Here is a 70,569-nt window from a genome sequence, read left to right as displayed (position 1 = left end):
CGCTACGCTAGAGAGGAACTAGAGATAAAAACATACTTTGGGGGAGTGATGATTTGCACACAGAAGAGGAGTGTGGTGAAGAAATATTCTTGTCCTAAAGTGTGTAGTCCGGCTTTTCATGTCTTGTATTCCCACCTAAACAGTCATGCTGTTGTGAACATGCACATTGTGGCACACACTTCTGAGCCATGTACTGCTGCTGTGCATGAGAAGAAGAAAACAAATATTGCAGCTTCAATGCAATACACATCTGGCCCTCTACACATACGCACGCACACACTTGTGTGAACATGCACGCGCGTGCACACACACACACACACACACACACACACACACACACACACACACACACACACACACACACAATCTCTCTCGCTTTCCCTTTCTTGCAGCGTCAAGTGCCCCCTCTATAACCGCACCCCCACCCACACACACACACACACACACACACACACACACACACACACACACACACACACACACACACACACACACACACACACACATGGGCACACATTTAGATGCAGAAACTTCCTTCCTGTTGCTGGTTTGGCCTTTTTCGGAGGCAAGATAAGAGAGTGAGATGTGCGTATGTGTGTGTGTGAGAGAGAGAGAGAGAGAGAGAGAGAGAGAGAGAGAGAGAGATTGATCAAACGATGTTCATCTGTGTGTGTGTTTTAGACTCACGACTCACGTCGCATCTCTAACTTTTGGGTTTGTACTAAACACTGTTGCTGTTGCACTTCTCTCACTCATAGCAGGTGTGAACAACTATGTGGCAACTCTCCATCTCTCTCTCTCTCTGTCTCTCTCTGTCTCTCTCTCATTGACACGGGCCTCTCTGTCTGTTCTCATTTTGGCAGGTTCAGTCACAGACCACAGGACGGTTACTGGCAGCCCCCCCGCTTCCTCATCAAGAGCACGAGAAGCAGAGCGAGCGTGAGCTTCCTGTGACGCCTCTCTCTGGTCAATTAATATTGTCTCATAGCTTCTCTGCTGTGGACATATACTGGCTGAATGGAAAGAGACAAACAACACTGCATGCTGGAGTGAACACACTCTTTCGACAGACTTTGACTCAAACATCTCACTGTTGTTGGAGAAGAGCTTCGCCCCAACTGGATCTGTTCTTAAGACATATAGTGCAGTGGAACCATTGGCCCTGGACATGCAGCCATCATCGTAGAGCGTCTGTTCTCGTGTGCTGTAAATGTAACCATGCTGCAGGAGACAGAACTCATCTTTGATTTTGCCAGTGATCATGTTAACATGTCACATTCACAGGTAATAAAACAGAGGCCTATAACTGGTGTGGGTGAAACTTTGAGTGAATGTGTGTGTGTGTGTGTGTGTGTGTGTGTGTGTGTGTGTGTGTGTGTGTGTGTGTGTGTGTGTGCGGAAGTATGCGCTCAGGTGCATTTTGATTGATGCATTGAATCTGTTTTTTTTTGGGTTTTTTTGTATCCTGTTTCGTAGCTGGAGGGGTACCCCGCTTACCCGGCAGTGCTTGTTGAACAGGTACCCGAAAGACACCTGTTCTCGTACTCTGGACTGACTTGTGAACAGTCCTACATAGACTGCCACCAGCTTCTGCAGAAAGGTAAGCATTCATCTATACATTCTTTGTGTGCATTTGACAACTGAAGTTTACTCACTTATGGAAAGTTACATTGTAAAATCATCTATGATAATTAAATTAAGGCATGATGTCGATTCTACAAATGCCTTCTAAATCAGTAGCTCTCACACTTTCAAGATAGAGAGATCTGCTGTACAAGGGTCCATTTGTACACTCTCTGAGTTAAAGACTTAAAAAACACTTCCTTTCCTTTCAACGTACTCAGGCTTTTGTGTATAGACTGTAGACCTCAAACTGTTTTTAAGTTTGAGTTTATTAATTCATTATAATATCCTACCGATATATAAATAAAATTTACTTCAAACTCCATTTTAACAATGTTAGACTCGTTTCTGTACTCTGCGTCCTGTATTGGCACTTTGGCTGTGTGTGTTCACCTTCTTGTCCCTTGAAGACAACTATTCATGCACATCTCAAATGTTATAGTGACAGGTGTGTACTGTGTAGTACAACCAGGAAGAGCCAAATGCTCACAAAGAGATGAGATCAAATCAAAGAAAAAGTACCTACACTCTGTCTGGGAACTTCCAAAAAGGATGCTCTTTTTAAAATCGACGTTTCTGCCTTCATCAGGACAATCATGTTTTGGGAGTAAAGAATAATTAATAATTACAAAAGTATAAATAAAAATGTAATTGAAAAAACTAAAACTAAAATAACACAGCCCCCTCACACACTAGAAGGACAATATCAGTCACCAGAAGCAGGAATGTGTGTTTTTTGTTCATTGGGTTTATAGGAGGGGGTGTGTCTGATGAAATTATTTCAAAACCGTCTGGGGTGCATGCAAAAACCAGAGTAGGTGTTAAAATTACCCCAGGAGTGTTTTAAAGTGAAATACCCCTGAACATCATAAACACAATATCTCCCCTGACCAAGCAATGATTCTTTGAAGAATATAGTAGAGGTCTGCTCTCCCACACAGGAGACCTATAGGTTCAAATCTCAGGTAGAAAAATAAATGCACGGCTTTGCAGCTGGGATTTTTGCTTTGCACAGCAGTGGTTCAGATCTACAAGCCCACAGTTTGTGAGCTTGTAGATCCACTGTTTTCAAACAATATTGAAAAAAATGTGGAATATTTTTTTAAACATTTTAACAGCATGTTAAAATACACATGTACATGCACGGGGTCCCTGGCACAACATATTTTCAAATGACGGCCAGTGTTTGGGGGCCCTTCCTTGACAAAGTTTGAGAATCACTGGTGTACAGGTTGACTCACAGTAGGACCTTTGTTTTGTGAGGGCGGCAGACCAAAGGTACAGTGGGAGGACAGTGAGTTCAGAGCTAAAGCCATGTTTGGTGTGGTGACTGGAGGAGATAGGGTTGCACGGTGCGCATGCGCAGTGAGAGCCGTCAGTCGCACATGATGAACCACCCCCTCCCCAGAAACATTCAGGAAGTAGAACATAACAACGTAAAGCAAACCGTGGAAAAAGTTAATGATTTTCTATGATCATGAAGATGTAGATGGATATGTCCACTACTACCATGGCTCGATACTCGCCGATGCTGGGCATTAAAGGTAAGTTTTGTCCTGCCACCGTTATCGTGTGTTGTTCGGGCAGAGCTCATGGTGTGGAACTGTCCGAAGTTTGGCTGGCAAACGTTAGCTCGCTAACGTGTTGTTGGAAAAAGCGACACAGTTTTTTTAATCAAAACACTTCGTCGAACTAACCGAACGGGTGCAAATATACTTTGGGTAACTCTTTAAAAGAGTATCTTATTGTTTTTGTTTAATCGGATCGCCGACGATTGCACAGACACACGTCACTGTGCCAAAGGTAAACAACTGCGAACAGATGTTGCTGTTGGCGACATTGATGTTCTCTCATAATTGTTGGTGTGTCTGTTGAATGTAGCTGGCTGTTGGCTTCAGACCCATTCAGTCTCCAACAAAATGAAATGCCCTCGATTTAAACCTGATGATCCTCCTCCACCTGTTGCAGGGTTGATTGCTTTTCTCTTTTCTCCTGTCTGCTCTGTAGTGGAACCATGTGAGAGTGGAGAGGAGGAGACCATGGAAACGCTGGTTGCTGCGGATTCACTGCTCGACATGGACTCCCCCGACACCCTCTCCCTGGAACAACAGCACTACTGTTAGTCTGTCCACTCTGTATATGCTGCACAATACAGCCTAAAGATAAAAATGTACTAACTTTTAGACCACAGACCCCCCCCCCCCCCCCCCCCCCACACACACACACACACCCTATTTTGGGTATGTGTCCCTTGTGTCGTTTTGAAAATAGCTTTGTGAGCTTTTAGGAAAAAAATAACCCCCATCCCATCACAACTTGTAATGTGACAAATGCTGACAATATAGTTGAATCTAATTCTGTTCATCAGCATTTAGAAATTAGAACATTAAAAAATATATTTTGAAAATAGGACTTACCGGTAACTTAGTGGTTGAGCACCATTTTCAACAGTATTGACTCACACCCATGGCCTCTACAGGTTTCTTTTTCTCGTGAAGGACATGTAACTGATTGTGCTGCGCAATCTTCTACTAGACATTACAGTGGGCTGCTCACTAATTACATTTGCTTATGGCTCCCTCTCCTTCTAGCTCAGATGTTTTTATCGTCACTGGGCAATGTCATCAGTACTCCTGTTACCCAGGTGACTGTGTCCGCTGAGGGATTTGTGGGAGCTGTTGACCAGTCCCAGTGGCACATATTGCCAAAGGAGACTGTCGGATTGCAACAAACCAAGAAGAAAGGTCAGTTATTTATTTCCTGGCTTGATGGAGAGCAATTTGAAAACGATATGGATTTTATTTCATGTAAATGACATGCTTGCTCTTTGTCTGTTCAGTAAAAAAATCTCGACATCGGAGGGCGGAATCGCCGACCCCTGACATAATTGTGAGGAAGGGCAGATACAACAAAGGTATAATCTAAGATCAGCTCAACTTTATTCATTGTGTTAAAGCATCATGTGAAGTAAAGCTTCATGAATGCAGCATATTACAACTGTACCTGACAGGAGTAGATGGAATAAAACTGTATCCCCATCTCCTTTAACCTGAATAAATGAGTGGAGAAACAAATGCAGATGCTTCCATGTGTTCCGTATGATACAGTTAAGCAAACATCCCATCATGCTTTGTGGCATGTATAAAAATGCTGAGCAGGTCCACCTGGCCTTGATTTTGTATCAAGAATGCTCTAGGAAAAATATCTACGTGACTATGAAGAGTTGTTGGATGGATGGTGTCTTGGTACATGGATTACAGTTCTCAATCTCTTCTCTCTAGGAGGAAATACACTGTTCCTGTGGCAGTTCCTGATGGAGTTACTGCAAGATCCAAAGGCCTGCCCTCGATACATCAAATGGACCAACCCCCACACAGGCATCTTTAAGCTGGTGAACTCTAAGGCAGTGGCCAGACTATGGGGAAAACACAAGAACAAGCCTGACATGAACTACGAGACCATGGGCCGAGCGCTTAGGTTAGACCAATGCATTCTTATGCTATCATATCATTATAGTAAATATAACATTGGAGGCTTTCTTAGCATGCTCAGAAGTGAAGTGTTCACTAACATACGGTTGCCAACTTGCCATAGTGGGTGCCGTGTCATTAGTTTGCCGGTGCATTATTCCGACGGCACGTTGGTCCGCTCGCCGCATTACTAACCCTCTCCCTAACCACACGCAAAGCCACGTAGTCGGAGTAATGGGATGTTATAGTGGTACTGCAACTTACCACTTGTGATGTTACTAAGGCGTAATGTTCTATATGGCTATGGTCATTAGAATGACAGATAATGAAATGCCTTTAATGACACAGTTGGCAGTATGATGTGTCCACCTTTATCCACCACACTTTGTTAAAGCACTGTGCCAGTGCAGGAGAAAAGTCTGGTGGAATCTATTATTCAGCTCATGGAGTGGAATTAAATGTCTTGTTTGTATTTCTGGAACCATTCACAGTTGTACATTTGGCCATTCAAAATAGTGAGCGGGGGAGTGTTATTGTGGAATCCATACAGTATGCATGGGAGACTGTCCCTCATATGGCAGAGTGTGACAGCCAAATTGTCACAACCGATAACTCGATCCAAATATATCCACGATGTGGATAGCCTGTTAACTAGATGGCTGTTGTTGCATTGTGCATTGTTATGGTTGTGGTATTAAAAATGTGTGGCACAGAAAGCAAAATGAGGGTTTTGCTGACAGATTATGTTAGAGACAATTGCAACAATCAAGTGTTCAGTTTGTGTTTGTTAATCCCGCTCATCTGTGTACAAATGCTGTAGGTATTACTACCAGAGAGGCATCCTAAACAAGGTGGAGGGCCAGAGGCTGGTCTACCAGTTCACCTCACTGCCCCAAAACTTGATATACATCACAGATGGAGATGGGATCAAAGAGGAAAACGACGACCATGGCGAGTACAGTGGCGGCGAGGAGGACATGAGCGACAACCCAGAGGACAGCTCTTGTTCAAGCGGCCAGTCGCTGGACGATGTAGACTCTTGCCAAACGGAGAAGAAGATCTCATCCGGCTCCGCACGGGCCTCAGCCAACCAGCGGGTCAGGACGACGCCACGCTCCCAGACACAGCGAGGCACGGTCCTGAGGCCTGCAGTGAACAGCCTCATCCAGCAGCAGCATCTGCCCATTGTGTCTGCAGAGATGCTGCGGACACTCCAGAACCTGCAGAGGGTCCAGTCACTGCAGCCTGCGGGCCACGCCTCCGTCTTCAAGACGGCCCAGTTGCTGGGGAGCCTGTGCGAGCGGCAGGCCGCCGCAGAGGTGGCTGTGGACTGTAAGAGAGGGGGAGGGAGGCCCACTGCGCCCGCCATCAAAGTTGAAGAGGAGCCATACTTGGGACAGACCACGACCTACCTGGGGGACCTAATGCCCTTCTCCAGCTCTGACCAATATAACTGATACCCCACATGCAAACACACAGACTCAGGACCAATCAGAGAGAAAGAGGAAGCCGCACCTTGTTGTCATGACAATCCCTGCAGACTGAGGCCCAAATGTATGAAGTGTTCCTCCAAGTAGGAGAACTGATCTAGGATCTGATTTTCCCACTTTTTTTCCTCTTTTCCTTTTTATAGATCTTTATGACTAAGACGGTGACGGGAACCTTTGTTAGTAATCCTAGATTGGCACTTCCTCTTCGGGATGTCCGGAACAGAACACAGCATTCTAATTTTCCCTCTTAATGAGAATTTAATAGCCTTGGAGCTTTGTGTGTGCAGTGTGCACACAGGGATGCCTTATGACATTATTATTTCAGCTCTGCATCGTTTTCTGTAATTGTCATTAGGGCTGGGTGACCAAATAATATATATATATATAATAATAAGATATTGTGATGTAGTACTATTTGTGACATTATTTTCATTTTTTGTCAAGATCTTTCAAAAATAGCAGATCTTCAACCTCACATGTCGTAAAACGATGCGTTGTGAGCTTGTCCATGATCGATAGGCTATTTTTGAACATTTTTGAAAGGGTAAAATAAGGGTAAAAGAACACTTATGCCATTATGATATTAGGACATGCAAAATCACAGACGGTATCTAGTTTCACATCACAATATTAATACATTGTTATGCTGCCCAGTCCTAACTGTCGTCTACCCTACCAAAGACCGTAATGCACTGGAATGTACGGCCTCTATGCAGAGACTCAACACACCTGCTTCTTGCACTTACGCTCCGCTGTAATGGAGCTAATTTCCTAAACAATACACTGTTTTTTTTCTTCCTCAGTCTCTAGCTCTCTCTTTCATTCCTCTTATCTTAAAAAGAGCTTTGCACTAATGTTTACTCCTGCTGTTGCCTTTCAAAGTGCCTCAATGTCTCTGTCAGCTCACTCTGATCCTCCTGTCCCTGTTTTTGTAGTTAATGTATGGTTATTGAGGGAACAACATTCCATATTATAAAATGTATTATATAAAAATCTATTCCTATGTTGATTACGTAGGTGAAACTGAGGGTTCGTTGTCATTTATTGAATTCAGTTGAAGGCGCTGTTTATGTACGTACATACATACAGTATGTCAGATGTACCTTAAGTGGATGCAGATCCATTCTTAGTTGACAATCAGTTTTGAGAAGTTCTCATAGCATTTCAGTTATCTACAGTGCCTTTTGAAAAATGTAATTGCTGTCAAGTCTTTGTGAAACACACTGTTTAGTTGTAACTGTTATGGTCTGCTTATGTAGGCCTGTAAAGTCTTGTCCTGTGTGTGTATAATCTATTGTATATTATATACATTTATGAAAATGTTTGACTTTGTGCCTTGCTGCCATTTTATTCCTCAGGATTGTAATACTTAATTTTGATGCACAAGCTTTGTTTCACCTTCTGAAGTGGTCTATGCAAGGAGTGAAATGGTTGGCCCCATATTGAAATTGAGGTCAGCTATTTTCCCTTATGGTGAATTTGTCTAGAATATACTTAAAATTCCTCCCCTCTGGGACTGTATCATGTTATGCAACAACTGTGCTTCATTTCCAAATAAAGCATTTTATTGCTTTGCTTTATCGTGGAGGTCTGATATTTTTGTCAAATGAATGTGTTTTTTGGAACTTGGGAGCAGAGATAGCAAAGTTGTTCCATTTCTGTTTTTTCTGTCATGCAATTCATGAGTAAAGGTTTTTTTTTAAAATACTATATTCACGTAATAAAAGTTTAAATTTTTGACATATTCTGAGTCTTTAGTAATTCTACCAAAGTGGTGTGGGAGTCATGATTGAAATCAATTTAGACAGTGAATGAACTTTTGTTTGATTATTTTGAATTCAATCATTGTAATAATGGCAATGCAGTTTATTTATTAAAGTGTATTTTGGATTGATTTTCTTTTCAGGCTTGTTATTGTCAATCTCATCCACGAAGAGAATTACGGTATATGATTTTCAACAACACAATATTATAAACATTAACCTTTATCCTCTAGATAAGCTACAATGATGTTAATATAATACATAATTCCATCACCCAAGTCCATTTGGTTCCTCTTTGTAGATAAATGAATAGGATTTTTGTAATGTGTGGTCTGTCACTCCTACATAACGTCTATAGTAATCTAGTATAGTAATCTCAGTTTATACCAGTAAAATGCCCTGAGGGCGAGAAGCCATCTCGCCCTAAAGGGTTGAAACAGCAGAGCTTCTTAATACGGCAAAGTTGAGAAGCAGGAGCTAAACTATTAATCTGGTCTCAGTGAGGTCAGATGTAGAGTTGCTGGCTGGCTCCATATATGCAGATCTAGTATGTCAAATGATGTGGTCAGTGTTGTGATCCTCATATATGGAGATCCAGGTGATGATAGACAGTCAGCTCCACATATGGAGATCCATGTGTTGTACCAACTTGGTTCATTTGCAAGTGTGACTCACGTCGCGGCAACCACACTGGTTATCATGAGACTGTCACAATATGGCCATATGACATTCCCATACAGAATGGGCTTAATATTGATGACATCAGGGATCTCCATATATGGGCATAACAGGGATTGTATTAGGGCATCATCTGGGAATACCTCGTGATGTCACAAGGCGTGGACTGACAACCATATATAGAGCCGTGACCTGACTGACGGACGGGTGTAGCAGGTTTTCATAGTAATCTGCGACCTATAGTCGCAACAAAACTCCTGTAGCCTACATCAGTAATTGTGCCATATGTTTGATTTGATACATCACCTCTGTGAGTCTGACTCCTCTTACTGAAGCATCTGTTCTCCATGAAGTACATCATTCAGGGGTTCTCAAAGTGGGTGGGGTCTGGGCAGGGGCTGATCCAGGGGTCCCTGGGGGGGGGGGGGGGGGGGGGGGGGGGTTTACAGGGGGTCCCCACTCCCCAGGAAAATCTGTTAGAATATAGAATCCCAATCAGTTTAACCACTTAAACCCTATATTCATGTACAAACCCTACATGAAAATAGCCAATCTAACACAATGCCACGATCTAAGGCCACGATGCGACCTGTTCTGAGAAGTTGTACAATGTAGATGATGAATGATCTGCTAAGAATCTGGACTAGTATTTTCACAACACAAATCTTGCCAGATCCCTGAAAACAAAAACAAACAAAAAAACAGTTGAGGTCCTTCATGAATAAGTTTGATGATTAACAACTGAAGTAGATCTACATTCACACTGACTTCTGCTACTACACTACTCCTCCGGGTCGGTAGATGGCAGCGTTGCAGTGGCTGGTCTGTGTTGACAGGCCCTCCATAGTGTGTGTGTGTGTGTGTGTGTGTGTGTGTGTGCGTGCGTGCGCGCGCGTGTACCGGTGTTCGGCGTGTCCGGCGTGCGCGTGTGTGTAACTAGGGGTTTGTTATCATCACGTTTCGCCTTCGGTCTTCTCGTCTAGAACTTTCTGGTTTACAAAACGTGAAACACTGCCAGTAATAAACAACACATGGCTACCGAACGGTAGGTCGCACACACTGTCACACAGTAAAACACTACATTTCCATGCGTGTGTGTCTGATATTCAAGAGAAATAACGGTGGCTTCTCATCATTTCAGCAGTTTCCCCGACAGCTTCATTGATGAGGATCCACACAGCGCTCTGGAGGTAAACATTAAGGTTTAACGTTGCATAACCGTGTTAGTTGTAAACATGACCGTCGTCAGACCGTGGGATCAATACGGTACTCTGTAATGTCTGCTGTGGGTGACTACAACGTTATCATCACTTTTGACACCATGTTGTTGCTAGCTGGCTACGTTAGCAGGTTAGCTATAGCATCATTCATCCAGTGATGGTTCTGTTTTAATGGTGAGCTGAGAAGGGGGAAAGAGAGAGACACAGAGAGACATTATGTATACATGTCCTGTGAAACCTGGGAATATGCCTGGCGAAGGGAAAGGGGGGTAATTTACATCCTTCTAGCTTCTAGTTTATCTTAATGTTAATGTCATTAACATACACTACACCTTTCTGTCTGTTTATAATGTATTATGTTCAGTACCGATGGCTTCGTAAATGCTCGCAAAATACACTGTAATGGTGTGCATTTCCTACACTTCAGGCCAGGCATCATAAGAACATCAGTAAAAAACTGAATCCACTCTCTTCGGATCAAATAGTAATCTCAGCAAGGCAGATGGCTTCTTGGTTAGAGTGGGTGACAATATTATCACACGAAAAGATGAAATTACCTACCTAGGTTCCATCCTGGAGGCAAATCTTTCCCGGTGATAAAATGGCCACCACGTAATAAAAAAAGTCAATCAAAGAACAAGATTCCTTTACAGGATCTTCTCACTCGTCAACAAAAACACCTTGAAGACCTTAACAGGAGCCCTCGTACAAGGTTTCTTTGACTATGCATGCACCTCTTGGTACCACAGACAGCACCTCAAAGGCCCTTAAAACTAGGCTCCAGACCTCCCAAAACAAACTGGTCAGGCTCCTACTTGGCCTCACTCCCCGAACCCACCTCACCCCTACCCACTTTGACAGACTGGAATGGCTTAGGGTCGACGACAGAGTACAGCATCTTGCAATGGGTCTGGTCCACAAGATTCGATACACCACCAAGATACCCATGTACCTGTCTAAATATTTCCCTAATGTTAACGAAGTCCACACCCACAACGCCAGAGGGAGTGCAACAAACTATGTACAACCCAGATTCGGCACAAACAAGGGACTAAATTATTTTCGCTCCTATGCCACCAAAATGTGGAACGCCCTACCAACAGTCATTGAGACATGTGAATCCCTTGACTCCTTCAAAACCGCTCTCAAAAGGGCACCTACGGACGGCTGCAATTCGAAACTGGCCCCCATAAAATCTGAATCCCCCACCACCTTTATGATGCTTCCTTTATAATGAATTCCTGTTCTGTTCTTTAACTATATAGAGGTGTCTATTTGTACGTCTCTAAATGTTTTGATGAATTGAACATGGTGGACCATCTTGGTTAAAAGACTGTTAACTCACAGTTAACCGTCTTTGTATTGAGTTTGTGCTTGAAATGTACTGTAATTCTGCAAACTGTTCATAAATATTTCAATCAATCACCAATCAGTAAGCTTTCTGTTATCAGAAAATATGCTCAAAGTGTATTTCTTATCTGCCACTGACTGACTGGCAGTCCTGACTCTGCCTTATTTTTCCTCAGTAGTCCATTTATAAAAGGCATACTGATAGTATGATTGATTGATTGAAGTCTTTATTAACAGTTTGCAGAATTACAGTACATTCAAGCACAACTCAATACAAAAACTGTTAACTGTGAGTGGACGACACCATAAATTACACTTGTTTACCAGAGGGTCCACCGTTTTCAATTCATCATAACATTTAGAGATGTACAAATATACACTTCTATATAGCCAAAAACAGGAAATCATCACAAAGGAGGTTTTTTTATAGCCACACTCTCATAGCTGCCAATGCATACGTTTTAATGAGGACACAGAGACACCAACGTTTCGGACAGATAATACTGCCTGGTACCTTCTACTTGGCAGAATACAATATTTTTTGTGGTGGTTTTTTGTTTTTCGTATTGGTTGCCCCAAAACATCCCTGTCTGTCTACCAAAACAAACGGTGACAACACCAAACATCGATAGGGCAGTGTGTTCCTGTAGGTATTGGTAAACACCACACTACTCCAGTGGCTGATAACTGCTGGTATGGAGGGAAATTATTTTGTAAAATTATCATTTAACAACAACAACTATAACCTATAATTGGTTGTGTGGATAAAATAGGATAAGACCCTTTCCCCTATATTTTTGTTCATGCTAAACCCCTTAATTATCCCTAAACTTCTTTGCCTTTTTATTTTTACCACTTTGAAAAACATTTTTTAATATTTCAACTAGCCGATCTACACGTTGTGAGCTTGTAGATTGGTGATTTTAACTTTCAAACTTTCAAAAAAGTAAAAAAAAAAAAAAAGGCAAATGTTTAGGGATATGGGGTTTAGAATGAAGGAAAATGGAGCCCTGTGAATTCAAACCCTTTCCAAACCCTACTTCATATTTAATAGTTATGACATAAATTACATAAATAATCGTATACATTAAATAGATTTGCTATAGATTTGCAACATATCGTCTGTTGGGTGGAAACCTCATATACAGTATCTAAAACTGTTACTTTCAGGACAAAACAATCGTAACTCAAATCGTGTTTCGAGATTGTGGATCTGATACTTTTGATGCTTTTGTGTCATGCTGTAGACTGTAGAAGGATCAAGTATGGCGTTAATTTACAAAGTATGTTAGAACATGGAGATAGGAGGTTTCTGCCTGATAGCGAACGATCTTCAAGCCAGATGTTTTCTTCCAGGAGCTCAACGAGGCCTTGCAGGGGGACTGTGTGACTGCTGAATGGTTTTGCCAACGTGCCTATGCCCACATACTGCTCAAGAACTACAGCTGTAAGTTGGATCCACCTCAGATCCAAGCCTGATTAACCAGATACACTTTTTTGTGTTCCCTTTTTTTCTTTTTGAGTGACAGTGCTCAGACTGGGAAATGTGTTTACTTTAGTCTACCGACCACAATTGCTGATTGACTTTTAGAAAGGGTCTGCTTTGTTTTCAGAGCAGGACAATAGCTGCCCACCAATGTGGCTGCTAGTGCAACATTGGCTGCTGCCTTGTGCTTTTCTTTCTCATCTTACTTTTGTATTTATTTCTCACCTTATGATGAATTACTATTGCAAGGCCAGTTTAATTTATGTCACATTTCATCAACAAGGCAATTCCAAACACTTTACAATATAAAGGACTAAGGACATTTTTTATACTTAGTAAACTCATAATTCTGTACTTGATCTGCTCATTTTTCAATCTACACCGAAACCTTTTGTGTCGGAAATAGCCGATCTACAAGCTTGCATCGTGTCGAAACATGTTGTGAGCTTGTAGATCGGCTATTTCCGGTTGAATGTTCCCTCCAGGATTGGGATGTGAGGGTTCAAGTGATTCAAGACACAAAGCATTAAGAGTGCAATAAAACAAAATTTAAATAACTCAAATTTAAACGGAAAGATTACAATAAAATGACGTTACTTGATGAGTGAGCTTGTGTGCCTGTTGTCTCTGTCACTCTGCAGGTGCGGTAGATGATGCCAAGAAAGCGCTGCAGCTGAATCCCAGCCTTCCTGTTGCCTTAATGCGAACAGGGTACGTGGCATAACATTTGAAAAATAATCTTAATTTAATGTCTAGAGTGGGGGTCTGATATTAATATGTTAAATAAAATCACTGAGGCACAAGTGCACACATATACATCACATCATCAAGTACACACAATTATATCAATTGTCTAATGTTTTTTTTCAGTTGAATTGCCTGATGCACACAATTGGTAGTAACTTGTTACATTTCAATTGGTCAGGTTGCGTACAAGAATCAGATTCACACAGATTGTGTACACATACGCACACAATCCGAGGCATGGTGTCGCATGCAAAAGAATGAAAAACTGCAAGCTAACATGTAAGTGGATTCAATGCACTGTTAGCTTGTAGGTTATGCAGTGCAGTTGCAGATTTGATGATGCAATTGCTTGGTGATGCTGACTGAGTCTGGGTACAATACGGATGGAAATGCTACAACAAAGCGTTTCCGTTTTTTGCCGACGCGTCAAGTTGTAGCCACTCCCGAGCATCATCCTATATATGGCAAGATTTTCAAATTTTCATTATGCTTTATGTAGCGTGTGACATGTGAAACTAGGGGGTTTTCATGATTTTCATGATCCATTTCAAGCATTAGTTTTGCACCTAACCTAACCTAACACAGGGACCCCCACACGGTAACTCTGTCATTTCTCAACCGCTTCGGATGCGGGGTGGCTCGCCGGATTCGGCCCGGCCCCCTGGATGCATTCCTATGGGTCTGGAACTTCCGCCCCTTCCCCCGAACCCCCACACGGAGTTGCACCACTCACTTCACACGGGTCTGATCTTTTATTTGTTATAGTTTTAGTCATCATGTAGCTTAGTTTTTATTTAGTTTTTGTCAGTGAAAAAAGGTACTCGACGGATATATTTTGTCATAGTTTTAGTCAATGAAATCAACACTGGTTCCTTCCTCCTCTATGTATGTGGTGGTCATTCAGCTTCTCGGTTAAACAGGCAGCAGGGCTGGACAACAAGGCAATGTCACACGGAATGTTCTGAAGTTTATTAAACACATAGAGAATATATTCAGTATATAAGATATGAGTTATGACAGAAAGAAGCAGGGTGGCACGTGGATAAGCACAAACACAAGAAAACATGTTCTTCAAGGAAGATGAATTGCTCTTCAACGGTTGCATCCCGTATCCTTGACCATGCAGGGTCCTGATAAAGCAGTGCTCATGGTCGACAAGAACATATCAATATGCTTAAGCAGATGAGAGTGAAACAGTACAGATACTGGGATATGCATCATTCCGATAAACCTCTAATATATTATAACAGTATCACTGTCTGTGTGTGTGTGGGGGGGGAGCTGTGTCTTTAAATGTTTGCATGCTCTATTGAAGGTACAATCTGTGTTCTAGTAGTTTGAATTATTAATACATTTTTATCTTTATATATACAGTGTATGTAGAGAGAGATTATCACTCGATTGCTCATTGTTGCCTGAAGTTATCCAACTGAAGTCAGGCATATCAGATCTATATCTTGTCTATATCTGCATGTCTGATGTAGCCATGCCCAAGGTTGGATACTGAGGGCAAGAAGGAAGCCCGGGAGATAATGTGTTTATCTCATGCCCATAGACGGCACTGTTGTTGGGCCACTCGACTCCCAACAATGGCTGCTAGACGTCCCACAGTGTCACCTAAAACACTTTGGAGAAAGGGCTTTCTTTGTAGCAGCCCAAACACTGTCCACTGAAGACCTGTTTAATACTACTTGCATGACACTACCGTGTCATGCATTGTGAGCTTGTAGATCTGCTATTTACACAATTTTTGAACATGTTGAAAAATGTCGCCTATAAGAACATTCCTAAAATAGGAATTGGTTAAAACTCAACTTAAAACCTGATTTTACTTACTTTGCATTATCATAGTAACGGCACTATTTATTTCTGTTCTGTCATCCCTCTTATGCAGTTAGTAAAAATTAAGGATGTCCTGTTGTTGTCCTGGGAAAAACAGCACCTGGGACGCAAAGATAGTTTCTGGGACAATTCTGGGACAGTACAGTAGAGGAGCTTATCGTTCGATATAAATAAAGTTATTACATTTTTTTAGGAAGGTGGTCATCTTGTTGTCCGGGCCTGCTGCCTGCATGACCGAGAAACGGTAGTGGAAAGTAACTAAGTACATTTACTCAAGTCCTTTTTACTGGAGTACTTCCAATTTTCAATCATTTTACTTCTACTACACTACTACTACTTTTATACATTTGAAAACTTGTGAAATGGGACCTTCTGCATAATTACGGTAGTACTTTTACCTTTGGTACTTTTAAGTACATTTTGATGCCAATACATTTCGTCTTTTACTGAAGTAAATCTTGAATAGTGATACCAAACTTGTACTTGTAACAGACTATTTCTACAATAGAGTAAAAAATAAATTGTACTTCTTCCATCACTGCAGAGAAGTAATCATCACGCGAGTGCTTCCACACACACAGTCAATTATAGAGACCCCATGTGAAGGCATGGAAACCCTGCAGTCATTAACACGCTTGCATTAAACAGTTTGTACATACAAAGATATTATTAATATGCACGCATTCCTTTCATCACATCTACAAAGCTGCACATTCGCCTGATTGCGGTTTTATAAGTCAATTGTTGTGAAACAGCGTGGCTCACTATGGATGGATTTATAAATACTCTTAAACATCCGTTTGTATATTGGTACTTGTCTCGGCTCCTCCAGATTTACGAGCGTTTTATTATTTGTCACTCACTCTACAGGTACAGTGTACTACTGTACACGTTGCAAAATGTCTAATGACAGCTAGGTCATTAGACCTGTCAGTGAGGAGAATGGCAAAGAAAAGTGCAATTTCACCGATTTTTGTTGCATCGGCGGACTTCTCCAACAGCAGGAGAACAGCTGTCATTATGCATTTAGTACGCAGGCTTGTGAATATTTATAGCTTCCGTACCATTAATTCATCACATGCACATGTAAGCCATCATCTCTGTGATATTTCTGTCCTCAATTGCGCCTTAAATGTCAAAAGGATGATCAATAATTAATTGCGCTTGTATTGAAACTGATTTTTACAAATGGCTTCACAGTGTAAAATAAATAAGTGGTGGGTGTGTGAGAGATGGACTGATGATGGGTTACTTAGCAGAGGCAGCAGTAAGGACCTAAAGATGAGAATATTGTACATACTGTATGAACTCAAACCGAATTGAACTGAATGTTAAAATACACATCCTTTCAAACGAGCAGCAATATACTGTACGCACACGTTGTTACGGTGATTGCATCGTGCCCCTCCATTGTCTCATTGAAAATAAACTATAGGCGCGTTAAATCGCCTCCCGTTTGAAAGGTCCTTTAGAACCATCAAAGGTCGCTGTTATCCGCTCCGTCTTTTGGTTAGTGTGTGGACAGACAAACTCCCATTGTATGTCCAGCCGTGAATCTTACAGAAACTGTAAAATACGCACATCACTTCGTGGAAGGTGCTGGGTTCAAAAAGTGACATAGGAAAAGAAAACGGAACCTGCACACTCATATGCTCCAAAAGGTATATTTATTGACGACGTTTCGAGCCAAGGCTCTTTATCTGTTTTTTGTTTACCAGATGAAGAGCCTTGGCTCGAAACGTCGTCCATAAATATACCTCTTGGAGCATATGAGTGTGCAGGTTCCCTTCTCTTTTCCCAGCCGTGAATTTTACCAAACGATTTGCAGCAACCATGTTTGTCCCCCCCCCCCGCTTTCACTTGCACAATTCCAGTGGTGGAAAGTAAGTAAAAGTAGTAAATACATGTTCTCAAGTACTGAGGATTTTTTTGGTTTACTGGATTATTTTCAAATACTTTTATTTATACTAGGGCAGTGATTTCAATCCCTACCTGTGGGCCGTCACCCGTCAGGATTATTCAAATTCAAATCACACTCGTGTAAAGTGAGCGGCGCCTTTTATCATGATGATCATGACATAGTGGGTGCCACAAGGTTTGTACATCATAGTAAATTTATTTTGTAAAAGTCCACTTTGTGGATGCTTTGGAGATTTTGGAGATTTTTTTTAGATCCACTGCCCCTATAGGGCAATCAGTGCAAGACAAGTTTAGCACCCTTAACGGTCCTTTTTCATACCAGACCCGCCCAGGTCATACAAAGGCTAGATTTGTGATAACTATGCAGCTAAAAGGCAGCACGTGCTCTGGGATAAAGTCATCGTTGAGTGTGCTTCATCGGTCATTTTCCTGCTCTCTTTCTCTCTTTGACCCCCTGCAGAATAGCAGAATACCACCTGAACCATTATGAGTCATCACATGCAGCCTTTACTCGGGGACACCAGCTGGACGGTGAGTACAGCCTGTCCTGCCCTCGGGGACAAAACCCTGGGCTCTAGTGTACTGGAGAGTTCACCTCGGTTCTTGCCACTGCTGCACCCAGCTGTTTGCTTACTTATTGCAAAAAATAAAAGTTCCTTCGCGGTGCACCGCTCTTCTTATTTAATCTCCTCGTTCAAAAAAAAGTGCTGAGTTGCTGTCAGTGTTATCTCATCTCGCACCTCCCCACCGCCGCCTCGCAACACCTGTCCTGTTTTCTCATGTCGCCTTCATTCTGGTCCACTGATTTTCCATTTGTCCTTTTCTTGTTGTTTCCTGAGGGAGCCACATTTCCAGAATAATTTGCAATATATAGTTTGTAAGCAAAAGGAAAATTCAGAAATATGTAGTGTTTTGAGGATAATGTCAGCCTACCTTACCTGCCTAATAGCTTTAGATCATGGGTTCCCAAACTTCTCAGCCCCGACCCCAAAGTAATGCTGCCATTGACTCACGACTACAACCTATCACCGGAGGTAATTTTATGCTTGTTTGTGCGCATTTGTCCACAGACTCCGCACCTGTAATCTAATAAGCCTAGGTCAATAAGGGTTTTGTAACGATCATGGTTAAAATGTATTTGTAATATTGTATTTCACTCATTCTGTTGAAATCTATTCAGGTGTGTAAAATATTTTTGATGACCCAAAACATTTTTGCAACCCCACCGTCAGTGTCCCGCGACCCCATGTCGGACCCCGACTTTGGAACCCCTGCTTTAGATAACAGCTTCTTACTAATAACTTGGTTGGCCCTTTTATTAATACCTGGGGTCTGGTGCACTTCTATTGATAAAACACTGCTCTAACTGTTCTACTTCCCAAAGCTGTCAAAGTGGTTGTGCAGAATTCAACCACTTTGTTCGGCACCTCACTGACATTGATATAGTAAATAAGTAGGTCGGAGTGGCTTATTGCCGTATCAGCCGAGCAACGGGGGCATCTATCCCTGTTACATTGTGCTAGACCCCTGGGAGATGGATTGCTACCCCGACTGTCAGCTCACAGCACTTACCACACGTCTTAGTTACCCAAGCCGTGCTACGGTACATGTATACGCTGAGTTGGCAGTGCCCGAGATCAAACCCTGCACCTTGCAATTCAAAGGCAAGCAGCACACTGCGGACTGAGCTATAGCCTGAGATGTTGCAGCTGAGTTGAACTGTTATCAATTAATTAGCATTTGTCATTGCATTATTAAACATAATTGTGTATCGGGATGGTTTGGGGAATATTATTTATTTATTTGACCTTTTTGTACCTCATATTAAATTGATGAAATTAAGTAAAGCAATGTACAATGCTCCTCCATCAATATTCTGTGATTGTTAATTGTGGAAACTGAAATTGCAATTTGATACGCAATTATTTATTGTAACTATCTGCCATTAACTTCCCATTGATTTTTACTGTACTGTACAATGCTAACAGAAATAGAACCGCCTCAAAACATCGTTGCTCCTTGCAAAAATAGAAAAATAGGTGACATGAGCACTACGTACGTACGTACGTACGTACGTACGTACGTACGTACGTAGGAAGGAGCCTCTGCTACAGGCTCACAGTCACAGTCGACGCTCACTCAGGCTGTTGGCGCTCAGTATTATTATATACGTATTTTATTATTATATACGTACGTACGTAGGAGCCTCTGCTACAGGCTCACAGTCGACGCTCACTCAGGCTGTTGGAGCTCACTCAGTATTATTCTGCAACATATTTGACTCCTTGCTCGTTGTGTCTCGTCCCTCAGGTTCCGACCAATCCTTTGAGGTTTGGATGAAGCGCTGCGAGGAGATGATGGAGAGTAAGTAAAGCTAACGGGACAGCCTACGTTCTGCTGTCCCACGCTCAGTGGTGGAAAGTAAAGTCATTTACATTTACTTAAGTACTGTACTTACAGTATTTGAGGTTCCAATTCCCAATACCTTTTGCTTTTACGCCACTACAATTTTTACCAGCAGCTAAAACGTGGCAGCAGACTCGCTGATTTAATGGGTAACGGACAGTAACACATTTGAGTCTCAGTGACTGTACTCGCGGACTCCCACGCATACTACCGCGGACCACCTCCGCCCCGCGCCGAACTCCTCGGCCCACAGCCTCTACCCGCGGACCCCCACGCAGGCTTTGGAGAATGGGCGACCTGAGCATGTACAAATACAACCAAATGGACTCATAACTCTACAAAATGTTAGACTCTCGTTTTAGGAAAGATTGGCATGTCAATGTGTTCGGGTGTCAATCAAACCAACTGCGTGAGTGCTGTCAGGTGAAAACCTTGTATGACCAAAACCATTCCTTTACAAAATATATAATAATCAAAAAATCATAAAATAGTTAAAATAGCCTATCTATTTACTGTGGACCACCACCGCCGCAAATATATAAGCTGCTGGTAATAATATGACGAAAGTCATCATTTCTTGTTTCCTTGTTTTTAAACTTAGTTACTAGTTTCTAGTACTTTCTACTGTAGATTTTGATTAACCACTTAATATTTTGTGGCCATTTGAAAATAGCTGATCGACAAGCTCACAGCTTGTAGGTCTGCAGTGCTATTTATAAAATATCTGTATTGAAAACTTGAAACAGGACATTCTTGCACAGTGAGTACTTTTTACCTTTGGTACTTTAAGTATATTTTGATACCAAATTTTTACCAATACTTTTTACCAGCTGTTCGAACGTGTGTGTGTGTGTGTGGCTGGCTATTATAGCTAGGCATGTTAAAAGTGCGCAGCTCAAGTTTAAATCCCAGAAGCGTTGTGATTCATCACAGTTGCCTGCCGACAAACCCCAATGAGGCTCACAGCACGTGTACACACACACACACACACACACACACACACACACACACACGCATGCACGCGCGCAGTATGCTTGCTGGTTTAAATCCCCACCCCAAAACACTATCCACACACACACACACCTTGAGTGATTATTCCTCTTGCAGTCGAGAACGTTGACTTCCACTCGTGTGTTGTCTCTTTGTTCTTCTGGAGACAACAATGTGTTTCCAGTGTGCTCAGCTGCTGGCTGTCCCTGGCTCCTGTCTGACACCACTGCAGTACACTTCAAAATGCGCGTGCACACACACACACACACACACACACACACACCTTCTTATCAGTCCCAACAGTCCCCACAGCCCTCCCTCTTTTCAAGTACGACCTCATTAAGACAACATTAACTCGCGTCTCGTATCTCCTTTCGCCGTCAAATCCGCCGTCTCTCTAATGAATGTATTGAATAATATATGACAGTTTCTGGTAAACGGTGAGCTGGCGGGGGGCCCACGGGGCTTTTAATGGGCGTGGACAGACAAGTAAACAAGCTGGCTTCGGAGCCATCGCAGAGGAGTCTTTTGAGTACAGCAAAATTACGTTGAAACCCAGTGCAGATTCTCTTCGCATGTTTCTTGCCTTTCCAGCTATTGGTCAATGTTTAATGCAGGTTAAATTATTGTGGTTAGAGTGTCCGCCCTGGAACTGGGAGGTCGGAGGTTCGATCGGATACCAAAGACTGTAAAATGGGACCCAATGCCTCCCTTCTTGGGTTGGATTGGGGGTCAAATCAACTAATGATTCCCGAGTGCGGCGCACGCTGCGGCTCACCGCTCCAAGAGATGGGTCAAATGCGGAGAACAAATGTCACTGCGGTAACGTGTGTGACTAATCGTATGACTTTGATAACGCCGATATTATGTCTCCTGTTCTTTTTCAACTTCTGTGTCTCTCTCTCTTTCTTTCCAGAGAATAGCCAGAATGATGAAGTCAGTACGGTGAGTTCCTCCGTAAGGCCACCGGGGGTCACTGTTGCTCTCAGCATTAGCCTTTGTGTGCTGTGCTGTGTGTATTCCAGATGAAGCCTTACTAAGCTCTTTGTTTTTCTCTTTGTGTGTCTTGCCTGTGTCCATTTGTTTTGTGCACCCCCCCCCCAACACACTGCCTAATTGTCTGTTCCGGTGACTGAATCTTCCAACAGACACCGGCAGCTCCGCACGTGAAGTGAGTACACAAACGTTCCCAGAGAGTTGTTGCCAAGCAAAGCTTGTATCAGGATATGTATTGTGTTTGTGCCCGGCTGTTTGCTTTTGAGGTGTGATTTTGAGTTGTTTTGTCATATTATTTAAAATGACTAACTAAAGGTCCCTAATGTTCAAAATCCACCAGATTTTGATCTGTTGTGTGCATGTGGGTGTGTAGATATGTATTTTAGTTTTGTGGAGACATAACTGAGAGCTTATGATTGTCATGTAATTTATCACCAATTCTTCAGACTTGGCTAAACAGTAGTGTGTGCATTTCTGTGGCCTGTGTGTGCATTTCTGGGCTTCCACAGATATGATTGGTACCAGACAGAGTCCCAAGTAATTGTCTCAATCATGGTGAAGAATGTAGCAAAAGATGGGGCCCGTGTCAACTTCTCAGAGACGGCGGTACGTGCATCTACGCACACACATCAACACACACTACAAAGTACTAGAAAAGAACTTTGACTTTGTGTCAAATGGATGTGTGTGTGTGTGTGTGTGTGTGTGTGTGTGTGTGTGTGTTCATGTTCACTATTCCTTTAGGGCCTCTCCTCAGGGGTAACCATTAGATGGGTCTTCTCTCCGTTACACAAGCACATGCGCAGACACACTCACTCAGTCCCAGGGGAGCCAACTATGCCTCCAGTGGTGCCTTGTTAAACATTGCCCCCAAGTCGAGATCTAAGAACAATTTACCTTCCCCGCAATTCCCAACCTCTTAATTGTCAGTAGATGGAAAGCATAGCTGATCTAAGATCAGCCTCAAAGTCCCCCCCCAGGGAGAAAGCCCTTTCTCGCTCTCTTTATCCCTCTTACAGTTCTCTCTCTTTCTCTCTCTGAGGGGTAACTGGAGGGAACCCCAGAGAACGGCTTTGTTTGTCCTCGTAGGATAATAAACCCAGTCTAACCCCCATATCAAAGGAATTGGTTCGCCCTTTCCCCAAATTCACTTTTAATCAACTGTTCTTCAGCCTTTGGAAAGTTGTGGCGCAAACTGCAAAATACAGATAGCTTCATATATCTTTAAGCAGATCTCTGTATGCATGTGTGGTTATGTGTCTACTAAATTTAGTGCAATTCAAGATGAAAGGCAGAGTTTCCAATTATCCTGTTCCCCTGTGACAAAGTGTGCATGGGTTGTATACTTACGGTTATTGAGTGAATTGGAAATTAATATTAAAAGACTTGATCCCCTCCCCCGCTTTCGATTGCTTTTAGCTACTGTGCCCAACTTTACAAATTAAGTTTGTATCTATCATTGCCTGGTCTCTTTTACAAAGCTCTCTTGGAAACTCTGTGTGAATTCACTGGCAAATTGAAAGAGTCGCCTTGTGGAATGTTTCAAATCAAAGGCAATGGTCTCAAGTCATACGTAATGAAGTAAATATGACCACTTTTATTAATTACATTACATTCATTACACATACATTTTAATATAATTACTAGAAATCTTGTGTTGGTTATGTTCTTAGCATAATATGAATTACGATACACGCAGATCATTTTCTACACAATCTTTCTTTCAGTACTCAGAAAACTGTGGGAAAAAAGATAATGACATGCTAATGCCTAGGCTTCTCCTTCCATGCATCAAGTGACAAATTTTCCCTGACAGGCAACTCCATTTGTCGGCCAAGCATTTGGAAATATGCACCCTACCGAAATTCTTGGCTGAGGGAACTCTCTGGAACACCTCAAAATTGTGGAGCCTCTTATTTTAATTTTTTGGAAACCACAGTTGTCAATATTGCGATTCCAACATATTGTCTCTGTCGGGTGGAAACCTAAAACTGTTACTTTTCAGGATTCAAATAAAAAGAATGGCAAAAGTAGCAGAACTAAGCTCAAACCACATCGCTTTGCACCACGTTTCGAACTTGTGGATCTGTTCATTCTTATGCTTTCGTGTGATGCTGTACTACGATCAAGCAGGGCGTTCATTTACGCAAAGAGATTGGAGGTTTCCGCCTGGCAGTGACTATATAATTATTTTGAGACATCGCAGCAGGCCTTAACTCTCTGTGTAGCGCTTCTCAGAAGACCGCAGTTATATTTTGCCATTCCATTGTTTCAATGTGACGAGTCTGTCCAGAGCTCTTGTGGTGTGTGTTGGCTGGCTTTGACAAGTGGTGAGGAGGAAGTGGGCCTCCTTGCACCTCTGTGACCCACAACACTGTGACAAGCTGTAGGGAGTTGGACCAGTGTCTCACTGCCAGGGTTAGGTGCCAGGAGTACGACACAGTGCCAGGAGTAGGCAAGACCCATGCCTGGATTTTGAGTTTAATGCCGATCCCAATTCCCGAGATCGGCATGACCGATTGACTGAAAGACTGAAAAATAGAAAGAAATTTGTTTTAAACGCCCAAAATATAGGGTGGTTAAAGATTGGGAAACCGACCGCATTACTGGCAATTTATTTTCCACTGTATTTGAAATACAGCTTAAGTTGTATTTCACCCATCTTACAAAGGAATGGAGTGGAGCGTTTTTTGAAATATAGTGGGGTGAAAGTTATATGCATCCAAAAATACAAATACGTAAGTACAGTTTTTAATAGTAGTAAAGTATTAGTTTTTTACTTAAACATAATAATAAATACAGCACTCAAGTAAATTGTCTGTCGGGTGGAAAGTTAAACCTCACACCCAAACTGTTACTACTTCAAATTCCAAAATGGGAAAAGTAGCTCTTCGACAAGCTCGGGCTGCATTTCAAGCTAATGGATCTGCTGCACTTGATACTTTTGTTTGACACTGTAGTATGATCAAGTACTAAGGGCATTAATTCGTGGGGAAATAAATATATATACAAAAAGTTAAACTATGGCGACAAGAGCTTTCTGCCCGACAGCTACGAAATGTTACTTGGTTAGCGTCCGCCGCTGTCAGTGAGCCACGCCACTGTGACAGGCTGTATGGAGCTGGACCAGCCGTCGTCAGGGGTCAGTGTCCGGTTGCAGGGGACACAGTGCCAGGAGACTCCATGCCGTCACACCAGCCTGACAATTATTCACAAGGACACGCCAACACCCCTCCCCCACCACGACACACCGCACCACCACCCTTCCTTATTCATCTTTGTCTTTCTTATCTGGTATCTGGGTTGAGTTCTCTCCTTCAACACTGTGCAGCCACAGGGGAGAGGTCAACGTTTGGTCTCTCGCTATCAATTTAGATGCTTGTTTACGGCAGTCAAGAGTGATGTTGTTTTCGAGGTATTTTTCTATTGTTATCGGTTGATAACATTCGAAGCGGGTGGTCGTTTCAGGACATCGACAGGGTGAACAATCATAAAACAAGAATTTGTTTCAATCCGTTAAAATATAAGTGTAGATGATTTTATTTGACGTGTTGCTATTTGTTAAAAAATTTAGTTTTTCTCCAAGTCTTGGAGTTAACTGTTTAAACATAATAACATTACATTGAAATTAGGATGTAGCATCCTGATATTCATAAGTAATTCAAACTTTCCATTTCTCTTGTGGCTCATGGCTACCACGGGCGCGCGTGTGTGCGTGCGTGTGTTACTGTTTGTGTGTCCACAACTATACAACAGTATTGTTTGTTTCTATGGTTAAAAATGTTAGTCTTAAATTTAGAGAAAGTTTACTGATCATACTTAATTGAGTACCGGTGTCGCACCAACGCATTATGAGCTTGTAGATCTGCTCTTTTTGGCGTGCAACTACATAACTTAAGAGAGTCCTCACAAGTATAGTAATATAAATGTCTGTGGTCCTCCCAGGTGTCTACCACAGTGCGGTTGCCATCAGGGGACGACTACAGCCTTGGCCTGCAGCTGCTTCATCCAATCAGTCCTCTACAGAGCACCTTTAAGATCCTCACCACCAAGGTACCACCTGCAACCATCGCTCTGTCAGAGTCTAGATCAGTGGTTCCCAAAGGGGTCCTTGAAACGAAAATGATTGAAATTCACTGCTAGAGCCGTGAAAATCTTCTCTGATGGGGGTCCTGGGCATATATTTTCTAATTGGGGTCATTCAAATAAGTGTCATTTTGGGGGTCCTTCACATGGAAAAGTTTGTGAACCACTGGTCTAGATTGCTTATTTGCAGTATAGAGCTTCTCTTTGTCACCATTTCCATCAAGGTTGTGTATTCAGTCCTTTCCTCTACACACTATACACAAATGTATTAGCCCTTCACCCAGCAACATCACATACTTTAAATACTCTGATGATACTTCCATTCTCGGACTGCAACATAACAATAACTCTATTACGGACTATCAGAATACCATTTCTCATTTTACACAGTGGTGCACTGACAACTATCTACAGTTGAATGTGGACAAAACTAAAGAACTGGTCATTGAAACAACCCACACAGGACTTAACCCACTCATTAATGGTAAAACAGTAGAACAGGTTGACTGTTTCACATATCTTGGACTCGCCATCACCACGGACAATAAACTTAGTTTTGATCAACACATTACATCTATCCAGTCACGCTTTCAGCAAAGACTCCATGTAATTCGTAAGTTAAGATCATTATTTGTTGCTCCTCGTCTTCTGTTATTACTGTACAAAAGCATTATCCAACCTCTTCTGTTGTACTGTACTGTACACCTCACTGTCCATGCCTAACAGAAACAAACTTTTCAGTATTACCTGTATTGCTTCCAAGATCATCGGACTCTCTACACCCACACTTTCTGATTTGAACAAATAAGGCCATTACACGGTTAGCACTTTCGATATCAAATGATCATCCTCTGTATCGCTTTTTTAACCTCATGCCATCTGGACAAAGATACAGAACCTTGCCATGGAAAAAGGTCTGTTTTTTCAGCCACCGCGGCATTAAACAAACTGCCCTGCCGATAGGATGGTTCTGTATACAACGTACATGTATGATGGGATGGTTCTGTAGTGTATACAGTGGGGACCTCATCTTTTTGTATTGTCATGGTGTTTTGGGCTATGTGTTGTTTTTGATGTGGGTGTTCCTTCGGGACAATAAAGATTATTATTATTATACAGAAATATTGTGCCTAGAGCAAATGACTAGATCAGGCGCCCACACGTTTCTGACTTGATCTACAGTACCCACCCATGAAAATGATTATTCCATTGCTGAAAAACATTACCTGAGGTGGCTTTGGAATAGCAGCGCTGCCATTACATATAAGACAAACACACTTGGAATGGGAAATAGTGGAGGGGGGATCCTCCCTCCCATTCTGTATGGAAGTGGTAGGTTTTTTCGGGTTCTTTTCCTCGCACATTTTTGTATAACTTTATAATACTAGGCGTAGGCCGGTGCCCGGCTGTAGAGCACTGAGTTGGTCAGTGACAGTAACGATGGAAGTTGGCGATCCATCCCCATCCGGCTATGCAATACCCGTTGTACCCATGTCAGAGTACCCGTCCCACCCATCCGTGTTTGTGTAGTGTCCCTTTATTCCCTTATATATGGAGTTCTGTTTCAGGATGCCCAAATATGAATTGTTGTGATGTCAGAACAGGCCAGCATGCCCAAATATGAAGTGTTGTGATGCCAGCTCCATATATGGAGATATAGGGGTGATCAGGTCCTGAGCTCGGGCAGAGGCCTTTGTGCTGGTTCTGGATAACTGTGGGTGAAACGGACTTGATGCCGGGCACTGTTCTCCCTGTGGGGGTGTGGAATGTGCGTGTCGAATTTGACGTCGGTGGGGTGAACGGGTCTCAAGTTAAGTGCATTTCAGACGTACACGTACAGAGATACAGAGATGTGGTGCATTTACTGTATAGATAGAAGATAGATAACTGACTATGTGCATGAAACTCTTGAAAACCTAAGCATTTCATTGGCTACTATAGAAGCCATGAAGGGAGCTGACAGGCCATTCTTGATTTCACCTAATTCCAAGTGGCAGATGCCAAAAAGAGGACGAGTTTTGTTATAAATGATTCTTTAGGCTTATTTTCCATGTGGTCTACCTGGCTGCACAACCTTTTGTCATCGACTACTAGTAGATCACGATCTACCTTTTGGGCACCCCTGATTTACATCAACCACCAGATCCCAGAATGGATGGGAGATCTAAGAAAAAAGAGAAAGAAAATACTTTTTATACTTTACCAGGAAAGGTATGGAGGAAAGGCAGAAGATTACACATATGAAGTCACATCATAAGTAACCATAGATCCGCTGTCAGTCAATCCTGTTTTTTTTTAGGGGTGTCCCGAACTAAGAATGTACATGATTTAATCTGATTGGTCAAGTCTTGACTATCGTCTAATGATAGTTGAATCGTGGTATTGTTTTTCTCATTGTTACATATTCTCACTTGTTCTGTGACACATGGCTTCCATCCACACCATACAAAAGACCAACACCCAATTAAGTATTTAACTTCTTGGCAAAGGAATTTTATTTAAAAAAAGAGAGGTCAACACAGATTGAGGATCACCAATTTAATTTCTTGTCTATCATTTGCCTAAACTTCAGAACAGACCTTGGTGTATACAATTCCTAATTATCAAATCGTTAATTCCTCCTGTCCTCCTATTTTGTATGGATTAACCTACTACAGCTAACCTACTACAGCTGTTCAATTGCCTAAACCCTAAAGCCTGTCTTTCATATGATCATTCAGTAACATTACATGATTCATCTTTAGCTTCTTCCATGATGTCAGGTTCAAATAAAACAACAAAACAACCATAAAATTGAGTTTAAATGATTCTGGTTTTGCCACTGACCAGTTTCATCTTCTGGTCTGTGAAAAGAAGCCCAGGAACAGAGTGAATCATTGCTATCCTATGGCAATATGTAGTCCTATTTAACTGTCTTTTCACTGTATCCAATTGGCTTACAAGCCACGCCCTGCAAATCTGTGTAGGAGCCTACGTTGTCGATATGTTCTCGCACACCACATGTCACAGACACATTTCGCAGAAGATTCGATCATGCCTGTCGCCTTCCTGAGCCATGTGTCCCCTAGGTCAGGAGCCTATCTCCTGTTTCTGTAGTGTGAGGCAGCTTTATGTATAAGTACACTCCCTAGAGAATGTCACAGGGACTTAGCCCCAATGCAGCCCTTGACGCTGAGTGCCAAGCATTGGGTAACATTTTATGAATAACATTTTATAGTGTTTGGTATGATTCGGCCAGGAATTGAACCCTGACCTGTCAGTCTCAGGGCAGACACTCAAACCACAAATCCACTGAGCGGGTAACAGTACTACCAGTACCGGTAGTAAATATGCTGATTTAATTAAGTAAGCAAGTCTGTTGGAATGGCTTATTGTCTGTATTGGCCGAGAATGAGTGTTATATATCCCCTTTTCAATGCACTATACCCCTTGGAGATGAATTGCTGAGGTCCTATACCATCCGCTCAAAGAGTTTCCCATCTAGTTACACAGGGAGAGGTTACGGGTTAATTGTCTTGCTTAGGACACCTCGACACAATTCAACTTTATGATTGGACGATTCGATCAAATCGTCCAATAGTCAACTGTTTGGGGTCACCTCTATTATTATTGGTGCAAATAACAACGCCTCAAGAGTGATAGTGGCTCAGTTTACACTCCTGCTGTCTAGCAAGCCAATGATACATTGAAGACTGAACAACGCCTTGCATTCGATTTTTCTAGTCATTGAGGTTGAGAAAGGGAAAAAAGAAATTAGGAGAAGAACACTCACACAAGCCCTTAAGGTTATCACAGTGCGATTAGCTTCTAAACCTCTTTTGGAAAAAAGCTGTCCAAAAGCACCAGTGTAAAGTAGGCTGCAGCTGTCTGTCTATAATTCCTTAAAGCTGTTAAGCCTGCTAGAGCCACGAGAAATGGGAAGAAAACACCCCAGGCTTGTTAAATATGTCCCCTGTAGACACCTTAGCATAACTCGCAGAGTTAACGAGAGATTTGTGCACCCATACACACCTAACCCACATATACACTCAGGATGAACTGCAGATACACACATGGGCAGTAGCCGCCTACTTATCCTTGCTTGCACACGCAGCATGAAGAGAATATACTGTACACACACACTCACACAGGCACTCAAATGTCAACCTACACAATACACATGCACACACACGCTCATACTACACACACACACACACACACACACACACACACACACAGGCTTACACTAACATGTCTATCTATATTGTACACACGCACAATATTTATTAGACGGGCATTCATATGCCTACCTACACATAATACATATACACAACCAATATGAAATATATCTACACTCAGACGCACAAAAAGTGAGCAACTAATACAAGCACACACATACTCTCACTGAAATGTTAAATCTGTGTCCTGTGAGAGTACCCCAGCGCTGTTTAAGGTGATTATGGCTCTAATGAGTAGGAAGGGCAGTTTTTAGTATAGACTAATTAGTGTGTATAAGGGATGTGGGCTAATGACTGCTCCAGTGTTGACTGAGTCTGTGTGCTTGCTCAGAGTGTGAGAATTCCGTCTGCTCCTAGGACTGTTGAGTACAGAGTGTGGCGGGGAGAGAGACACCAGGGGAATACAGCATGGAGACAGAGAGAGAGAGAGAGGTTTTTCCTTAACATATTATGACAATCGTGTGACAGGTATGGGTCACACAATTGGATATTTTGAGCCGATTCCGATATGCAGTAAGATCGGAAAACAATGGCAGACAACCATTATGTCTGGCAATTCCCTTGCTGCTGAGTTAAAAGAACACAGTATTTAAACAACTTTTCCCTCACGGATGGCACTGGTGCATCTTTAGATGTTTGAAATCTGCTGAACAAGGATGAATCGCTGATCTTTCGGCACACAAAGCGGCGCGGGGCAGATAACACAAACACATGGTTTTCACATTAATCTTCTGTTTGACGTGAACGCCAATAGGTCGTCGGATTAAACGGCAGCATAAATATTTTATGTACGGCCTTATATCAGCTGAGATATATCCGCCTGCCCATGGGTATCGGTCGGGCTCTAGGTCAAACCGCGCAGCCATAGAAAGAAATTGATTGTTTTGTATTTTTTCCTGACTGCGGAATACGATAGCGGAGATTAAATGGCAACAACACGGTGCTCACTGTTTCCTGGGTATAGCAGCGGGGGCTCGGGTCACCAACACCGCAAGAAACCTGACTTCTTTCATCCAGCAGCCGCAACGGCTGATGGATGCCAAAGATGTCTCCAGGCGGATTCAGCACTTTTTCTTTACAAGCCCAATGGGATATAGTTTTTGGGTGTTTTTTTTGTGTGAAATGGTCACCTCCCATAGAGAGACAAAAAGTGAAACGCATTAGGTTACTGACTTTGAAAACCCCCCTTGCACGCCCGACAGCAACGATAAGTTAGGTCGTTTCATGTTGTCCTGTGTTGTGTGTAGCGGATCTCGCCACCGTGTCCGCAGCCTGGATGTCAATGGCACAGTTTTGCTGTGCGTGCTTGTGGAGGTTGACCTGCCTGGGCAGGGAAACCGGGGCTGTTTCTCTACACATCAGCAAGTTTAGCAGCAGAAAGCCAGCCTTTTCTATCTGAAGCCTCCAGCCTCTGTCACGGAGTGAAAAAAATAATAAATCCCTGACTGCCCTCCTCCGCTCGCTTCATGTATACTGTACATACAAATTCACAGTGGTCATTCACACACACACACACACACACACACACACACACACACACACACACACATTCTTTCTCTCTCTCTCTCTCTCTCTCTCTCTCTCTCTCTCTCTCTCTCTCTCTCTCTCTCTCTCTCTCTCTCTCTCTCTCTCTCTCTCTCTCTCTCACACACACACACACTCTTTCTCTCACTCACACTCACACACTCTTTCTTTCTCTCACACACACACTCACACAGAGGCTTGTGAGGCGCGCACACTCACTCACTTTTCCATGGCAACAGTGGACACTGCATACCAGAGGTGCACGTGTGTGGAAGCTTAAACAAGCACTCAGTCTGGGAGAGATGGGGAAGGGAGAGACTTAGACAGACCCAACAGACTGCTCTCTTTCTCTCTTTCTCTTCCCCATTCTTTCTATTCCTGCTATTTTTTCAACATTCATTTTTCACCCCCCCCCCCTTGAATTTTGCCCTCTCTTGTCTCCTCGATTTGTCTTTCTGTTCATCGTTCGCTGTCCCTCTACTGTTGTGCTCTGTAGCTTTTGTGCTGTTATCTCTCTCCCTCTTACACGGTCACCCTGCACGCGCACATGCGCACACACACATGTTGGTTTTGCGAACTGTTGGATTGCGTCGCATTGACTTACATCCATTCCATATCACCTTGCATCAGCCTTAATCATAACTGATCTAACACTAACCTTTACTCTTTTTTTGTCAAATAAGCTTTTTATTAAGAACAGGAAATGATTATACAATTGTTAAATTCATTTTTTTTTCTTTTATGAAAAACAAAAAGAAGAAAAGGAAAGAAAAAACCCACTAACCTTTACGCTTAACTCTAACCTTAATTGATACCATGCCTTTGGAAAAACCTCTAATCTAACCTTAACCATAACATAGTATAATGTAATTTTAACTGTGCTTCATAATGTGACCTATGTCAGGTACACACACACACACACACGCATACACACAGCAACACTGCCACCACCCAAGTTGAGTGTTAAAGAAAGAGGGAGGGGAGGAGGGGGTTGTCAACGGAGAGTAGGTTAGCGGAGAAGAGAAAAAGAGTACAGACCCTCCACCCTCTCCACTTTACTCCCACAAAGACCTGCCTGTTCCCTGGTCCACTGGGCTCCATGGGTATGCATGGCCCTCCACACACACACACACACACACACACACACACACACACACGCACACACACACACACACACACACACACACACACACACCTCTTAAGAACACACATCCATGATCACATCCGCATTTATCTGTTAAAGACCCCACTCAAAAAAGGGGGAAATAACCGGCTTAAAAATGTAAATGTACGTCCTTTCTGAGAGCCGTGTGCGTTCAGTGTCGTTTCAAAGTCATGCCCCAGAAAGCAGAGGGCGGCGGGGGAGCCCACCCAATGAACAGACACATGAACAACAGCGTCAGCAAATCAAGTTCCGCCAGATTGGCACGCCGCACGCATCCCTAATGAGCGTTTAAGAAATGTTGTACCCCAGGAGCTGTTGATTTACCCCCACCAAGGTCTGTCTGTCTGTCTGTCTCTCTCGCCTACCCCCCCACCCCCTCTTTTCTCTCTCTCTCCCCCCTCTCGCTCTCTCTGCCCCTCTCTCTCTCTGCCCCACTCTCTCTCTCTCTCTCTCTGCCTCTCTCTCTCTATCTGCCCCACACACTCTCTCTCTCTCTGCCCCTCTCTCTCTCTCTGCCCCACTCTCTCTCTCTCTCTGCCCCTCTCTCTCTCTCGATCTCTCTGCCACACTCTCTCTCTCTCTCTCTCTCTCTCTCTCTGCCTCTCTCTCTCTATCTGCCCCACACACACTCTCTCTCTCTCTCTCTCTCTCTCTCTCTGCCCCACTCTCTCTCTCCCGCTCTCTCTGCCCCACTCTCTCTCTCTCTGTAATGGGCTGCCTTCATTCCTCACTGCCAGTATTCATGCATCATCTCCCCGCTGCCTTTAAAGTCTTAGCGGGGGAAGCTAAGCCGGGCATGAGTGTAGTACACACACACACACACACACACACACACACACACACACACACACACACACACACACACACACACACACCATGAATACATGCATGCTCCATCCACACACCCACATCAACAGAGTCTGACAATTCCAATCTTTCAACACACAGTTATACTGTGTTTTTGTTGAAGTGTGTGTGCGTGCATGTGCATGTGTGTGCGCACGCCTGTCACAGCGACCTTGTGTCCTTCGTCACGAAGGATGGCCTAACCCCGGGGGTCACCATTACGATGGGGAGCCAATTACACACCAGTGTGTTTGATCAGAGCAGACGTCTAGACACACACACACTCACTCTGGAGTAAACACGCACTGGCTGATTCGTCGCGTTTCCCAAGCCATCTCCCATCTCCCTTCAGCCAATGAGTAAAGTCTCATCTCTCCGCTCTGTAATTTGCATGGCTGTCAGCTTCTGCCAGTGTTTGCGTTTATTTCCTTAGCCGTCCGTTTAGCAGCATTTGTTTTGAAATCCGTAAATAAGATCTGAAAATATGAGAGAGAGAGAGCGAGGGAGAGAGCAAGCACCGTTTAAGGATAGAATGGGCCGGGGAAGTGTCTGTCTGTGTGTGTGTGTGTGTGTTTGTTGGTCTTTCTGTGTGAGCATGTGTGTATGACATGTACTGTATGTACATGTGGGTTTCTGTGTGTGTGTGTGTGTGTGTGTGTGTGCGTACAGTGGCTGGTGGCCTCCGTGCATGCCACTGCTGTCACAGCCTCTTAAAGAGGCGTCTCCTCGCCTGTCGGTGGCACACACCCGGTGCCGTGGCCTGCCATATCCCTTTAAAGCCCAGACACACAGATGTGGCAGCTAGATTAATCTTGCATGAACTCCGGGGACACAAACAGTGTACACACATACATGCACGTAGTGTAGTGCACACACACACACACACACACACACACACACAAATCTAAATAACACACACACACACGCATACACACACATACATGCATAAGCATATGCACGTTGCACATACTCTACATGTGGAAAGTGTCACAACACAATGAAGTGACACTGAGACACAGCAACACACACAACACACACACACACACACACGCAGGCAGGCAGCCTTTTAAGACGCAGAGGGAAAAAATAAAGTAAAAACGCTGACACACACTGAAGCGCTCCATCGCGGCGCCGTAGCAGCTCATCACCTCGCGGGATGATTACAGTCTGTTTGGGCCATTTATTATTTTCTTCTTCCTCCGCCCCCCGCCCCGCCCCCACCAGTGTTTACCTCGCTACCTGCCTCTCTTTGTGTCTGTCCCTCTCGCTCGCCATGTTCTCTCTGCCGTGCCACAGACCTCGACCTTGTGTTTTGTCTCTCACTGCCCCCCCATCTCTGTCTCTCTCTCTCTCTCTCTCCTCACTGCCCCCCCCATCTCTGTCTCTCTCTCTCTCTCTCTCGCTCTTCTTCTACCCGCCCACTCTTTCTTTGTCCCTGTCGCCTTTTCCTGCTATTGCTCTTCTCTTTTCATCCCGGCTGTTCTTTGTTTCTCTCTCTCTCCCTCCATGTCTCTCTCTCTCTCACTCTCTCTCCCTCTCCATCTCTCTCTCTCTCCCTCTCTCTCCCTCCATCTCTCTCTCTCCCTCCATCTCTCTCTCTCCCTCTCTCTCCCTCCATCTCTCTCTCTCCCTCTCTCGCCCTCCATCTCTGTCTCTCCATCCATCTGCCTCTTAGGCATGGGATGATATGAGAATTACAATTATTGTGGCAAATATAATTGCCACAATAATCAAAATACCGGTATGCTTAAAACTTAAAATGTCACTTGTTAACCACTTGAATCGAAGCAGGTAATTGGATTTGTGTAAAGTGAAATAAGAGTGTTCATTACAGGTCTGTTGTTATGGAGTGTAGAGGGTTTGCAGCTCAACAACCGTTCATTCATCCTAGTGTGTGATGGAGGACAATTTCACCATATATATTAAAATCTCTGCCGTACGATTATTGTGAGCGTTTCTTATCACGATAAAGGATACTGATTATCGTCCCGTCCCTACTCCCATTCTCTCCCTCCCTCCATCTCTCTCCCTCCATCTCTCCATCTCCCTCTCTCTCTCCATCTCCATCTCTCTCTATCTCCCTCCATCTCTCTCTCCCTCCATCTCTCTCTCTCCATCTCTCTGTCTCCCTCCATCTCTCTCTATCTCCCTCCATCTCTCTCTCCCTCCATCCATCTCTCTCCCTCCATCTCTCTCTCCCTCCATCTCTCTCCAGCTCTCTCTCCCTCCATCTCTCTCTCCATCTCTCTCTCCCTCCATCTCTCTCTCCATCTCTCTCTCCATCTCTCTCTCCCTCCATCTCTCCCTTTCTCTCTCTCCATCTCTCCCTCTCCCTCCATCTCTCTCTGATCTCATCTCTCTCCATCTCTCTCTGATCTCATCTCTCTCCATCTCTCCCTTTCTCTCTCCCTCCCTCCATCTCTCTCTCCCTCCATCTTCCTCTCTCTGATCTCATCTCTCTCTCTCCCTCCATCTCTCTCTGATCTCATCTCTCTCCCTCCCTCCATCTCTCTCTTCCTCTCTCTGATCTCATCTCTCTATCTCTCTCCATCTCTCTCCTGTCCTGACACCATGGTGAATGAATTACCTTATCGCCCAATGGAGCAGAAATAGCTTTATTTGCACAGTGTTGTAAAACACACACGCGCACACACTGCATTCCATGTATTATACACACACAGTCACTCACACACACACACACACACACACACACACACACACACACACACACACACACACACACACTCACTGCTTAACACTGCATAACACTGCATATTATATACACACGCATACACCACATCCCATGTATTAACCCTCACACATCATGACAGGTGGTGGCACACAACAGTGTATCTTGCGTGTCTCCCCAGCATGTGCCGTGTCAGTGTAGCTCAGTGTTGCCATGTGTGTGTTTGGTGTGTTGATTTAGCACAGATTCATACAGTAACAGTGGCGTATGAACTGAAGTCTAGACTCTAGGGTAGTGCCAGTAACTATTGATTCATTTATTTTTGATTTATAGGTCAGTAGACTGACAGGAAATGGGGAGTGACACGCAGCAAAGGTCATCGGTATTGAAACCCACGACACGCTGTCAGGCTGGCATTGCAGCCTAGGGTTCCCGGACCACCACGCCGGCAGCCCGGGCCAACTATCGATTATTATTCTTTTGTGATTACGCTATCCATTCGTTTTTTCATCAATCAAAATAAATGTAATAAAACAAAGTATTAATCAAAGAAAGCAAGAAAAGCACACTTTCTTTGATCATTTTATTTTTATATTTCCACAAATAGATGTGAAAACCATATGCCCCACCTCCTTTTGTTCTCCTGATCCGTTCCCCTCCCTTTACCTCCCATTTCTCTTAAAGTTCTCTCCTCTCCCTCTCTCCCTCAAGCTTTCAAGTGACCTTAACTGGAGATCATAATATCCAGTGAAAATCACATTAAAGTAGTCGGCTTAAAACCTACAGTATATACAGCCATGTAAGAAAGAATTGTCTCCGTCTAACTCTCAGTCACCTCTCTCTCTCTCTCTCCTCTCTCTCTCTCCTCTCTTTCTCACTGTCTCTCTCTGTCTCTCTCACCGTCTTGCTCCCCCCACCCCCCTCTCTCTATCTCTGTCTCCTTTTCCTCACTGTCTCTCTCACCATCTGTCTATCTCTCTCTGCCTCTCTCTCTGCCTCTCTCTGTCTCTCTCTGCCTCTCTCTCTCTCTCTCTCTCTCTCTCTCTCTCTCTCTCTCTCTCTCTCTCTCTGCCTCTCTCTCTCTCTCTCTCTCTCTCTCTCTCTCTCTCTCTCTCTCTCTCTCTCTCTCTCTCTCTCTCTCTCTCTCTGGCCCCTGGGCTGACAGACATCTCATTAGTGTTGTCTGTCTGTCAGGAAAGCACCAGATAGAGCGGTGCCCCCGCATCTCCCTGATCTCTCTCTATGTCCATCATTCACACATGCCCGCACACACACAGGCTCATACACGCACACACATACAGTACACACAGCCTCACGTTTACACACACGCACACGCGGTGCCTGGAATGATGATGTTTCTGAGCGTATATCTGGCCTAGCAATGATGTTCTGTGTTGCCCTGTGTTTCAAACCGCTGTCGCTCCCGATGGCTGTTATTTTTAATCTGCCCTTTCTCTCTCCTGCCCCCCACCCACCCCCCACCCACCCTCCTCCTGTCGGCTCAGTTTACCGTGAGAAAGCGTGATGCGTGTTAAAATGTCAGCATCAGTCGCCGTAGCGAATGTAACAATCGATAAAAAGCTACAGCCTCTCTATCGCTCCTTTCCTCCGTCAGGTGGAGATCAAGATGAAGAAGACTGAAGCCATCAGGTGGGAGACGCTGGAAGGAGCAGGGCAGGAGCCCAGCATCAGACACTTCACCCCCAGTCAGTACAAACCCTATGTCTCTCTCTCTCTCTCTCTCTCTCTCTCTCTCTCTTTGTTCACCATCTCTTAACCACTTACTTAACCTTACTTTGCTATTTTTTGGCTAATGAGCCCCCCAGTATACTGTATGGATGCTGTGGTTCAATTTCAAGTGGTTAACCGATCTCTGTCCCTCTCTCACTCTATCTCTCTATTTCTCTTTGTCTCTGTCTCTGTGTTGGCCTCCTCATAACTCACTCTCTGCGACAGTGGGAGGATCAATGTTGGCGCGCGTGTATTTTTTAGTTACGTAGTCGTTCTCATTAGTCTGACAGATGAGGCAGGGGGGTGACAGTGAAAAACATGAGACGCGATTTGAACCCACGCAGTCCCATTACTGTCAAGATTAATACTTGAATACTTGGTATGTTCTCTCCCTCTCTCTCTCAGAACTAAGGTAAGTGGGCAGTCAAACCAAGCGCATTATGTGTACTCGCCTCCTCTCTGCAGGATATCCTCTTAAGTACCAGTATTTGTTAAAACCATGCCCACGCCCCCACTTGTTAGAGCTGTGCAATATCGACGGCGCTAAATCTACGTTTGACATCTTTCCTTTTGCCAGATAAGTGGACTGCAATTTTGCTACTGAATATATAATGTAATGTATAACATTATAAAGTACATACTTTCAATTATATCTTTTTTTTTAAGGGCGTAAAACAACACCCTTTGCTAGCTTTGAATATAGTGCGACTACAGTGATTTTTTTTTTTTTTTCACTTAATTTTTATTGAAGGAAGAACAGACAGACAAAAACTCAACTAACAAGACAATACGGGAAAGAAAAGGAAAAAAGACAAAAAGTAAAAAAAAAAAGGCTGCATTTTTCATATTACAATAAACATTCAATGAAATTCTATTGCAATATCGCTAGGCTGAGAGAAGAGATTCCACTTTTCCCATTTTTTATAGAATTTATCCTCTTGTAGTCTAAGTATGAATGTTAGTTTTTCCATAGAATACAGTTCCTCAATAATGTCCATCCATTGATCTTTCGTTGGTGGGTCCTGTTGGTACCAGCGTCGTGTGATTGCTTTTTTACTTGATGCTAAAACTACAGTGATTTTCAAAGTGGGCAGGAGGTGCAGTTACAACAAATTAAAATTAAATTCATAACATTATTGTGTGAGTTTAACCACTGGTCACGACCTAAGGAAGAGAGTGTTCTGCTGGAAGTGTCGGGCTAGAACATCCGCCGGACGTATTTCCCCCGGATACGTTATTTTTCGACCAATCACAACACTCGTTTCATTCACGGAGAATGTAAACTGATCTGTAATCAGCGTAATATCCTTGGGCGGTAATTCCGCCATTAGCCTGGAACTCACCTATGCTTTCTATGGCATAGGCAGCTCCCGGCAGGATCCTGTGCGCAGCTGCTGGACATGAGACTAATTAATGAGAGCGACAGAGAGAGAGGAGTGTGTGTGTGTGTGTGTGTGTGTGTGTACGGGTGTGTGTGCGTGTGTGCGTGCGTCAATTTAACAAAGGTACAGACGATCAGAAATCAGCAGAGAGTGATCAACGTTTGCGCTACTCTATGTATGCCAAATTGAAGTGGATTCGACCCAGACTTTTTTTTTCTCCCTGGAAAAAAAAAACGTCTGGGTTTCCGAGGCTATTCCGCCATAATCCCGCTACTTCTATTAAACCACTCAAACGGCTAGGTCTTGCAACCTGACATTCCCATTTTTGGAAAGTCAGAAACATTTACAAACATTTCTCAAATAGCAGATCTACGAGCTCACAATACACACACTCACTCACACACACACACACACACATACCGGTAGATTATTATATACATGCATGGTTATGTGTTCACCTGGCTGGAAACGGCATGGCTCTGCAGGAGTCTAGCCGTCGTCTTTGTTGTTTTTCACTCTTTAATGCTCACACCATGGGGCCACGAAAGCTGGGGAAATGTCAGGATTGAGGCAAAAGAGCACAGGGCTTCAAACAGGTACATTTGTCACATGTCATTAAGACCCAAGACCATGCAGCTCTTCTGAAAGTGGGCCATCTGAAGTGCTCTTTTCTATCAGAAATAAAAAATTACCAGGGATGGTATACACATACATGCAGTGATGCACAATATACATGTGGTCTCTATCGGTTGGAAACCTTGTATGTCCAAAACTGTTGGAGTAAAAAAAAGTAGTAGTAGGCCTAGTGCATTAATTAATTAATTTACAAGTTGAAATACGGAGATTCAAGGTTTATGCCCGACAGCGACAATATTTAGCATATTTTTGTAGTGTAAGTGTACAATAAAAGGTGGGCGACTGGGCATGCAAATAATCATGGTTCATATTCTTACAAAATAGTGCATTAATGTATTGTTCTTTGTTTCTCTGGGATGACTCGGCCTTGGGTCATTTCCCACCAGAACGTTGTCTCTTGTACCACTCCTCCTACGCCGTCTCCCTCTCCACTTTCCGGAGCCCTTGTCTTCGTCTATGTTTTTATTCTATAACAGTAGTATAGAATAAAAAACATAGACGAAGACAAGGGCTCACAACTCACTTTGTAATGCTCCAGGTAACTTATATTCACAAACACAGCAGGCAGGACAACAACGTTTTGACCCGTGGCGGTCTCTCTCATCTCAAGCATGAAGTATCATGAGTACCGTATCATACTTGAGAAAGACCGACACAGGTCGAAACGTTGTATGTCCTGCCTGCTGTGTTCGTGAATATAAGTTACCTGGAGCATTACAAAGTGAGTTGCGAGCCCTTGTCTTATCTGTTAGTTTAACAGTTTGGCTCAGCACCAAGACCGGAGGATGTACGTATATTATCTTATTCTAGAAAAAAGAATAGCCCATAAAGATGAGGCAGACTGCCAACTCTTGTTTGTACAGCTACCTGGCCATGATTTCCAAGTCCAAATATGTTCTTTATCCGTTGCTTCTGTGGCCAAGGAACCACACATTGCCGATTTCATTCACTCTCAGTATTGGATTTAATAAGAAGATAATGTAGGGCTAAGATAAGAACCTTGTGCACAGCACCTTCAATCACTTTCAGTGCCAGGACAGGTCAAATCTGTCCTCCTTAATTATTCACCTTTTCCCCCCTTATTATTCTTGTTGCATATATTTGTTGGCTCTTTTCTATTGCTGTTGCTAATGCTGCTACAATGCCTGAGTTGCAAAAACAAAAATAAATGTCACTCTTACATACATGTACACAATAAAGACCATCTCTTATGGTTGGTGAATCGGTTCAAAACCACACTTTAGCACACCTCGAGGTTCTAACAGTCAGCATTGTTTTAAATATAAAGTGAATGCATGAACCCATTAAGATCTGGAACGCACCTTCGCTTTTAACCACTTTAACCATTATTTTAAATTTTAGCTGTTCAAATATTGCAAATATACAAGCTCATAGCGTGGCACAGAGGCAAATCTTTGAATATATATTCTTTCACAGCAACCATTTTTAACTAAAATATTTGCTTCTCTGAGGTCCCTGGAACAACAGATACATAACATTCTGAGGGGTCCTTGACATGAAAAAGTTTGAGAACCACTGATATAGAAACATATCAGAAAACTGTCTTGATTTTAGAAGAAATTTGTAGAAAGGGACTAACGCGAGCCGCTTGCTGGCTCTCCTTCCACCCAACAGGCCAGTATCCGTCCTCTGCCCAGCAGACCAGGGACTGGGACAAGGTGGTGGTGGAGATCAGCGAGGAGGAGAAGAAGGACAAGCTTGAGGGAGACGCAGCGCTCAACAGCCTCTTCCAGCAGATCTACTCGGACGGCTCTGATGAGGTCAAGCGCGCCATGAACAAGTCCTTTGTGAGTAGTACAACACGTGTTCGCTGTCAATGCACGACACATCTCCCAGAAAACACAGTAAAATCATGAGTGTTTTATGTGAGTCGGACAATGTACAAATGGGAACCAAGTTCGTACACTTGCCGAGTTAAATATGAAACATTGAGACAGGGAGCGTGTTTTGGAAGTATAAAATCATGTCCTATTGATCTCTCTGAGGCTTTCCCCTTCCACCCGGACTCTAGTGAGTTAGTATCTGTTGAATTCTGTAGACCTAAGAAACTTTATAGTATCAAGATATTTCATATCATGGTTTTGTGGGGATTTTAAAGTGCCATCAATGTTGAATTTTTACAGATAAAGACAATGTTTAATGTTGCTCCGGTATTAGTATATTCCAGCTTGGCAAACATGGGAAGATTATTTAGCTTATAACGGTATTTTAATTCATTATCAACTTGATAGATAATTATGATATATAATTATGAGTACACAATCTTAATGGTGGCTTAATCCCAACGGAAAAAGTCTAGTGTGTCTTACTGTATAATCAACAAGTAATTATTCAAAATTGTGGAATAATAGCAGACAAAGAATGTGATGAAGGTTCTTGAACTGATTCATTATTGTTGCCTTGCTGATATCAAAAGTTGGATGCTTAACAACATGCTCCAGCTTAACAATGGTTCTAGTCTTTGGCCCCCTCTCACGAGAGCCCAATAGAAAATGGCTGTGCGGCCTGCTAACCAATCTCCAGCCCACTGTTAAGAATCACCTTTGACCCCGACCTCTGAACATCATATCAAGAAAGTCTTCCAATCCTTTTAAATTTAAAAAAAGAACGCGTTACAGCAACCGTTACTGCCGAACGTAACGGCGTTATTGTAACGCGTTATTTGCGTTACGTTACGTCCCAACACTGCCTATAGGTATAAGAAACATGTCGAAAATCGAACCATTTCTATCCATACCTGACCTGACAAAAGTCATACATGCGTTTATCTTCTCACGTTTAGATTACTGTAACTCTCTTTATACTCTCCTTACAAAAATACGACCACATCACACCCATTTTAGCTTCTCGACACTTGCTTCTCAATCTCTTTTTAAAATTGACTTTAAAATCATGCTCACGACATACAAGGCTAGGTCGGGTCTTGCTCTTCCCTTCATATCAGATCTGCTCTCCCCCTGTATGTGCCAACACGCTCTCTGAGATCCTTAGGCAAAGCACTTCTTGAAAGCCAAGTTTTCAGTTTAAACTAAAGACCAAAGGAGATCTGGCTTTCAGCACCAGAGCTCCAACACTGCCCTTGGAGATCAGCCTTGCTGAATTCTTTAAATCCCTGCTGAAAGCGCACTTTTATAGATTAGCTTTCAGTGCTGACTCTTATTAATTAAATTTCAGTCTATCCTGTTGATTGTTGAAATGTGTCTTGTTACTTCTTGTTTATATTTTGAAAGGTGCTATAAGGATTATTATTATTATAATTATAATGATTATTTTCTATCAATTACACACCCCATGAAGCCTTGATGGGGTTTTTTTTGTTGCATTCCAAGCCAATTTGATAACCAGCTGCGCTTCTGGTAGGAGACTTGTGTATTAATGTCAAATGAAGAAGATTGTGTAGGGGGTTGCGGCAGATTCTTACACACACCTGTCTATGTGCACAGTAAAATCTTCAGGGTTTATTTACGTGAGTTCTGAGTGAACTTTTACAATACCATTTGGTCCACTTTCACACTCTTGAGTTTAATTGACTCCTAACTTTATACAGAGAACACTCAGGTGTACGAAATGTACAAACACAAACTTAACAGTGTAACTCGGTGTTGCAGAGGACAGACAAGGCCTCACACACCGTCTGCGAACGCCGCCTCCGTTATTTTCAATGAACCTATAGCACACCGGCGGCGTCCGACGCGCGTTCACGCCTCGCCTGAAGCTCCGATACGCCACCGTTCTATTTTCCAGGCGTTGCCGCGTGGCAACGCACCCGGTGTGTGTTGGGCTACATACAGTACACCAGTACTGATATTTTAACCCATCTGTATTGTAGAGTATGTTAAGGCAATATAATTTGTACATCTGCAGTGGTTGGAGTCTGGTCTCCCTACTGTTCCATTGAGGAATTTAGAGTGTAGGAGGTATTGTATTCCGGACATCGTTGCAGTTACCTCAGAGGCCAAAACGTATGGATTGAAGCTGCTTGCATCCCTGTCTTATAATGTGAATGCTGCTTTGACAGAAAACACAAACGACACTGAAGGTAATGATTAACTGTACACCTAGTAGTCATTGCTATCAATAGCCATTAACTATTAATAAAGACCATGTCATCGTCTGCTTCTCCCTCACCCCCTGCAGATGGAGTCAGGTGGTACAGTGCTGAGCACCAACTGGACAGATGTGGGCAAAAGAACAGTGGACATGAGCCCGCCTGATGATGTAGAGTTCAAGAAGTATTGAACAACTGTCTCATTTGCCTCTCTTTCTCTCTCTCTCTCTCTCTCTCTCACACACACACACACACACACACACTTTACATGACCGTATCTCCCTCCATCTCTCCTCCTCATCTCTTGGTATTCATCCCCAACCTCAGCCTTGTCCTCTTACCTCTTCGGCTGCTCACAGAGCTCCGGTGTCTCCTACCGGTAGGGCTGGGCAATATGGACAAAATCAAACATCGCAATATGTTTTGTGATCATTTTGATAAATTATCATCAGCAATCATTTATAATAACGAAGTGGATGAAGGCAAATAATGGAACTGCCAGAAAAGTTATACCATTACATGGCTTTAACCACTTCACCACGCAGTGGTGTCACATGATGATATACGAGCTCACAATGCATCACACTGTGGGCTTGTAGATCTGCTGTTCTCACAATTTGAACTTTTTTGCCTGTATTGACATGTAAAAATAGGAATGTCAGGTTGAAAATAGTCAATGCAGCCTTTAGAACAGCACCATCGAAGAGACAACACCAAAATACCAGACAATATATAGTATGATACTGATTTAATACCGACGATATGTTGCCCAGCTCTACTTACTGGCTTCAGCAAGCAAGAGTGACAGCCCTGTGCCCTGCCACTCCTCTCCTATAAGCTCATGACTGAGTCAACGCAATAAAGATCCTCTCAAGGAAGTCATTTCAATGGTCTTGATTGATGGGTTGGTTTGAGCCGAATGTCAAGGGGTGGTGATTGGATCAAAGGTAAAGCAACAATATGGCCTCTGCGTTGTCACAATTGAATTGTGTAATATTTATGAAAAGATTTCTCAATGCAAATATACGCTTACGTTTCCTATTTTAAGAGCTTTGTGAAAATGTACTGTATGTCCAAAAATAGCCAGATTCCCGAAATCCCTCTCGGCCCACGAGTCAGAACAACGATGTCACTCTCCTGAAATGCATCGAGACTATACTGCTATTGAGGCCCTGGTTGCTTTCGGCCTTTGGAACTCTTTTCCGGCCTACTTTCTAATGTAAAATATAGATCCATATGCCTGTATGTTTGACATCCCGTGTTTTTACCTTGATATTTTGTTATGATGCCTTTATGATACAAGTACAAATTGCTGGTTTGTTTGATAAGAGATTAATCCTATAAAACCTTAGTATATCACACCACGTAAATTAGCAACCACGCTAGCGTCCCAACTGTTACAAAATAATATCTATTAAATTCAATACACCAATAAAATACTAAATAAGTAGTAAATACAATAAACAAGTAATTAGTAAACAGCCAAATCAGTCAGTAAGCACTTTACAGAAAGTCAATCTTTCTGTATAATATATCATACAAATAATGATTTAATGATGAAGACTGCAGACACTACATAATGGGTATCATGAACCAATACCTAAACCATGAAACATTGTATTAATACATACAATTTATTTTTATAAATAAAACCAGATTTACAGTTGGTTCACACCATAACTAGTATTGTATAGTATGTTGGCTCTTCCTGCTAGTTGCTTCCTCAGTGTCTGTGCTGTGTCTTCGATCAGTGGACACTGGGGCTGTGTGTCCCACAGATGAGTTCTAACCGCTGACCGTCGATAGATGAGTTTTCCCCAGTCTCTTGGACGCCTCTCCCCCTGGGCCAGGTTTCACGGTAGTTTATGCCAGGAGGGATGGAGGAAGGAGTGGGCCAACAATAGTATCCATTTGCAGACTCAAAGGCCGGTCCCACGGCATGGTGGACCACAGTATGAACTAAGCATCCTATGGTGTGAGGACCGGATTTCTAACCGCAGTAAACATAGGAAAACCTTAGGTTACTTGCTTAACCCACTATGGGGAACGCTCCAGAGAACTGTTCCTGTCTGGCTATGCTAACTAGTTGGCAGGAGAGCTGGCTCTGGTTACAATTATTATAAAATAATTTAGATTAATCTAAGGGGTATTTGAGAGACATGTGTCCGAGTCCCAGACCAGATAAATAACTTTGTCCATGCTTGGTTCACCCGAGTCATATTTTGGAAGCTGGTTTTCAGAACTTTGTTCCACTTCCCCTCTCTCCACTCCTTCCCTTTTTGGAAGTCGTTTACGAAAGTCCTGTTTTATCACCTGTATACAAATGTAAAGATTAATACAAAGGAATTATTTGAAGTGTAAAAAAAACAAAACACTCTTGTTTTAGGAAGCCTTTTACAAAAGTCATGTTTCACCGGTTGTAAAAAAAAATGTAGAGATTAATAAAAAGGAAACCTTTAATGTGTTAAATTTGAATCTTTTTTTTGGCCTGTGAAATCTTTTTTCACCTCCGTACACTCGATTAATGTCTTGATTTGTGTGAGCAATTATTTGACAGATTAACACCAGTAATGGGGGTGTATTGGCTGCTTTATGTTCATTTCCAGAAGCAGTGTGTCCTGTACTGTACTTTACTGTACTGTACACACTGGGAGGGATGCAAGTATGGCGGTGTTCCTTATGCCAGTGGCTTTGAAATATTTGTGCTCAATGGGCAAGTCAGAATCTCAAGGCGCACCTGTGTTTTCATAGCAAAAATAGCCAATCCACAAGCTCAGGGACAGTATACAATTTACCACTGTATTGTGAAATGAATATGCAAAAAGTACCGATATAGTACATTTAAAAATGTAGTGGGATGAATTGCAATTTGTGGTCATGGCCGTGGTCACAAAATCCTTCAACTTGTCTCACAGGTCACGGGCACGGCACACCATTTGAGAACCGCTGCCTTATGCCAGTTCTAATCACCAGTCCCAGTCCGATCCTTATGCCAGTTCTAATCACCAGTCCCAGTCCGATGGTTGGTCTGAAAAGAAGATAGGGCAGTGCTCTCTAGTAGAGAAATGGGCTTAAACCCCTACATCCCCCCAGTGCCATCATCACCACCACCACCATCAAACAACGCAGCTACAGCTGCAGGCGAGTGAATAACCTGGCAAGGCACGGTAGCGTTAATATGGATCAGGCCCCACCGCATCATCAGACCTCTCATACAGGGTTAAGTGTTGAATTTATCGCACGCTGTTTCATCTCGTGACGATCAAACAGGGCCCCGTTCGTTGCAGCCGTTGGTTGGGACTCTTAGCTGCTGTACCACTACCAGCTACTGCAACACCCTAGCTCACACGTACACATTGACACACACACACACACGCACACTTTTCCTCCACCCCACCCCAACCCCCCCTACTGCCTGAAGCTGCTCCCCTGACATCAAAAGGAACTAAGCGCTTTGCATCGTGGGTAAGATCTGGGAGCGTGACGGCTGCAGAGTCTTTAGTCTCATTAAAGAGATCCAGAGCTGCAACTCTGACATTAAAGCACTCTGGAAACTTCTCTCTGCTCAATGCTTGGGATGCCACACATCCACAAGAAGAGGAAAAAAACTGGTTAATGACTTGCGTATTTTAGTGCAGAATTTATATCTATATCTACAGTAAGTGTCTCCCTACATGTCATGTGGAGTTGTAAGAATGGATAAGCGGGTGATGTTTGAAAGTTTACATAAAAAAAGGTTTATTCATTGACGTTGCACTTTGATATTTCTTAACTTTATAATTGCTTTAATTTGGATGGAAATACAGTGGAGAAAAGCATTCAGGACATAGCGCAGTAAAGAAAACAGCGTGAGTGAAGGAAAAGTTCAAACTTGAATAGACAATAGGCTGCTAAAACATTAAGCACACACAATATGCAGTTTGACAGATTGCTACGCTGCCTATATAGAATACCTCTCATCTTGTACATTTATTTACATCACAAAGCAATGAATGGCAGGAAAGAAAAACGGCTCTTAAAAAATACAAGTGTACACAAAAACCCACAGTGACACAGACCTCAACATGCTCGACTGCAAATGGACTTTCTGAGTGTCTGTCCACCATTTTGTTAATGAATCTTTCTCCAACTGTATATAGGGTCTTATTCTACGGTGAAACTTGAATCAGTCAGTGGTGCTGTTTTTTAATGAGCTGAGCTATACGGTACATGGGAACAGTATGTGGTTTAGCATACCTTTACATATTATGATATGTGTGGCCCAGATTCTGTTATCATGCATTTCTAATGAACCACTCTTACTGTAGTTCACTTTTCTTACTGTCCTGGGACGTGAATATTTAACGCGCAATAGGCACAGACCTACAGGCCAGAGAACCAAGGCAGGACTTGAGACCCTGTTGAACCTCTTTGCTTACACTCTCCCTTAAGCCACATCGAAAATAGCAGATCTACAAGTTCACAAAGCGTCGGTGTGCGACACGAATTGCATCCAAGTATGAATCATTATTACACTTATTTATTCCTAGAACTCAACATCCCTCCCTCTCTCCCTCCCACAATCTCCACTGCCCCCCAGAGGAGGTGTTGTTTGCCTTTACAGCCAGGGTTTCAACCTTTTTCATATCAAGGTCCATTATTTATTCAGCATTTGAGCCACAGACCTGATGAGATTTAACATCCTAGACCCAAACCAAATCCCATGCTGTATTGATGTTGGTACCATTTGGAGATAACAGGCAAACGTTGCTCAAAATAACAATTCTTCTACATTCTCTAATCGTGTAGACATGTTTGGTTTCATTCTTCCGCTATCAAGAGTTAAAGATCTATAAGGATCCATTTGGTTACCAACTCTCCTTCATTTAGCTGGGGACCACCTGGACCACCCCTCAAGGGACCACTGCTTTACAGAATTCCCAGGATGCGTCCCACCCACCAGCGGCAGGGCATGATGACGCGGCAGGCCACGCGGCAGCCCTGGTAGTGGTAGGGCCAGGGCTGGTAGCCTCCCAGCGGCTCGCAGATCCGCTGGCACTGGGTGTAGCTGCGGCGGCACTCTGAGCAGCAGATGCCCATGTGGTCCAGCATGGGGTCAAAAGTCATGGTGCTCTCCGAGTCCTCGCCCTCCAGACCTCTCTGGGTCTTGTGTGTGTGTGGAGTGGGACAGGGGGACGGGGGGGGGGGGAGGGTGGAAAGACAGCGGTTAGCAGTTGTTGGGTTTATTTTCCCATCATGTACACACTGCATAAGCTCGCGTTCCGGCGTCGGGGACGTGTGATGCGTTGGAGGTTTAGCGGCGGAGACGGCTCATCTCAGACCAATTAAAAATACATTTCCGACAGGCGCAGGGATTTGGAGGAGGGGATGTTGTCAGATGTGGGGTTTTTTGTTGTCAAAAAAAAAATCTGACGTGTACGCACACTGTGCTCTAACAGCCCAGCCCAGCCCAGCCCCTCCACCCCCCCCCCCACCCCACCCTCTTTCTGTAGCTGTCAAAGAGTGTGTTGTGTGTGGGGGTTGTGGAACACACCATTCTCTCAGGGGTAGGAAGAATGAGAGAGAGAGAGAGAGAGAGAGTGGGGATTAGGGAACTGGGCCCCAGCATAAGGAATGAGAGAGGGAGGGGAGGTGTGCATGTACGGGAGTCTGTGTGCTCGCCTTCGTGTGTGTGTGTGTGTGTGTGTGTGCGTGCGTGCATCAGTACTTGACATGTGGGGAGAGAGAGAAGGGGTCTTGAGTAGAATAATTCACATGTCCTCAATAGCTGAAAAGAGAGCTTTAGACGGGACTATTCTGAGACTGAAAGGCTTCGACAAACCGACAGCACACACACACACACACACACACATTGTCATACAACAACAATAACAAAAAACGGCACACCCACGAGCGATCGGATTTGCTATGACAGGCCGGGGCCCTTCGCCGTGACCCTGACATCTGTTGCCTCTCACACAGCTGTGAGAAAGGCTCGCCAGCCGTAGCGCCCTCAGGTAGCGCTCAGATACCAAAGGACAGCTGTGTGAATATTCTAGGTGGCTGTGGGCATATTACAGAATATAACTGCACCGTATGGCCGGGTTGTTTATGTAAATGCATGTACCATTTTTAGTGTGTGCGTAGGCACGAGCTATATTTTGAATTTGCGACACAATGGACAATTTATCTGGTTGGAAGAGAAATGGTTGACTTATAGTTTTAAAAGGATTTGGGAAGTTTGTCTTATTGGTCTTACAATTAGGATTAGACATTTGGAAGTCAGGTGTGGGGGTTGGGTTTGGAGTTACTGTATGGCCCATTTATGTCAAAATGTCAGAGATTTTGACAGCATTCATAAAGTCAGTGTCATAAAAATGATGATGTCATCAAAAGTATAGTATTACAAAGTGTGCGTGACTCACTTGATAGGGGTTCTCCGGGTTGATCTCTGCCTCGACATCTTCCTCTTCTTCCTTAACGGCAGGCTTGGGCTCCCGACGAGGAGGTGCCCGACGAGGAGGCGCCCTCCTCTTCCTCTGTCCACCTGCATGCGTCAAAAGGTTCAGTGTCCTGACAGTATAGTAAACCATGCGTCAAAAGGTTCAGTTTCCTGACAGTATAGTAAACCATGCGTCAAAAGGTTCAGTGTCCTGACAGTATAGTAAACCATGCGTCAAAAGGTTCAGTGTCCTGACAGTATAGTAAACCATGCGTCAAAAGGTTCAGTGTTCTGACAGTATAGTAAACCATGCGTCAAAAGGTTCAGTGTCCTGACAGTATAGTAAACCATGCGTCAAAAGGTTCAGTGTCCTGACAGTATAGTAAACCATGCAGATCTCATGGGAACGGCCTTTGAGGTCGGCTGCGGTTGTTTCTGCCGGGAACGATAGTTGGAGACGTTTGTATGAATAACCACAGTCGTTTTTTTTCTCCTCTGAATGTCGATATTATGCATGATTTCACACACACAGAAATACAGACCTTAGCTATTAACCACTTAAAACCTATATTTAGCTGGCCAGAGTCCCCCAGGTCTGTGCTTCCTCTAGAGGTCACTAATACTATAGTATACTAGCCGCACGTAGCGATACTAATATCACTGCGTGGATATTAGTCTCGTCCTTCTCAGTAGGCTTTTTTTCCACAATGTCCCGCCTCATTTGAATACTAGCCCTGGTTGGTTATAGCCTGGTTCCAGACGAATCTGGTTGGCCATCACCATTTCGGCTGTTAAGTCCTTCCACAGTTGAGAGGGACCCGACTTATTCTGCCTGGGGCAATATGCATTGCAAAGGCAGATGAAGGCTGGCTACACGAGGCTAGCTACAACCACCCTGAGACCTGACTTGGTGCTCTGGTCCCCTTATCTAAAAAAAGGTGTAGCCTACAGTACATCATCGAACTCACAGTACCCTGAGAGGACTCAGTGGATGAGGCTTATGAGCGAAAACACCTACGCTATGCCAAGCTTGCTGCTGAAGCACAACACTGCGGCTGGAAAGCTGAGTTCCGCCCAGTGGACTGTTTACAGACCTGGGAGTCCAGAGGCCAGAACCAGCACTCAGCCATCAAAGCTGCATCGGAGGCAGCCGAAAGAAGCACCTATAGTGGCTTTTCATGAGGAGGAAAGACTCCTGCTGGGCCCCGAAGTAACAAGCCAGGGGGTATGCGGTCAGCTTAGGCTTGACTCAGGGAAAAGGACGCCCCTGCCATGCATAGTCCCATGAGAAGTCTGCCATTCAATATGAAGGCGACTCGTTGGGAACGTGACTAATTGGGAATGACCCTATATTTAGTTCACCTAGTAACTCTATGGCCAATTACTTTTTTTTTACCCTCTACAGTCTACACTAAATATATTTGAAGAAAATAGCAGGTCTACAAGCTCACAATGTGTTGTGAGCTTGTACATCTGCTAGTTTTGTCAAATGTTTGCCCCAGACTGGGGCAAACATATGGTCCATATGGGTATTGGTATATACACAACACTACAATTTAGGGGTTTTCTACAAATGATGCATACATTCTAGGTGGCTGTGGTGGGCATATTACAGAATATAACTGCACTGTATGGCCAGGTTGTGTGCATGCGTGCGTGTGTGTGCAAGCTATATTTCAAATTTGAGACACAATGAACTTTGGTCGGATGATAAATGGTTGACTTGGTTCTGCTCTTTCTGCAACATCAACCTGGTTTATGTACAGCAACTCATCTGAACGCTTCTTTTGGAGTTTTTGCTTCTATAATCATGACTTAACAGCATACCCTCGCAAAGTCTCATTAGAGTTGATTCTACCAAAAGACCTACCAAAAGACATTCCGCTAATAATCTGGATTTGTCTGTTCTGTTTGCATACCATTAGGGTAGGTGGGGCGGAGCCAGAAAATTGGCAGGTCTCCACACAGATCCTTGATCTTGTTGCTGAGGAAGGCGGAGTCGGAGAGCGGCGTGTCCGATGCCACCCAGATCAGAGACTCCTCTTCAAACTTGGCTGGCATCACCTCATCTTCCTGCAGACAGAAAGGGGTAAGAAGAACACAAATGGGTGGGGGATAATATGTTTTTTTCTCAAACTGACAACTTGTAAGTTTAAATTGTACAGAACAGATCCTCCCGCCCAACTAACAACGAGGTCACAGTCTTGGTTAGTAATGTTAATACTATTCCTTATTGATCCAACATCCTATATTAAAGGATTGCCTTAAGGAAGGTGGATTTTCAAGAGGTGAATATCTTCTCCATAGATGGTAGCAAAATGTCTATCTTGTATTTACTATATTTGATGATCAGCCTGACACTACATGCCCTTTAAAGTATGACATAAGCTGTGCCGTTAGTTTATACTGTATGTCTTGTTAATTATCCCAGTACGACACACACGGATATGTAAAAAAGGGAGAAGCACGATGATGTCTTCATAATAATAGAAATCACACCCGTGTAAAGTGAGGGGCGCTCTTATCATCATGACGTAAAGTATACACTATGCCTATTTGCTCAGACACTATGAGAAATCTGGAGGAGTAATAGCAAAAAAATTGTTTTACAAAAGTTGGCCTCCTGGTGGCGCTATAACAGGCCGTTCTGGAATATTTGGGGCAGAGGTTCATGTTGGCAGCTAGGGAGTGTGTGTGCAAAGTTTGGCATGGATCGGGCCAACGGTGCCTGAGATTAGCTGGTAACGGACGGACGGACGGACACACGGATGGACGGAGTGCAAAACATACTCTCTCCCCATGCCTTTGGCCTGGTGGAGACAATAACGGGATTATGATTAGGTAGGTAGGAAATGCGGGTCTGAAAAGGTGGGTTTTAAATGTGGTTAAATGTGGGGCAGCTTTGATGTGAGCTGGGAGTGAGTGTGAGTGAGTTCCAAAGGAGCGGCCACTGAGAAGGCCCTGGCTGTCACCCCTGTTTCGTTTCTTTGTGTTGTAGTTTGGCCTTACCCGACCTGAGGTAGCGGGATGAGGAGTGACGTTGGAGGAGTTCAGAAAGATAGCCTGGCCGTATAGGTAGTGATCAGTATCTTGAAGTTTGACTTGTGAACGTCACATATAGGACTGGTGTGATACTGGGTTCTGGTGAGCCGGCGGGCAGCATAGTTTTGTACAAACTGTAGTTCCTTGAGAACCTTGATGGTGACACCGCTAGGAGGCTAATTGCAGTATAGGCACATCTGGATGTGATGACTGAGTGTCTCAGCAGCAGTGTGTGATAGGCTGGGAGGGAGGAGGACAGTATTGCGAAGGTGGAAAAAGGCTGTTTATGCGATCTGGTTAACATAGGACTGGAAGGAGAGGGTGGGGTCCAGGGTGACACCAAGGTTGAGCACTTGGGTGGAGGGGTTGACAATGGAGCCATCAATGTTGAGAGAGAAGTAATGAGCAGGTGTGGGAGTCTGATTACGATGAGTATATGGTGTGTTACGATGGTGCATAAAGAGGTGGGGGGGAGGTGTATAAGCGGGGGGAGAGGGCGGGCCCCCATGACGATTATAAAAACATTTCGTCTCTGATCCGGGTCATAGACAAAGAGCAAAGCGAGCTAAGATGGTCCATACGCCCTCGTTCACTTTGCATTCCCTTCACCCTTGCAAGGTTACGTCATCATAACGCGTCGACCTCGTCAACAGGTCCGCGGCAAATCCACTATTTCTTTTAAATTATTACAAAACGGCGAATTATTAAAACACATAAAACAAATAACGGGTTTAGCGTATTACGCAGGGAGAGGCAATGGATTAAATAGCGTGGAATGCGGGTTATGCAGTCAAACTGAAATATCACTTACAACACCTTTAAGCAATGTCTGCCAAGTCACAGCTCATTAAAGTCGGATGGACTGGAGATGGAAGATGGCCTCAATTGCCTCTTTATTCAGGGAGGGGAGAATCATCAAATAAACTAATGAGAGTTCCCAAAGAGAGACTCCATAAACATACAGATAAACATATTAGTGTGTGTCTGTATATCTACAGTATACAGTAGAAGGTAAGATGGGAATACTGGGGGAATGGCTTTCGCCTCGGAGGCTCTTGTTCTGGAGGTTCGCGGTACACTACCCACACAGATGTTTGGGGAGTTTTATCCACTACCCTCCCTTCAGTTCAAATGATTTGCTCGAGGGACAAATAACAGCAAGCATCCTTCTCCTCTGCAGGACCGATAAGGGTTTATCAAAACTGCTCCCTCTGGAAGTGTGTGTGTGTGTGTGTGTGTGTGTGTGTGTGTGTGTGTGTGTGTGTGTGTGTGTGTGTGTGTGTGTGTGTGTGTGTGTGTGTGTGTGTGTGTGTGTGTGTGTGTGTGTGTGTGTGTGTGTGTGTGTGTGCGCGTGCGCGCGTGCGTAACGTAGGCTACGTTTATCTGTATCTCTGTGCTTGTGCATGTTTGTGCACTTATCTAAACCACATTTGCCATCTCATTCTAAATGATAGCAGATGACCAGCCTGAAGCGACCACTATAAATCCACACACAATCCACACACACACACACACACACTCACACACACACTCACCCCCCCCCCACACACACACACACACACACACACACACACACACACACACAGATGTGAAGTAAATGATCGTTTATGAGTCAGAGTGAGGCAATAAGAGCAGCCCTGCATGATAACTAAGTGCGCGTGTGTGTGTGTGTGTGTGTGTGTGTGTGTGTGTGTGTGTGTGTGTGTGTGTGTGTGTGTGTGTGTGTGTGTGTGTGTGTGTGTGTGTGTGTGTGTGTGTGTGTGTGTGTGTGTGTGTGTGTGCGCGTGCGTGCGTTTGTGTAACTCGCCTGAGAACAAATCACGTGCGCTGTGGTTTTATGTGCATGCAAGGCATATGCAGACATAAATGATTTTAATTGTGAGACGGCCTGAGTTCAACAGTCGCAGGCTGCGAGTGTGTGCGTATGTCATTGCGAGTGCATGTGTGTTTGCGTGTTCTGTGAATTAACGAGCACAGTAGAAGGGTTCTGCAGTGATAATAGTGATAATATCTCCATAATATTCACATCTGTGCTGTGTGCTTCCAGACAACAGACAGACAGACAGACAGACAGACAGACAGACAGACAGACAGACAGACAGACAGACAGACAGACAGACAGACCTACCAGGTCAAGGGTCAGGGAATCCTTGTTGAGGGCTTCTACGTCGGGCAGACGGGCTTTGACCTGAGTCTTGATGTAGCACTTCTCCCCCCCGGCAAAACGGATGCCTGTGATTCCCTGAGGACGCCAAGATACAGACAGATGAATGAATTATGAATTAAAGAGAGAGTAGGTGGGGAAACTACTGATATTTGGTCTTTATTTATTTTTTATTTATTTTTGTGTTCCTCCTGAAGCCTGTACTAGGCTTTGATTGTATGACAGAGAGCCAACCCAAATAGAGTATGCACAATCTGTGGTAGTTTCAACTGTGTTGTGCGTGTGGGTGGGGGGGTCCAAAATGTGTCATTTGAAAAGTGATAACGTTATTCTTGACCACAAATGTTAAGAATGTTGTTTAGACAGATGCTAGGTGTGATGTTTACCTGGTATCCGAGTTTCTTTGAGGCACTGCATTGTTCTCTTTGCACTCTACTCACACTATGTGACTGTTTACCTTGTTGTTTGTTGACTGTCTGGGGGTCATGCTTGCTTACTCTGATTTCGCTCTTGTGTCGCTCTGCATAAGAGAGTCTGCTAAATGCCTTAAGTTCCTCTGCAGACCTGATCATTTTGTTTGCTGGATTATTTTTTCGCTTGTGTCTTGAGCTAATGTATACTTCCTGTCCTATATTAGAATTGGATGGGCCGCTGAGCGGCCTGCGGGCGGACCTCTGACCTCACGTTCATGTCGCCATGACTCAGCTATAACCCTATATACAGTGCTCTCCATATATGGGCATAAAAGGGACATGGACTGACAGATATACATGAGATCTCCATAATACGGTCATACATATCGATCTGCGTATTGATGTAGGTGTCAGGTCTACGTAGAAGCCCGAACTCTAGATATGAGGACCGCACAGCGGCCGAACTCTAGATGTGAGGACCGCACAGCGGCCCGATCGGACCTCTATAGTCTCCGAAAATAGCAGGCTTTTGGAGACAATGAAGTAGGCTCTATACGTTATAGGTTTCATGTGGAGTATCCATGGCGAGTAGCCTATATAGTTCAGGGCTTCCCACTTACGATCTGGAAGTCGTGCACCTCTTCGGCCTCGTCGATTCCAGCACCGGTGCGGAACCTCTCCACGTTGTTGGCCGTGTCGATTTCCATGGAGCCCTCTTCCACTTTGCCATTGATGCTCATGCTGTAGTGGACATTGTACACCTGAAACACACACACACACGCAGTGTGATAGTACCGTAGATTGGCATGTCACAGGTGCCATTTCCTGAACCTAGTAATAACCCACCCGCAATGCACACAAACTCTCTCTCTTTCTTCCTGCAGTCACTCAGACTCAGTCTTGTCCTGTCATCTCCTCTCATGAGTTATGTCTTTGACTCACACAATAGAATGTCTGTCTTCCTTTTTCTCTCCATGTCCTTTCTGTTGCCCATTTCTCTCTCCTGTTTCTGGGTATGTTTTTTCTTTCAGTTCAAATAACTCCCTATCTTTCTTTCTTGTTCTCTCTCCCTCCCTCTCGTTCTCTCTTCCTCTGACACGCACGCACGCACAAACTTATTAGAGAGACGAAGTAACTGTCTGCATGGTAAACAGAATGAATGCGATTATGCGAACACAACATTTGCCTTCTTTGGTGAGGTTAAAGAATGCTGTTTTTTTGTTTGTTCATGTGCTTTCCTGAACAAATATACATATATGTTTTACATATAGGCTTTATGATACCAAAATGCACGGAATCTTCATCCTTTAATTTCACACACCTCTCGCCCCTGGTGCATCAGCTGGACCAGAAAGGATTCATGAAACACACACACAAGGCTTCCATTCATATGTCTGCCCCCGGACTGTATGACCTGGCCTTCTATGTGCTGTTTCATTTACATTTTTACTATTTACCTAAGCCTGCCACAGAAATATGGTTAAATAAACCACAGCTTGTCCCCAACTCACCCAACTGTTCCCCACATTGCAAAGCATGAAATAAATAAATACATACATAGGCTACACGAGTTTAATTAATTGAATAAATAAGTAGGCTAAATAAGTCAATAATAAAAATAATAAAAAATAAAACACTTACGTGTTTCTCGTTGTTGTTCCAGAAGTAGAATGCGCCAATGGCCCCGAACAACAGAAGGATAGCACCGGCGATAAGTACTGCGATCCCGGCCTTCAACAGGCGTCCTGTCGCGGCAGGTTTTACGGCCACTGCGGTATACGCCTATAACGATAAGCATTCACTTCTTTAGAGAGAGAACAAAATAGACATATATTGCCATAATGCCATTGGTTCCAACTTCCGCTAAAATTGTTCAATTTATTCCAGTGTCAGATATAGTCTATAAAGAAAAAACACATTTAAAGTTGTTATGTCAACAAGGCAGCTTGAGGATGGTGGACCGTGGATCCGGCGAGGGAGATGAACAGGGACCCTGCAGCTTATTGTCCCCCGCCTTGGTGTGGCTCTCTCAGTCAGTGCACACTTGCTTTGGTTTGGTTTGGACCCTCTACGCCTGTCACACTTACCGGTGGCATGAACTGCTGCATGTCCTCGGGGCCCGCTGAGGCGATCGGTACTTTCTCCGTGCTCCCGGCCATGGCTGCGACTAGAACTAAACACTAAACACCTGAGCACACGGGGCCACTAACTCACCCCCACTCCACCCAGTCCCCCCTCTCCCACGCCCCCTGCTCAAACAGACCTGCTCATTCACAGAAGTCGTGTTTTATTACTGGCTTGGGGAAGTGACCATGGGAAGGTATGCGGTTCTGCATGTTTTCCACCTGCACTCTCTGCCCCGTCGGGGAGGGCAGGGGGTGCAGCCGCTTCGCATTTACGTTGCGTGACACTGGTTTGAATAATGGTGCAAATGAAGCTTGAACCAGCATCGCAGATTAGAGAGATGGCGATAATATCCTACCAGATATAGAACACAGCTCAAGGGGTCCATGGGAAAGCTGCAACGAGTTAACCTTTCGCTCTGTGAATAATGGTCGATTATATGGTGATGATTACGGCAATATATTTTCTTGATGTATGCTTATCGCCCATGTATTCATTAGGGGGGGAAAGAAAAGGTCGGGAATTCATTAGCCTACCCTAGTACCCGATGAATGGATGGTCACTGGGAAGGCTGCAAAACACATAAATGCTCTACGGATGGCGGACACGGGACACTCTCCTCAAATCACCTTGGACATTTCCCTAGGATCTGAGTGTTTGCGCCTCTTTCTCTCTCTCTCGCTCTCTCTCTGCCTCTCCCTTTCGTGTCTGTTTCACTCTCTGTAACACACACACACACACACACACACACACACACACACACACACACACACACACACACACACACACACACACACACACACACTGTCACACACCATAGATAGATCTCACTTTCTCTTTGCAAACTGTGCTGGAGGTTAAAGGTGACCCCGGAGGAATGTGCCATGTTTTCTCCAGCTCAGAGGCAACACGTAGGTTACAGTGTGCAGTGGAGTGAGAAGTTAAATAACCTTCCTCTGCTCCACCACAGCCCATTCACTCCCTCCGCGCGTTCAGACTCCGAAGCTGCTTTTGTGTGATTAAAATTGTATTGGATCCATGTTCGTGAAGGTCAGAGAATGATAATGAGGAATTCCGCAAGGCTGCTCGGCACGTATTTGGCACAAAAGAAAAATCACTTTCTCATATAGTGTGGTGCAGGGGGGGGGGGGAGTGTTCTCTTACTCTGGCGAGGAGAAATAAAACACGTTATCAAATTGAGGAATTTGTCAAGCCTTGGCTTGCAATCCCTTCTGTGCCCTTTAGTGTTTCAAGGGAGACATTACACACACTGGTTCTCTCCATAAATTCAAGATAAATCACATGGGCCATTTTAAAAACCCAATAAGGCTACCACACACACACACACACACACACACACACACACACACACACACACACACACACACACACACACACACACACACACCCCAAGCATCGAATGAGAAACAAACAGCTAAAGGAGGGTGAGGTATTGGTCTCCCCATGATTCCGTGGGGCAGTATCTGTATCTGTCATTATACTAGCCTACCTTAGCATCTGGTCAGACACAATAAATCCAATTCACAAGAGGGACTGACTGACCTTCTCGTGGCACCTGCAAGGGCAGCCTTGCCGCCGTGGCAACAGTGACACCTGTTGGCCGTTAACTATAACTGATGTCAGGAACATCTCTGAGTCTGGACCTGGACTCTGTAGCCAAGGCTATAGCCTACGTTAAAGGAATTCAAACGAGTCAACGTTTTCGGAACAGCAGTTTTTTTCAAGTTTATTTTTCTCTTAGAATATTGTGATCATAAGAAATCTGTACAATTGTCATTATTGCATTCAAATAATAATTTCATACATTGTTATCAACTTGATACAACCTGGTTCTCCGGCCTCAAACTGAATAGTTTTGTGGGCCATTTTAAATAGTAAGCATGCTTAAAGGTCAATATTTACAATTCATATGTACATATCTTTAATTTTTAATTATTACTTTTATAAAAAATAAATTCTCTGTATGTACAAAAAGAAAATTTCATAAGATACACTTATGTCCAACAAATTCCCCCAAAGTGACTGAATGGACTCCCAAATGTCGGTTTTACATTAAAACATTTAAAATTACAAATACACAAAAATCGTGTATTATAAGCGTATATACACATTCTCCATGGCAACAAATAATCTCATATTTTTCTTTACACATGATTCTCATTGTCAATGATTCATAAATTATATATATCTTTGTTGTTTTAAACACAGTGGACAGTATAGGTTCTTCAAGTGTGTGTTTGTTGACGTGTGTGTGTGTGTGTGTGTGTGTGTGTGTGTGTGTGTGCGTATGTGTGTCTATGCGTATGTGTGCGATGTCAGACGTCATTGGTGGGACAGCGTGTGGGGGAGGGGGTGTAAACGGTCTCCTGGTGACACTGGACCCGTGTGGGCCTCGGCGGCGTGACCAACACGTAGTCGTACTCCGTGTGCAGCACCTTCTCGTAGACGCTCTGCAGGCCCACCGTCTTGGGCAGGTGGGCCTGGTAGAAGTTGTCCCCCCTGCGGTTGGGGTCCCGCGGCAGCGAGGCCGTCTTGGACATGTTGCCGGCCCCGCCGAAGGAGGAGACCACCACGGCGGTCGGGGCGGGCGACGACGCCATGGCCGGAGACGGAGCGGCGTTGGCGCGGACCGCCGTGGGGCTCCAGCAGCGGTCCGAGTGGCCGAGGACCTTGCATTCGCTGGTGCACGCCCACAGACCTGCAGAGACACACAGAGACAATGTTAGAGATCTGTACATCTACACAGACTGCAGAGACACACAGAGACAATGTTAGAGATCTGTACATATACACAGACTGCAGAGACACACAGAGACAATGTTAGAGATCTGTACATCTACACAGACCATTGGTTCTCAATGTGGAGCCCCGGGGAATGGTGCCCTTGAACCAAATGGACCTTTGGATCTGTGTGTGTGTGTGTGTGTGGGGGGGGTCTGTAACTCTGAGAGTGTGTATAGGCCTATACATCCATTTGGTTACATATCAAATGGTGATCCGTGGCCTAATGCATATAAACTGGTGATATTTTAAATGGAAAAGGTTGAATCGCTGGACCAACACATCAGAACATCAGATCTCACTTTGATACTCCTCCATCATCAATCTTCATTCAATTATTTGCCCGTACCATTTTGAACCACTATGGGTGGGACGAGGGCTCCATCTTTCTTCAGGCCCATATCTGGTCCACTGACGTCACTGTCACTGTCGTTGAAGTCACTGTCACCCTTGCCACTGTCTTTGCCGCTGAACACCGGGTCCCTGGCAGAGATGGTCGTATAGGAGTTGCCCTTCCAGATGGTGATGGGCCTCACCGCCTCCTTGCTATTCCCATAGCCAGGCAGCGTGGAGTAGCCCTGCAGACAAGACAGAGAAATATTAATATGCTTGCCCAATCCCTATAGTTTCTATATGGCTCTGAACCAATCAAGTCAAATTACATGTGCAGAATTATATTTAATAATAAAAAAATAAAAACATCTCACCTCATGCTTATTCCCCCGGGGCTTGCTGTCTGAGTCATACACACAGGGGACCTCACTGCCATCCTCTGAAGCTGAGCACATGTCACTGCTCCCTGGGTGAGCTGAGGTGAACCCCCCGGGCTGGCTGGCATAGGAGTGCTCCTCGAAGCCTTCCCCTCCTGCCGTCCCGTGGAGAGGCAGCAGCGGGTTGTCGATGTGGGTCCGACTCCGCTCTAGCGTGTCCTTCTCCCCGTACGAGTCGCTGTCCTCTCCGCTCTTGTCTCGTTTGCGCCGGTTGCAGGTGGTGGCGATGAGGATGATGGCGAGCAGCAGGAGAGTGCAGCTCCCCGCGAGGACGACGATAATGACCACCGACAGGTCCCACTGTGCGTGTATGTCATCCCCCCCGCCGGTCCGGTACACGGTCCTGTCGCTCGGCGGGGCGCCCGCGACGAGGAGGAAGTGAAGCGTGGCGGTGGAGGTGAGCGCGGGCCGCCCGTTGTCGCTCACCGTGACGAGGACGCTCAGGGTCTCGTCCACGTCGTGGTGGCTCAGCAGCTGGTTGAGGTAGATCTCCCCGGTGGCTCTGTTGACGGAGAACACGGACGTGTCCCCCACGGCGGCCAGGCTGTACGACAGGTCCGAGTTCGCGCCTTCGTCCGCGTCGCGCGCCTCCACCTGCGTGACGACGTAGCCTGTGGGCGCGTCGCGGGGCAGGAGCACTTCCGCAGAGCCGTTGTTGAGGGCGGGCTGCGTGACGATCGGCGCGTTGTCGTTCTGGTCCACTATCCGGACATAGACGCTGGCGCTGCCCGAGAGGGGCGGGGAGCCTCCGTCGCTGGCCGTGATGCGCAGCTCCATGTGTTTCATCACCTCGTAGTTAAAGCTCCTGAGCGCGTACAGCGAGCCGCTGGCCGGGTCCAGAGACACAAAAGTTGAAATGGGAGAGCCCATGAAGTACGTGTCCGCCAGTTTGTAGTTGACCTTCCCGTTTTGACCCAGGTCAAGGTCTCTCGCGACCACGGTGGTGATGTACGCGCCGGGAGCATTGTTCTCCACCACGGACACGTCGTACACGGGCTTACTGAACACGGGAGCGTTGTCGTTCTCGTCCGTCAAACGAATGGTGTACTGGGTGATGGTCCTGAACGGGGGCGAGCCTAAATCCTCCGCCACAACCGTTAAGTTATACTCGGGGATCTTCTCTCGGTCCAGGGGGCTAGTGCTGACGATCATAAAGCTGTCTTCGTAGGCTTGCTGCAGCCTGAAGTGGTCGTGTCCGTACAGAGTGCAGTGCACCTGACCGTTAGCGCCGCTGTCGCTGTCCGAGGTGCTGACTAGGGCAACGAAACTCTCCCTGGCCGCAGCCTCGGTGATGTAGGCGATCCCCGCCGTGATGGATGTCATGGGGGTGATGGAGATTTCCGGAGCGTTGTCGTTCACGTCCTGCACCTGCACCACGATCTTACAGATCGCCGGGGTCGGGTTCTGACCCAGGTCGGTCGCCTGGACGTCGAATTCATACGTGTTCTTGCTCTCGAAGTCGATCGGGCTCTCGAGTGTGAGGCGTCCGGTTTTGCGGTCCACTCTGAAAAGTTGTCTTATCTCGGAAGGCACCTGGTGGCCGAACCCGTATACCACCTCGCCGTTCAGTCCCTCGTCCGGGTCCTCCGCGTTCAGGTCCAACAGCAGGGAGCCCACCGGCGCGTCCTCGGGCAGGTCCACGGAGAAACTGTTCCTGTCGAACACGGGGCTGTTGTCATTATAGTCTTTCACCTTGATGTTGACCCGCGTCGTTGCGCTGCGGGATGGGTTGCCGCCGTCCATAGCAACTAGCTCCAGTGCGTAAGAACTCTGCGTCTCTCGGTCGAGTTCCTTCATGAGGACCAGCTCCGCATATTTAACCCCGTCGGCTCTGCTGAGCACATCGATGGAAAAGTGACTGTTGACGGAGATCTGATAGCTTTGGATGTAGTTCGCGCCCACGTCCTCGTCCACGGCAAAGTCCAACGGGATCCTCGTGCCCACCGCCGTGTTCTCCGAGATCTCCAAACTCGACTCTTTTCGGGGGAACTCGGGGGAGTTGTCGTTAATGTCCTTGACCTCCACCTCGACGTGTATGAGTTTGAACTGCTCTTTGGAGAAACTGACCACGTCGAATGCGATGATGCAGTGCAGGATGTGTTTGCAGATTCTCTCCCTGTCTATCCTCTCCCCGATGGCCAGCTGCCCGTCGCTCTCCCTCAGCCGGATGAAGGATGAGTTGAACTGTTTCATCATCCTGAAGCTGGTCCTGGAGCCCGGGAAGGGAGAGGAGGAAATGTCCTTGGCCAAGTTTCCGATTACAGTCCCCGGCGCGTCCTCTTCAAATGTCTGAAATTTCACCGTTTTCCCCCGTGTGAGAGCCGTCAGGGTAGCCAGAAAGATGCACAGCGGCGCCAGCCCGTTCCACCCTGTTCCTCCCATCCTTGACACTTTGACAGATAAATTATAATAACAAATTCACTCAACTGTCCAGCTTCAACCAAACTAAGTTAAAAAAAAAGCCTTCCCAATAATGTCTCCTTTTCTTTTCGATTCTCAGCCACAGCCTTTTCTTCTTCCTATAAAGCCTATATTATAATGCCATAGGTTTGATAATGCGCACGCTGTGTATGCGCTCTCCTCGAGGTGTGCTCTCTCAGCGCGAAAGGGCTGCAGTGACGGGAGGGTTTATACGGCGCAGCATGCAAATGAGCTGCTGTGTGACCAATCCGCGCTTTGAACGGGAAATGGGGGACTTCTGAAAGACCTCTAAGCCTGTTTAGAGATTCCTGGACTGTACGGGAAAACTTGGCACCGAAATGTGGGCTAAACGCGGGGCTTGATTTAATACAGCAATAGTTTCCGTTGCTTGTTTATGTTCCCGGGGCTATTAAATGAGTCTGCGCACCGACACAGGGGGCACAGCGATGCGCAGTGTCCCTGAGCTAGAGGACAAAGCATTTCAATATAGGAGTGTCTGGCTGCTCAGGATACACTATACATACACATTCGCCATAATAAGATTTACGCATTAAACACAGTTGTTCTGTCCCCGTGCACGTGTCGTGTGTGTATATATAGCTCATTGCAATAGGGCTGCCTGCATGCCCATGGCTTACTGATAATCAACTCCATTCAACCTCAGACCTGCACCCAGACAGAATAAACATTTCACACTTCAGATCAGACCGTCTGATGAAGTGTCAGTAATGTAATCTGATTCTATCTGATTCCGTTTCAAATTAAATAACATATAGGCTAGACACAGAGAGATTCAGCTGGGTGTTATGTGCAATAGCATAATTTAATTGTATTCCCATAATCCCATATTCCATTCATTTGTTCTACATTTTGTTATAGGATCAACTTGATTCAATTAACTGATAAATTCCCACTATTTCCATTTAATTTAAACATTGATTCTATTCTAACAGATTTGGACTCATCTCAGATCCACGAGACGTCATGTGAGCGGGACAGGGGATAAAAAAGAAATACAACCGGTTTAACATGCAGACATCGCCTCTCTCCGTGGCCTCGCCTGCCAGAACGCAGGTGAGGACTACACACACACACACACGCACGCGCACGCACGCACGCACGCACGCACACACACACACACACACACACACACACACACACACACACACACACACACACACACACACACACACACACACACACACACACACACACACACACACACACACTTTCCAGTTTCCACACCCGTTACAAATGGGATTTGGCCGTAAATGCAGGGGGGATTTATCAGGATTTCAATAGTGAGATTATATCAAAGGCGTATGAGGGCCTCGTTAGTAGCGGCGATATAATGGCGTGGCTGGGTCTCCCTTTGCAGCCGTCCTCGGCTGTATTGTGGCCCTGAGCCGGCCTGTGGGGACCCTAGGCCCCTGCTGCTTCCAAACTCCATACAGCCCTCCGCCTAACTGCAGCATAATGAGACAGCACCACATGCGGCCTTTGTCCCACCCATGCCTAAACCTGCCCTGGTCCCGAGTCTCCCGACTATGGCTCCTTTATTGGAAGGAGAGACGGGATGAATGAGGTATAGCCTGGCCATGAGGGTAGCTACCTCTTATTAAAATACATTTAGGGAACGGCCAGGCCCCCGTCATGGCTCTTTAAGAGATTTTCTCATTCTTTCACCAGACCCATTCGACTTTCTTTCCCTCTCCCCCTCTCTCTCTCTCTCTCTCACTCTTGCACGCACGCGCACACACACTCACACACACACACACACACACACACACACACACACACACACACACACACACACACACACACAGCCTTAAGCTTTTTCAGAGGCAACTCTCGCCTTCCAGGAGAAGCTAATATCAGTTGGCATGTTCTTTTATATAAAGAACCCATCTGCTACAGCAAGTCAAATAGCAGCCTTGCACCTGAATGGACAACATCTAGTCAAATGGCATGCAAGTCTTAAGTCTACACCGTTTTGGGCCGACACCAAAACAGAGATGCAGCAACGTTGGTTGAACACCAAACAGATCTTTATTAATTAAGTTTAAATTGGTTTTAAGAGACTATAGGCGCAACGGGCGCATTCAAACCTACACAATGCGCTCAGCGGGGTTGTTTTATTCTGTCATGTGAGAACCACCGTGCTTATTCTCAATTCTTTGTGTATTTAGAATACGCAGAATTTGAATGATGTTCAATTCCTACCCGTTCAGCATATAGAAAGAGAGCAATCAAAAGCAAATCACACCACCTCGCGCCATCCGGATTAAACTCCTGTGTGTGTGTGTGTGTGTGTGTGTGTGTGTGTGTGTGTGTGTGTGTGTGTGTGTGTGCGTGTGCGTGTGTGTCAGTGTGTGTGGGGGGGGGGGGGCGTCTGAAAAAGACTTTCAGAATGTTGGACATATAGGGCCTGTATACTTGGCAAACCGAAGAGGTATCTTTTGAAGGGCACACGCACGGGCGCGCGCACCCAAAACATCTCTCACACGATTGTAATGTCAATGCACTCGTCTGCACGCGAGTTCAACAATAGTGGAATTAGTGAGAGCCTCCAAAATCCTAGCCATTCTTCACGAGACATTATTAGCATTTTTTTTTAAGAAAAAAACGACAGAAAGAAGAAGAAGAAGCGAAAATCTTTAGAGACCCCCCTCTGTCTCTCCATCAGCATTGTGGTCCCATTTGCTCTAGTGATCGCAGGGTATTTGGTCCTGAGTTGGTCGCCTGATCCTTGCCTCTCGTTGGAGCTTAAGTCATTGAGATGGAAATGAGCGATTTGGTCCCTATTGTCCGCCAGATAAGCGAACGCGGGGGGAGAAGGGAGAGGGGTGGGGGGTGCACGGTGAGAAAGAGAAGGGTCTGCAGGCGAGGGGTGTCTAAATAATCGATCTTGGAGCTGTTGGACACCCTCATGCGCGCCCCTCCAATCCCCATCTAACCTTTGGTTAACTCGCGTGCCATCACAAGCGCACCACTCTAATTAGTTCCCCGGCACTAATTATGCAATTATTGCTCTCCACACCGGAGAATCGCACTCGAGGATCTATCTGTATAATGGCCCATCTCCTCTGACCATTGATATGATTAAAGAGTGAATGCGCCGTTCAGCTGGACAGAAGAGACCAGAGCACTTGAGCAACCTGTGTCGTGGCCTATATAATAATATATAGCTTCATGCTGCTATAAGGTCTCTCAGAGAGGATCACACTCACTCCATTTAAACTGGGACCATTCATGCTAATTGACCTATTATGTATATAGTGAAATTAAATGGCCTATAAGACGTTGCTTCACTACTCCATCACGTACGACTGTTTGGACGCAGATGGAATGTCTTATGCAGGCAACTATGGTATATGGGAACTATATGGAAGAGGTAACCTCAATGTAAAATTGGCTGTTTGGTCCAAAATTACTATACATAGTAACTATACATACATAAATTAATATACAAATTTCAGAACACGTTGAGAAGGGTAAATGTATGTCTACTGTGCATTAAGCCTATATAGGTTTTCAAATATATAATAGGCTATATAATAATATTTTCACAAAATAGCAGGTGCCAATTTTTCCTTATATTAGTGCCCACTCCTTTTGTATCCAGTATTTGATTCGCGTTTTACATGCATGACAGCCAAAACGCGAAACTGCTTTAACTTGAAGTGAAAGGAGGATCGAGTCAAATGTGGCACCTATCTAAATGAAACCACACAACAACAGCTGTTATTGACTGGCCCCAGAACGTCACCAGATTGCCAACGTCCAGATGCATTAAACATTCTTTCTCTTTTCTCTGTCTCATTCTCTATAGTTAACTTCGGTTCAGATCCATCACCATACGGTCCATCTGTCGATTGATAGCTGCAACACTTTGAATAAATTCCTCCTAGCAAACAAAACAGTTAACATCTCATGAATGCAGCTTTTTACACCCCCATACACAGATTGAGGGAAACTTTGGGGCAGCGGAGTGACTACAGCAAAGAAATCTGTCTTGCGACACTCCCACTTCGCTTACACTTCATTACCGGTATTGTGCTTGGTAGCGGGCAATCTGTGCGGCCATCAACGCCGAGCCACGCCAGGTTTCTAATGACTTTCCGATGATGATTTAAGGGTCCTTCTCTCCCTTTCCCCCCCTGAACTCCTCCTTCCCTCCTCCCATCTCGCCTTGTTTCTTTCACTCCCTTTACTCCGCTTTGAATCTCATCAGCTTTTGTCCAGCCGTTTTTCGCTTCGCCGCCCTGCCTCCATTCGCATGGCATTCTGGAGCGGGGCTGCAGGAGGAGGTCAGGGGTGGGAACACATAAAGATTCACACATCAAGCCCCAATAAAAGGAATGGCCCTAAGTTATAGTCGGCCGGGGTACAACTTTAGCCCATACATCAGTCTAGGTGGGAGAGTCCAGGGGGAAGGGATACGGTTGAATTCAGGAGGTCTCTCTGTCCTGCATGAGCTGGGCTGGGATGCTGTGTGAATGCACAATGTCGATAAGTCAGGCTGTGCAATTGCTTGAGAGACTCAAGTTGAGTCTGAGTTTCTGTTGGCAAAAAAAAGTCAAAAGGGTGGCCAAAAGTTTGAGCTGGCGTTAATAAACGGCTGTGGAGGTTCAATGCCCGTGGGCTTGCGCGAGCGCGTTTTACGCGTGCACATACGTATGGTTGCAGTGAGCCAGATTGTGCCCTGGCTGTTTGGATGAACAGATGGGGTGGACGAGTTAAGAAAAGCGTGGAGGGAGGTTGGGAGCGACAGGCGGACGTCTGGATATCGCTCAAGTGAAGTTATGTGTCCTCCTCCACCTTATAGCAATACATTGGAATCATATACGGATCCACACATCTCTTCGCATTAATATGTAAAAGTATTTTGCGCAGTGGTGGAATTTAAGTAGCATATAGGCTACATTTCATTCTGTACTTTATTGAGCATATCTTTTGATTATTTTCATCTCAGAAGCTGCTAATTCACTTTAATTGCTTTAGTTGTATAGTAGGCCTACCCTTAGATTCATACAAAAACACATTTACTGTAATTCATTAGACTTAATATATCTCAGATTGAATTGCTATTTATATAGCACTCTCCCCCCCCCCCTTCTAGTTCCCACCTTTGCCAACTGCAGTGAATGCATCACTAATTACACTCCGATAACATGATTGTGGCTTTATAGCCTCAGCCATTTTAAATACTAATTGTACTTTTAGGTTATTCAACATTTTGAATAAAGGACTTTTAGCCTACTTAATTGTAACAAAGTATTTTGCATTGTGGTATACTTACAGTATAATTCCACCATATTGGCGACAACACATGAATGATTGTTTGAAGCTCATATGTGTATAGACCTCTCTCAGTGGACAAATAGTTTGATTTATTGCCTTTGTGGAAAAGGAAATAAGGAGCTTTTCACCTGCAGGGTATGTAGGCCTATACCATCCATATAAGTTAATCATTTGACCATATCTTAATCAAACACAGGTTAATTAAAATACCTTTGCTCATCGCTCATCATTTAACTTATAGTTTCACATTATGGTGTGTAGAACAGGCTATCCTCATAAGCCCAGAGTGTGGAGAACTGACCCAAACGGACCAGGGACCAGTTCAATTCACATTGTTGACTTTACCCTTGTGTGTCTTGTCATGCGTAATAGTATGTCAAACTAGAACTGCACTCTGTCGAGTGCATACTTGCTTGTTGCACACTAGTAGGCCATAAATGGCATACTAGTGCGCAAGCAGAGCGCGCAAGTACTTTCAACCGCTACAAACTGTCAAATCTCAGCATGACTACTTGTGCCTGATATGGCAGTGGTGTCAGAATGAAACAATGGTAATTGTTTTTATACACTTCAGAAACATAATGTTGTAATGAATATGTAAGTGACGACTTTGGATGGTGACGTATGTCAATCAGTGCCTCCCAAGACTAAAACATATCGTCGTTACGTCACCATCGAAAACCAATTACACTCTGGCATTAATCCACATATTTCTTACGTCATCATTGAGAGCTATATGTAATTTGTAAATTGATTAGCGGTACACTGTGGTTACTTTGCGA

The 70,569-nt window shown here is 44.4% G+C and overlaps 4 protein-coding genes across 6 annotated transcripts in view; 2 read left to right on the top strand and 2 right to left on the bottom strand.

The window, feature by feature from the left end:
• The window catches only part of LOC308324999 (ETS-related transcription factor Elf-1-like), a 12,822-nt gene extending 4,512 nt beyond the window's left edge, over window positions 1–8,310 (top strand). Inside the window, exons 2-8 of one of the 2 annotated variants that reach the window (XM_080777374.1) lie at window positions 864–1,284; window positions 1,477–1,600; window positions 3,631–3,741; window positions 4,215–4,367; window positions 4,463–4,537; window positions 4,905–5,100; window positions 5,914–8,310. In XM_080777374.1, coding sequence (XP_080633500.1) covers window positions 1,219–1,284; window positions 1,477–1,600; window positions 3,631–3,741; window positions 4,215–4,367; window positions 4,463–4,537; window positions 4,905–5,100; window positions 5,914–6,550 — 1,362 coding nt within the window. In that variant the 5' untranslated portion in view covers window positions 864–1,218 and the 3' untranslated portion in view covers window positions 6,551–8,310. Of the gene's footprint in view, window positions 1–863; window positions 1,285–1,476; window positions 1,601–2,904; window positions 3,168–3,630; window positions 3,742–4,214; window positions 4,368–4,462; window positions 4,538–4,904; window positions 5,101–5,913 lie in introns of those variants that run through there. The other variant, XM_080777375.1, reaches the window with a different exon arrangement.
• A 1,570-nt stretch (window positions 8,311–9,880) lies between these two features.
• sugt1 (SGT1 homolog, MIS12 kinetochore complex assembly cochaperone) lies at window positions 9,881–44,752 on the top strand. 2 transcript variants are annotated; one of them, XM_080778828.1, is made up of 13 exons: window positions 9,881–10,069; window positions 10,169–10,214; window positions 12,951–13,041; window positions 13,722–13,791; window positions 18,050–18,120; window positions 19,900–19,953; window positions 21,902–21,930; window positions 22,134–22,156; window positions 22,491–22,587; window positions 25,927–26,034; window positions 38,124–38,214; window positions 41,893–42,065; window positions 44,416–44,752. In XM_080778828.1, exons 1-13 carry the CDS (start codon window positions 10,056–10,058, stop codon window positions 44,515–44,517), a joined length of 969 nt encoding a protein of 322 aa, XP_080634954.1. In that variant the 5' UTR covers window positions 9,881–10,055; the 3' UTR covers window positions 44,518–44,752. The 2 variants fall into 2 exon arrangements, with proteins under 2 accessions (XP_080634954.1, XP_080634953.1); XM_080778827.1 differs by having other exon boundaries at window positions 10,166–10,214.
• A 3,331-nt stretch (window positions 44,753–48,083) lies between these two features.
• Window positions 48,084–58,591, bottom strand: LOC308325263 (leukocyte cell-derived chemotaxin 1-like). The gene is made up of 7 exons (XM_080777740.1): window positions 58,454–58,591; window positions 58,008–58,148; window positions 56,987–57,127; window positions 55,918–56,031; window positions 52,667–52,820; window positions 50,731–50,852; window positions 48,084–49,471 (listed from the first exon to the last, which is right to left on the bottom strand). The coding sequence occupies exons 1-7, from the start codon at window positions 58,523–58,525 to the stop codon at window positions 49,235–49,237; spliced, it is 981 nt and encodes a 326-aa protein (XP_080633866.1). The 5' UTR covers window positions 58,526–58,591; the 3' UTR covers window positions 48,084–49,234.
• Window positions 58,592–60,826: 2,235 nt separating this feature from the next.
• LOC308326152 (protocadherin-8-like) lies at window positions 60,827–64,444 on the bottom strand (the record flags this gene model as incomplete). Its single annotated transcript, XM_080778959.1, has 3 exons — window positions 60,827–61,209; window positions 61,642–61,870; window positions 62,000–64,444. 3 exons carry the CDS (start codon window positions 64,442–64,444, stop codon window positions 60,827–60,829), a joined length of 3,057 nt encoding a protein of 1,018 aa, XP_080635085.1.
• Window positions 64,445–70,569: the final 6,125 nt, after the last annotated feature.

This window comes from Protomyctophum bolini, assembly GCF_963924005.1.
Source record: "Protomyctophum bolini genome assembly, chromosome: 12".
Lineage (NCBI taxonomy): Eukaryota > Metazoa > Chordata > Actinopteri > Myctophiformes > Myctophidae > Protomyctophum > Protomyctophum bolini.
Note: the sequence above shows the minus strand (reverse complement) of the source record. Positions and strands in the feature narration are given on the sequence as shown.

Coding starts and splice junctions, on each gene's coding strand:
- sugt1 (XM_080778827.1), top strand. Junction 13,042..13,721: donor ACTGCTCAAGAACTACAGCT/GTAAGTTGGATC, acceptor GTCACTCTGCAG/GTGCGGTAGATGATGCCAAG. Junction 22,588..25,926: donor TCAACTTCTCAGAGACGGCG/GTACGTGCATCT, acceptor TGGTCCTCCCAG/GTGTCTACCACAGTGCGGTT.
- LOC308325263 (XM_080777740.1), bottom strand. CDS start 58,525: ATGGCCGGGAGCACGGAGAAAGTACCGATCGCCTCAGCGGGCCCCGAG. Junction 57,128..58,007: donor GGAACAACAACGAGAAACAC/GTAAGTGTTTTA, acceptor TGTGTGTTTCAG/GTGTACAATGTCCACTACAG. Junction 52,821..55,917: donor ATTCCCTGACCCTTGACCTG/GTAGGTCTGTCT, acceptor TTCTGTCTGCAG/GAAGATGAGGTGATGCCAGC.